Source organism: Spermophilus citellus (genome assembly GCF_964194105.1).
Source record: "Spermophilus citellus genome assembly, chromosome: 5".
Classification (NCBI taxonomy): Eukaryota; Metazoa; Chordata; class Mammalia; order Rodentia; family Sciuridae; genus Spermophilus; species Spermophilus citellus.
The window spans coordinates 42,679,009-42,751,097 of record NC_138186.1 but is presented as its reverse complement, the minus strand read 5'-3'; the positions used below and the strand labels follow the sequence as shown (position 1 = coordinate 42,751,097).

At 36.0% G+C, this 72,089-nt stretch overlaps 2 protein-coding genes and 2 pseudogenes across 4 annotated transcripts; 2 read left to right on the top strand and 2 right to left on the bottom strand.

Moving 5' to 3' along the window:
* Positions 1-7,972: 7,972 nt before the first annotated feature.
* Positions 7,973-8,911, top strand: LOC308649848 (olfactory receptor 2H1-like; annotated as a pseudogene). The gene has a single exon. The product of its transcript is annotated as an olfactory receptor 2H1-like (transcript).
* Positions 8,912-20,624: 11,713 nt separating this feature from the next.
* LOC308649857 (olfactory receptor 2J3-like) lies at positions 20,625-21,551 on the top strand (the record flags this gene model as incomplete). The annotated part of the gene is made up of 1 exon (XM_081295705.1): positions 20,625-21,551. The coding sequence occupies one exon, from the start codon at positions 20,625-20,627 to the stop codon at positions 21,549-21,551; it is 927 nt and encodes a 308-aa protein (XP_081151831.1).
* Positions 21,552-30,874: 9,323 nt separating this feature from the next.
* On the bottom strand, positions 30,875-31,798 carry LOC308649862 (olfactory receptor 2J3; the record flags this gene model as incomplete). Its single annotated transcript, XM_081295707.1, has 1 exon — positions 30,875-31,798. One exon carries the CDS (start codon positions 31,796-31,798, stop codon positions 30,875-30,877), a length of 924 nt encoding a protein of 307 aa, XP_081151833.1.
* Positions 31,799-55,033: 23,235 nt separating this feature from the next.
* Positions 55,034-55,955, bottom strand: LOC308649344 (olfactory receptor 2B6-like; annotated as a pseudogene). The gene has a single exon. The product of its transcript is annotated as an olfactory receptor 2B6-like (transcript).
* Positions 55,956-72,089: the final 16,134 nt, after the last annotated feature.

Genomic DNA, 72,089 nt, shown 5'->3' with positions numbered 1-72,089 from the left:
ACAAGGGAAACTCTGGACTCAAAGGTTAAAACTTAAGAAGTTTCTAAAACTGAGTAGTAACAAAACTTCAAATGATGATAAAACAAGTTTATTAACTTAAACTAACAGATTAAGTTAATAAAAACAATAATTTTTAGGGGGTCAAATAAGAATTGAACACAATCTAAAATAATATGAGACAAGTAAAGAAACAGGAAAGTGTGATACAGTCAAAGAAACAAAAAGTGTGGCTAAAGGAAACTGACTCTAAACAAGGTGAGAGAACCAAAGAGGTGAACAGAAACCTGTTAATTTTAAGCAAGTGTCTTGAAAAAACATTTCACAAAGACAATAAGTATGTCTAATAAAGAGGAATCCTATTATATGCAAAAATAAGCCATGTGAGTTGATATGTGTTTTGAATATAATCATGTGATTACATCTATATGAATATAATCATATATTATAATCATATATATTTGAATGTAATATGCTTATATGACTATAATCATATATGCATATATGTATATATACATATATATATATATATATATATATATATATATATGTATATACATACATATGTATCAGGATATGCAACTTAAATTCAAACAATAAAGTTTTTTACATGAAAAAAAGTTTTAAATAATGAAGCATCACTTTGTTATAGTTAAAGCTTCATTCCAGGGTTTCATAAACTGACTTCCAGACCACTCACGGATAATTGAATCAAGCCTTTATTGAAGCACACTAGTGGCAGCTGACCAGAACATAAAGCTGTTCCCCTGATCATCCCCGAACAATTGCAAGGACACTCCTTATAAGCCTGAAAAATGCAAAAGGGATGTTCGGGGGGTCTAGCCAATGTAATCAAGCCAGGTTACAGAAGCGGGAGAGTGCAGTCAAGTGGGGGAAATCCTAAACAATCACAGTTAGACCAATCACCCCAGTTACAGAAACAGAGCCACATTACCCTAGTCAATGCCCCATTAGGTAGTTCCATGTTCTTAAAGGTTTCTATAGCAAAAGGAAAAGAACATCTTGCCCCAGTCATGACCCTTCTACTTGGCATGGTTGTTTTACAGAATGGAGTCACACAAAAAAATGTAGTCACATTTGCTTTTACTATCACAACTTCACACTCACCAGAATGGCTAACATGTGACCCAGATAGTCTACTTTTACCAAAAGGAAATGAAGATATATATGTTCACAAATTACTTGTACATGAAAATTCATAGCAAATTTATTTATAACAGCATACATTGGAATCCATTCAACCATCTACTGCTACATAACAAATTCCCTCCAAAATTTAGTGGCTTCAAATGATATATATTTGTTTTCTCACAATGTCAGTCAGTGGGTTTCTAGGGAGATGAACTCACAGTTTCTGTGCAAGTCACAATGGTACTTATGACCTTATCTTAGATGTCACGCTCCATCACTTCTGCCACATTCTGTTTGTTACAGTGAGTCACTAGGTACAGCTCACACTCAAAGGGAAGGGAAGGAGAAATACCAGAAAATTGAGGAACATATTAAAACTATAGACTCATATATCCATTAACAAGAGAACAAATGAACAAATTGTGATATGATTATCTACCAGAATACTTCTCAGGAATAAAGAAAAAAGTTGGCTTTTGATTCATGAAGCATCATGGATGAATGTTGACAATGTTGTGCAGAGTGTAAGAAACCAAACACAGATGAGCATGTATGTATTGAATGGAACTGTGAAGTTCGAGAAGGAGAAAAACAGCCTAAAGTGACCAGAAATCAAATCTGTGGTTGCCAAGAGCAACCAGATGGACAGAATTATTGTAAATTGGCATGAAAAATTTTCTGAAGTAATGCAAATGTTCTACATTTTTGCTGGGGTGGTGGTTGCTTGTATATACACATTTGTGAAATCTCAGTAAACTGAACATTAAAATATGCAAATTTTATTATGTAAATTATATCTGTGTAAGATATATGTAAGAAGAGAAAAGAAATAAACCAAGTCAGGAGGTATTGAATGAGTACTTTAGAACCATGAGAGAAAAAACTGGAAACACAGGGGAGACACTCAGAAGGTGGGTAAGGAGACAATGGTGGCCTTGTACTCCCCAATAGCAGAGTAGCAGAGAGTAAGCTTTCAATTAGCACATTTCCTCTAAATCTTCTCCTCCCTTTTTAGTCATCATTAGTAGCAGGTAATTACTGTCTCTAATTGTCTTTGGGATGTGGAGGCCCCCTGTCTTGGCAGAATTGCTGAGCTGTTTATCCCCAGGGCATGGGAGTCCTGAGATGCCTCCCTTCACAAGCTCACCATGCCTCCCTTTCCACCTCCAGTCCCAGTAGAAGAGGATTTAGCTAGTGGATTGAGGGAAAGGGCTTGTCAATAAAAAGCTCCACAGTAAAGAGTTGCCTCTGACTGGCACATGGGCTGAGGGGTGGGGGGCACCTGGTTAGTGCACAGCCTCTTCAGCCACACAGGTTCTCAGCCCAGCTCTGGTGATTCCTAGCTACATTTTCCAGAAAAACTATTTCTCCTCCATGTGCCTTCACTCCTTTATCTGAAATGGAAGATAATAACAGTACCCACCTCTTGAAGTTATTATAAGAAGCAGTAAACAGAAAGTGCCCAAGGAAATAAACACTGGCAATCATCACTCTTCTCCCAAATCTAAGCTCTCATCAATTTCAAGGGTGTGATATTACTGTATAGTTTTATTTCTCATTGTGAGAATCAAGTGGAGGCTCCAACCAGTCTGGAAACTACTTGCTTGTCACCAAGAAGCTCTGGCAGCAAGGCAAAGAAGAGATCCTGTCCTTAATCACAAGTAAGTTATAAGTTTATTCTTCTCTTACAGCTCATCAATTTCCACATGTACTCAACAGTGTTGGATTCCTATCTAATGTTTTATTTTGATGGGAAGTTATTAGGGGTTGAACCCAAACATACTTTAACACTGAGCTACATTTCTAGGTTTTTTTTTTTTTTTGAGACAAGTTCTTACTAAATTGCTGAGGCTGGCATCAAACTGGAAATCCTCCTGCCTCAGTCTCACAAATCACTGGGATATCAGCATGCGTCACCACACCCAGCTCTCTTGACCTTGTGACTTCAGTGCCAGTGACTGGGTAACTTTCAGCAAGTTGCTTAATACTTATGAGACTATCTTCTTTATTAGTTAAATTGCAGATTCCAGAGATGCCAGGAAATCACCCAGTGTCTGGTATATAAGGAAAAACTGCTAAAATAAAGGAGATTCTCATTATTGGATTGTATATCAGAATTTATACCTCATTACCTTGCTGCAGATATTTTACGGCTGGGGTGGTGGTAAAATAAGGGAATAAATGAATGCATGTGTATGTGAAATTAACAGGAAAAGTAGTGTTTGCTTTATATTAGTGCTGTAGGGGAGGATCATATAGAAATAAGAAAGAACAAAGTCAAAGGAAGATACAAGATGAAGAGATTCATAAAATGTATAAAGTGAGACAAGTTGTCAAGAAAGCAAGAATGTGAAAAATGATTAAGTTCAAGGATGTGTGAAATGGGTAGGAAGTTGCTGAGATAGAAAAGGTAAGGCACTGTGAAGTTTAAAAGGAATAACTAAATAAAACTAATGACTTAAAGGCATGAGAGCAGTGTTTCCATCTCCAGAGGGGAAAAAAAAGAGATGTTATCAGGGAGGGGTTCCCAGAAGACAGCTGAGGTCCTGGTAGCATTTTTTGTGTTCTAAAATTGTGTGGGGAGGGGCATTCTGAGACACCATGTGTTTATTTTATTATTCTACATAATTCATAGGTATGTTTTAGGTGCACTTTTGTTTATATAATTACTTTTTTTTCCCCTTGGTACTGAGGATTGAACCTAAGGGGACTTAACCACTGAGCAACATCCCCAACCCTTTTAATATTTTATCTTTAGATGTGCTCTCCCTAGTTCCTTAAGGCCTCTCTATGTTGCTGAGGCTGGCTTTGAACTCATGATCCTCCTGACTAAACCTCCCAAGCTGCTGGGATTACAGGGGTGCACCACCGCACCCACTGGATAATTACTTTTTTAAAAAGGGAACAAAACTTATCTGCAAAGGGAAGAGCAATGAAGGAGGAAGGAAAATAGAAGACTAGAAAGAGGAGATATGCACAAAAAGGGAAATTAAAGGTGTCTTTTAACACAGGATGGATATCCCAGGATGGGGAGGTGAGCATGCCATGCCACAAAATCCCAGGACACTTTCTGCCCACCAGACCACCAACTAGCTTGCCACCTCTCAACTCATTGGTCTTCCTAAGATCGTCGGTGCTCAGAAGACCCTTAGTTCCTGCCTCTTAATTGCAGGGAGGCTGCCATCCCACCCCTGTCTGTGAGCTCGCCATCTGTGTCCCCCACTGTTTGCACAGCAAAAATTTATGTCCCTTCCTCCAAAAAGCTTTCCTTGATGCCTCCTTTACTGTGTAGACTTTTCTTGATCCCCCAGTGTTTATTGAGTGCAAGAGGCCACACCCCTGCAGACCCTCAGCTTCTCCTGGTGAACCTGAACCCATTAGCCTATACTTTAAGGCTCAGTGTCTCTGTGATGAGTAAAAGGCTACTACTGAAGCCAAAGTTAAACATACATGATCTGGACTGGATATTTCTTGAGGAAAATCATTTATAAAGGACACGATTGGCAAAATTTTGGGTATTGTCTACTAAGTATTTTATCAACATCTGTTGTCCTTAAAAAATAACCTTTGTTTTCCTAAGATCATGAGTCAACGAAGAGGCATTATATATGCTATCCACTCTTCAATGACACAGAATAAATATAATTACAAATGCAAAGAGAAAAATGCAATGATAAAAAGTGGCACATTCTAATAACATTGAAACAAAAGATGTGTTGAAGTTCTCCACACTACCCTTAAAATTTTTCTGAAGGTTTGAATTTTTATATAAAGCATGTTTTAGGTCACAAATAGTTAATAGAATGAAGACAGTATAAAATAAATTCAAATTTCTTCTTAAAATGTCCAGTCTCAATGCAGTGTTTTTTCTGTTTGCTTGTTTGTTTTCGTACCTGGGATTGAACCAAAGTGCTTAACCACTGAGCCACAACCCCATATATTTTTTTTGAGACAGTGACTAAGTTTCCTGGGGCCCCACCAAATTGCTGAGGATAGCTAGCTTCAACTTGAGATCCTCCTGCCTCATCCTCTCCAGTTGCTGTGATCACAGGCATGTCCACCATGACCAGCAAATCAATGTATTATTTTTCTAGTGATGTAGTCTTATCTGAAGGGGAAAAGAGGTCTTTTTTTGTTTGTAGTAGTTGTAGTTGGACACAATACCTTTACTTTATTTTTATGTGATGCTGAGGATTGGACTCAGCACCCCGCACGTGCTAGGGGAGCACTCCACCACTGAGCCACAACCCCAAATCCGAAAAGGGATCTTTTCCTCCCACTATGCCCCAGAACAAAATAATTGGCAGCATTTTTTTCTGCTTTATTTTGCCTATATTGCATAGAATGTTGAGGTTAGAGTTGTTCATTTGTAGAGAAAGCTCTTAGGTTAACAAATTTTAATTAACTTTTATTTTTTTAAACAGGGAAGAGAGAAAACTACCTAGCTGATCTGTCTGTGTATGGAGTCCCATTATACAGAGTGTAAAGTCTCTTTCTTAATAAATACATTCTGCCTCTGGTTGGCTCCACTGAAAACAAAAGCAGGTACTAATGTGCATTATGGTGCAAGACAGGGGCATGGGTGATACTGACTTGCAGATTTGTCAGCAACAAGGAAATTCTTGTATAAGAAACATGGTGGTTTTTTTCATGAACCCTCTACATTGAGTCACTGCACAATGAAACCCCCAGCCTTTTCCAGGGTCCTGTTTAATTCTTTCAAGGTAGGTCTCACTGAGTATGAAGCCCCCACAGAGGTACACTCATTTCTTTCATACTGCCTCATACTGGACCCGTAGCCATACTAACTCTTAAAACCAAGAGTTTCATCCTGAAGTATTCAAGGACTGCTACACAGTGGGGGCACTCCATGTTTGTACATGTGTGTAGATGTGAGAGCCCATGTGTGCATGTGCCCAGTGATTGAGCCCGGACATACTTAACCACTGAGCTACATTCCCAGTCCTTTTTATTTTATTTTGAGACAGGGTCTCACTAGGTTGCCTAGACTGGCCTCCAGCTTGTGATCCTCCTCCCTCAGCCTTCCAAAGAGCTGAAATTACATGCCATTTACCACCACAACAGCCACACTTGTTCTTGGATGACCAAGCACAAGCACAGGCAGAGCTGTAGTCCCTTACCTTAAACAATTTGCAAAAATTATCGCTGTATCATTTCCTTGAGGAGATGGTTTTGCCTTAGGGAAAGGAACATAAAACTTAAATATTCTGTAGTCTGGAATTTGTTGACCTTGAAGTTGTGTTGAAAATTGCCAAGCACCGTAGGACAGACCTGTAATTTCAGTTACTTGAGAAGACTGAGAAAGGAAGATTTCAAGTTCAAGGCCATTCTTAGAAATATAGCATTAAAAAGATGAAGGGAAGGGAGTGGGGATTGGAATAGGACACAAGTAGAATAAATAGAACATGCTTTTCCTATGTTCATATATGAACACATGCCCAGTGAAACTCCACAACATATACAACCACAAGAATGGGAAGTTATACTCCATGTATGTAGAATATGTCAAAACACATTAAAACACATTATACTCTTATGTATAATTAAAAATAAAAAAATAAAATTAAAAAAAGAAGAATGGGACCTAAATTAGAATAAGTTATATTCCATGTGTACATGTCAAAAGATACTCGACTGTCTAATAAAATATCTAATAAAAACAAATAAAATTTAAAAATAAAAGAAAAAAAAAATATATATATATATAGTGAGAGCTTCAGAAATGTAGTGAGAGACCCTGTCTCATAATGAAAAATAAAAGGGCTCAGGATTTAGTGCAGTGATGAATTGTCCCTGGGTTAAATCTTCAGTACCAAAAATAAATAAATAAATAAAATTCTGTTTTTAAATCTGTTCCACAAGCATTTCAGTTTACATCAAGCTGGAGTCCTAAATGGGAAAAGAATTGTTTTTATCTCCCATGCAAACTACCTTAAGCTCAGGCTGAGGACAAAAAGGATGATGAAGGGAATATTGATTTCAGAATGAAAATTCTTCAGGAAGAATTGGATTCAGTCTGAAGCAATATCCTGTAGCTCCCAGACTGTGTCTTCATCAGAGCCTCTTAACATGGATTTGAATTTGTCTCAACATTACTCCTTTGAAGAAAAGTATAAAATACATTAATAGCAATCTCCAACTCAAGGGAAATTTGTCTATATATAAATGTATTTTGAATATCAATTAAATGTTTGTCATCCCTGAAAATAAAATGATCCTAGGATACTTATGCCTCAGAGTAGAAAACAACCCTGCATACATACATATAATAGTGAAATTCTAACAAGATTTCTTTGGGGTATGGATGCTCTTCAGTGGTAGAGCATTTAGCCAGCATGCCTGTGGCCCTGAGTTTCACCCCCAGGATCATATACAAACAAACAGACAAATTTTCACTAATTATTTCTGGATGCACAGAATAACCACAGTATTCAGAAGAAAATAGATGCCTAATAAGTTTTTCCAGAATTAATGAAGAGTAATTAATTAGCACATGTTGTATATCAGTTGCCTTTGCATTTAGCCAGGAAGTCAGAGACAACAGGACAGGGTTCCAAGGTTCCAACCATTGCTACCATATTGCTGCTTTCTGTCCTCCAACAAGATAAGGTTTGACCAGGAAGAACAAAGGAACAGAGATGCTGGATGGTGATGTGCCTGGGAATGGAAGCCTGGGAGAGTAGGAGGGGAGAAATGTCCACTTAATATGACATGACAAGTATCTGAGTTGACTTTTTACAAAACAGGTTGGAGCTCATTCATCTGATAATCTTATCCTTCTAATTCTGAATAGGAATAGGCCATGGTCAACGAAAGCTCCCCAGTGGGATTCCTCCTTCTGGGCTTCTCTGAACACCCAGAGCTGGAAAGGATTCTCTTTGTGGTTGTCTTAACTTCCTACCTCCTCACCCTGGTGGGCAACACACTCATCATCCTGCTGTCGGTGCTGGACCCCAGGCTCCACTCTCCAATGTACTTCTTCGTCTCCAACCTCTCCTTCTTGGACCTCTGCTTCACCACAAGTTTTGTCCCCAAGATGCTGGTCAATCTCTGGGGCCCCAAGAAGACCATCAGCTTCCTGGGCTGCTTCATCCAGCTCTTCATCTTTCTGTCCCTGGGAACAACTGAGTGCATCCTCCTGACAGTGATGGCCTTTGACCACTATGTGGCTGTCTGCCAGCCCCTTCACTATGCCACCATCATCCACCCACGACTATGCAGGCAACTGGCAGCTGTGGCCTGGGTTATGGGTATGGACCAATCCATAGTCCAGACACCACCCACTCTCCTCCTGCCCTTCTGTCCCCACCAGCAGATACATGACTTTTTGTGTGAAGTTCCTTCTCTGATTAGACTATCCTGTGGAGACACCACCTACAATTAAATCCAGTTAGCTGTGTCCAGTGTCATCTTTGTGGTGGTTCCTCTCAGCCTCATCCTTGACTCTTACAGTGCCATTGCCCAGGAAGTGCTGAGGATTAACTCTGCCCAAGCATGGAAAAGAGCTTTAGGGACCTGCTCCTCCCATCTTATGGTTGTCACTATCTTCTACAGCTCCGTCATTGCTGTCTACCTCCAGCCCCAAAATCCATATGCCCAAAAGAGGGGAAAGTTCTTTGGCCTCTTCTATGCAGTGGGTACTCCTTCACTTAACCCACTCATATACACCCTGAGGAACAAGGAAGTAAAGAGGGCATTCAGGAGGTTGCTGGGGAAAGAAGGTGATTCCAGGGAGAACTAAGGGTGAGCTGCTTAAAGTACATTTCTAAGTCGAGAGACCTTCTTCATGATTTATAAGAATGTTAAGTTCCCCAAGCCACTTGCCTGAGCCAGTGTAGAGGCTAAGCATGAGCATGTGGTATGTGACAGAGAGACAGATGTCTAATGAAGAGAAGACAAATATCTCCATAAAACATCTTAAATTCAGTGATCTTTACCATCAGTGTTTAATATTTCCTCTCTTATCCGTCCTCTCTCTACTGCCTTCCCTTCTAAAGATTCCCTAAATGTATCATGCCCATTTTTCGCTCTGTCATCTCTCTGCATTTATCACATCACTGTAGGAGAACCAGTTCATCATGGCATTCTAGAACCTTACACATATTTATGTGGGCCATGCAAGCAAATGCTTGAGCCACAGCTAATCTGAGACTTAGAAGGATGCTTTTAATTCCCACAGAATATGAGAAGATGTGCAGATTGCTAGGACTTGCCTCAAGACCATCTCTCACTCTCTTCCTAACTCCCCTGGGAGGCTGTCCTGAGACATTTCCTAGTGCTTTCCAGGTTGTAATGAAGCTTGAGGCATCCTGCCCTGTATATTTGAGATATAGAATTTCATGAGATCTGGCTTCATTCCAGAATTATTTCCTCAGCAATAGGATATCCCACAACACTGCTGCAGTCACCTGGTCCACTTTTGTTCCATTGATATTCTTTTTTAATTTTGATACTGAAGATTGAATCTATGCTGCTCTACCACTGAGCTACATCCCCAGCTCTTTTTCTATTTTGAGACAGGGTCTTACTACGTTGCCTTAGGCCTTGCTAAATTGCTCAGGCCATCTTTGAACTTGCAATTCTCCTGCCTCAGCCTCTCAAATTGCTGGCATTAAAGCATGCACCAGCACACCTAGGTTCAACTTATAAATTTTGAGGGGACATGAGCACTCAATTCATTATATGTCTTCTTTCCTTCCTCTTCAAGATCATTTGTCTCTACTCTCCTTCTTTTGTTGATCCTCTTCTGCCTTAGTTCTCTTCTTTTATCCTTCAAGTAATAGCCACAGGGAAGAGGAACTAAAACTCAACCAAATCCATCACCTCATACAAATGCATGCAATTGTTATTGTTAAAACCAATATAGAAGCTGGGCAAGGTGATGCACACCAGTAATCCCAGGGGCTTAGGAGGCTGAGGGCAGGAAGATTGCTAATTCAAAGCCAGCTTCCGCAACAGAGAGGCTCTAAGCAACTCAGTGACACCCTGTCTTTAAATAAAATACAGAGTTGAGTCCCCTGAGTTCAATCCCCAGTACCAAAAAAAAAAAAAAAATGATAGAATTGGCATCCTGTCAATCTGATGAAAACTGTTACTGTCATACTATAATCACCAATAGAAGTTTTCATTAGATTATAATAAAAGAGGAATATTAGGAGGAAAGCTTGCCACAGTTATATGCTGCATAATGATTTTGGGGTCAACAATGAACCATCTATATAATACTGATCCCACAGATTTTATCTGCTAGATATGTGGTAGTCATCTTACTTTGTATAAATAAACTATATGATGTTTACATAATGATGAAAATATCTAATGATTAATTTTTCCAAACATCTTCCCATGGTTTAACAACATATTACTATATTTTAATTATAATATTTCCTCTCTTCTCTACCAAGAAGCCCAGAATGATAAGGAAATCATCATGTTGGCTATATGATGCTTAACAGGATGCTTCAGTGAAGATGTTGTTCCTATTAGATAAGCAGATATATTGTTTTCCATAGTAATCATATATATATATATATATATATATATATATATATAATCGATTCACAGCTTGTTTATATAATTTTATGTATATTATATATAATAATATTTAGTGATCATATATTATATATTACATACATAATATACCATATGTATATAACTATGTATATCATATATATCATGTTGTATACCTGAGATTTACAAATTTTATTAAAGTAAAATTAAAAATGAGATATCACTTCTCACTCACAAAAATGGCTACCATGTGACACACACAAAGTCTACTCATAGGTACTTACCAAAAGGAAATGAGAATATATTATCACAAAAAACTTATACATGAAAATTCATAGCAGATTTACTTATAACAGTAAAAGCAGGAAATAATCTAACCATCCATCTATTGCTGCATAAAAAATATTCCCCCAAAAACTTAATGGCTATAAACAACACATATTGTTTCCCAATTTCTATGGGTTTCTTGGGAGATGACCTCCCGTTTTCTGTGAGACTCACACTCAGAAGCAGCTGAACAGTTAGTGATTCCAGCTTAGGTTTCTCTGGAGTCTATAGTCAAGATGTCAGCCAATTGCCCTCCACACATGATTTGGATGAGACTAAATGTTCATCTTACATATGTCCCACTCTTGTGTTGCTTATTTCCTTTGGAGAACCTTAGTTTCCACACCCCTCACCCCCACAATGCACCTCTGTAGCCACTGCTTGCATAGATTCCCCTGATTGAAGATCCAAGAGAGAGGACAGGTACAAGTCACAATGGTACTTATGACATAGGCTTAGATGTCACACACCATCATTTCTGCCACATTCTGTTTGTTAAAAGTGAGTCATTAGGTGCAATGCACACTTGAAAGGAAGAGAAGCAGGCTCTATCTTGTCCTTGGAGTAATGCCAGAAAATTGAGGGAGGCATACTTTAAGATCACAGAATCAATTATTCATCAACAGAATACAAACAAACAACAATTTGTGTATACTTAACCAGCATAACAGTTCTCAGGAGTAAGAGAAATGAATGAACGACTGATTCACAAAGCAACATGGATGAATGCAATGTAGTACAGACAGCAAGAAACCAAACACAGAAGCATGTATGTATTTAGTGGATCTTTCTATAAAGTTCTAGAATGAGAGAAACCACTTAAAATAATATAAATAAAATATTTGAGTGACTAGGGCATAGATGGACAGAATTATATTAAATAGTGCAGTAATGAGTGCCTGCAATCCCAGGTACTCAGAAGGCTGAGACTGGAGGATTATGAGTTTGAGCACAGCCTGGGCAACAGAGAAAAACTCTTACATTAAATAAAAAGTCTAAATAGAAAATATCAGCAAAGAGATATAATCTGTAAAAAGAACCAAGTAGAAATGCAAGAGCTGAAAATATTAAAACTGAGTCAAAAGAAAATTAAGTATCTCAAAAACAGAGCTGAGGTGACAAGAAAAAATTCATGAACTTGAAGATTGATAAATACAAATTATACAGTATGAAGAGGGGAAAAAAGGCTGGAGAAACATGAACAGAGGCACAGAGGCATATGGCATAATATCAAATATATGAAGATATGTTGCCGAAAGCTCAATACTTGTTCCTGATGCCAATCCAATAACAAGGACACAGTTTTGAGGAAAAAGGAAAAAGAAAGTTTATTGCTTTTCTAGCAAAGGAGAAACACAGGGGTCTCCTGTCCCAAATGCTGTGATTCTGGCCATCAGAAGGAACAAGGGGCATTTATACAGGCAATTAAAAGGCCACATTCCACGTGTTCTCTGTTGAAGTTATAATTCACTTGACAATTTGGGAGACAGTTATTTCAGTCATTTATTTTTTTCTTTAAATTTTTTTAAAAATTAAAAATCATGCAGACTGCGGTTCCTGCATGATGTCTTGCACTAGAAATCAATCACCTTAAGATATATAAAATGCCACCCCCACATCAACTATTTCAAAACTAAATGGCACACTTATAAATGTCTCTGAAGTCAAGGAAGAAAACACAAAAAGAATAAATAAAAAGTGCTTTCATCTAAATGATAATAAAAGCTTAAAATATCATGATTTCTGAGATGAAATAGTACTCAGATGAATATTTATAACTTAAAGTACTTGTATCAGAAAGAAGCTAGAATAATAATCAACTTATTTTCAAATTAAGTAGTAGGAAGAAAAAAAACATAAATTAATATCAATGGAAAAGGAGCTATCAAATTAACCCTACAGGGGGCTGGGGATGTGGCTCAAGCGGTAGCGCGCTCACCTGGCATGCGTGCGGCCCGGGTTCGATCCTCAGCACCACATACCAACAAAGATGTTGTGTCTGCCGAGAACTAAAAAAATAAATATTAAAAATTCTCTCTCTCTCTCTCTCTCTCCTCTCTCTCTCTCTCTCTCTCTCTCTCTCTCTCTCTCTCCTCTCTCTCTCTCTCTCTCTCAAAAAAATTAACCCTACAGATGTTAAAATAAATTAAGGCAATATTACAATTTTATGCCAACATATGTGATAGCTGACATAGCATGGTACATATTAGAGAAGGATCCATATGCTATTGAGCAAAAAGTGTATTATGTCATTGATGGATAAAATATTCTATATAAATCTATTAAGTCTAAATTATTGATTGTAGTATTTAGTTCTATAGCTTCTATGTTTAGTTTTTGTTCAGAAGATCTATCCAGTAGTGAGAGAGTTGTATTAAAGCCACCCAGTATTATTATGTTGTGGTCTATTTGATTCTTGAAATTGAGAAGGGTTTGTTTCATGTAGTCAGATGCTTCATTGTTTGGGGCATAAATATTTATGATTGTCACGTCTTGCTGGTGTATAATTTCCTTAAGCAATATGAAAGCTTACTTCTTTGTCCCTTCTGATTAACTTTGGCTTGAATATCACTTTATGTGATATGAAGATAGAACAATTCATGTGAGTGATATATTTTTTTCCCATTCTTTCACCTTTAGTCTCTGGACATCTTTGCCTAAAAGGTGAGTCTTTTGGAAACAGCATATTGTTGGGTCTTATTTTTTAATCCATTCTGCTTGTCTATGTCTTTTGATTGATGAGTTTAGGTCATTAATGTTTAAGGTTATTATTGAGATATGATTTGTGTTCCCAGTCATTTGAGTTTATTTCTAGATTATAAATTGGAATTAGTTTCTTCTTTGATTAACAGTTCCTTTAGTGTAATTCCTCCCTTTGTTGATTTTCACTTTTTTTAATTTAATCTTCATGGAATAGTTTGTTGAGAATATTCTGAAGTGCACGCTTTCTAGTTGCAAATCACTTTGAGTTTTGTTTATCATGAAACATTTTTATTTCATCTTCAAAGCTGAAGCTTAATTTTACTGGATATAGTATTATTGGTTGCCATCCATTTTCTTTTAGAGCTTGGTATGTTTTCCAGGGCCACCCAGCTTTCAAAGCTGGATCTGGGTTGAGAAACCACCTGAGATCCAAATTGTTTTCCCCCTATAGGTAATCTGATATTTTCTCTCACAGCTCTTAAATTCTATTCTTATTCTCTATTTTAGGTATTTTCATTATAATGTGTCTTGATGTGTATCTGTTGTAATTTTGCACATTTGTGTCCTATAATTCTCTTTTATTTGAGTTTCCATTTCATTCTTTAGATTTGCAAAATTTTCTGATATTATTTTATTGAAAAGATGGTGCATTCCTTTAGTTTGTATCTCCACACCTTCATCTATCCCTATAAATCTTAAATTTGGTCTTTTCATGTTATCCCATACTTCTTGGAAGTTCTGTTCATGGTTTCTTAACAGCTTTTCCTCATGGTCTACTCTATTTTCAAGACTATATATTTTGTCTTCATTGCCTGAGGTTCTGTCTTCAAAGTGGTCTAGCATATTGGTGATGCTTTCTATTCAATTTTTTATTTGGTTTGTCATTTCCTTCATTTCAAGGATTTCTATTTGTTTGTTTGTTTCAGAATCTCTTTTTATTGAAGTGATGGAGATTTGCTATGTATATTGGCTCTCTTACATTATCCTTTATTTCATAAGTCAGTTTAACCATGTACATTCTAAACTCCTTCTATGACATTTCTTCCATTGTGGTATTAATGGACCCTGTTATTGGAGTATCTTGGTTTGCTTGGTGTGATTTTTTCCTTTTCTTTTTATGTTTTTTTTAATGTCTACTCATCTAAAAGTATGGACCTGAGTCAGTAGAGTTTCTACACTGTGAACTTGAAGTTTCCTTGAAGGTTTCTAGTATCTCACTGTTTAGGGAGAGACAAATAATAACATCAACATTAAATGCACACAATTTATAGCATTAAATCAAATAGTTTCTACCACAATGTCTACAATGTTAATTATCACAATAAACAGAAATGCTATGATAAGTTACTGCCTATAATGAGAACAGCAGATTTGCAAAAGGGTTTGCATTTTCAGATGATGGACAGAGAGAACAGAAATGATATAACCTGTGATGATTATAAGGTAGGAGGAGAGAAGACAGAAAATTAATGGAACAGTAAAAGAGAGAAAAATAGACATTGGCTGTTAGCAGAAGAAAAGTAAATTAAGGGAAACAAGTTGGAGAAAACTATACATATAAAGCAAAATTTAAAAAAATAAAAAAACAAAAGAATACAAAATGGAACTAAAATATACTAATAAAATATCCTAGTTTATAAAATCTAATTTATGTAAAATAACTGGCTTCAATAATGCTAGAGGTGAGAAGAAAAAATAGGAAACTGCATAAATGGTCATGTACAATTAAGGTCCCAATTAAATAATGAAAACAAAATAAACAGAAAAAGAAAAGAAGAAAAATCTTCACAAAAAGTTTAAAAAATTCTTTCCATTGGAGTTCAAAATATTCTCAGCTTCTCTTCTCAGCAGTTTTATGTGGAGTCTTCTGGAGTGATTCTCCACTCTTATCATTGCTGAAGTGAGAGATGTAATCCTGTCGATGGAGTTCCTGGAGGCAGGATTTAGGCTTAGGAAGGTTCTGGACTCTTTGTTGAATGCTAATTGGTCTGGAGATTTTAAATCAGCTCACCTCCAATGCCCAGTAGTTGCTGGTCCATGCTGGAAGTCTTTACCCTAGGGATCCCCCTGGGTTCCATTCATGTATTGGACTAACCAATTCTTAGTTGCTTACATCACCTGCAGACTCCATGTTTCCTGGTCCCAGATTTAGTCTCCAAACAATTTCTTCAGCCCCTGCCCTTCTGAGTTCCCAACCAGATGCATCACTCCCAGCTGTTCCTGCAAATAATCAGATTTGAGAGGGAGGAATAGAGCTAGGTGAGTTTCTGCAACATATTTGAAGATGGAAGAAGGCATGAAATAGTAAAAAAATAAAGAATGAGAAAGAGAGATCCAAGATAGCAGAATAGAGGTCATGTTGTCTCATATGTAAAACTCTCTCCATGTTTGATTTCTTCTGGTCACTTAAGCACACCCTATAATGTGCAGTGTATATTTACTGGGCCTGCATTTCTGGTCAAACTTGGGTTTGCCAAGAATAAGCTTCCTTAGTCACCAACCCCTGCACTGCAGCTGCAAAATGGTTCCTTCCTTTGTCCTCTGCTCCTAGAGAGATGGTGGCTTCTTTCTCCAGGCGTGGATTTTGCACAGTGCATCTTTTGAGTTTGCTTGACAATGTCCTTGGTCTCTAAATGCTCCATACCAGACATACCCTGGGCCTCCCCAAAATGCAGGTTCTTTTAATTCCCTTATCTCTCTACTATGCTTATGGAGGGACAACTCTGGCTGGAGCTTCTGGACTGGCTGTGGCAGCTGTTCCTCTGGGGATTTTTTCTCATTTTATTATGCCCAATGTCCTGTGTCCCTGGTCTGCTTTGGATGTCCAGTAATGTGTTCCTGGATCCATTACATCCAGTAATGGATGTTCCAGGAATGTGTCCCTCCCTGCTTTTATTTGTTCACCCACATTGCAGAGGATCTTCCTATCTGATTTCTTGTTTTCATGCCACAGAGGAGCCAGGGACATGACCTCTATTCTGCTATCTTGGATCTCTCTCTCTCATTCTTTATTTTTTTTTACTATTTCATGCCTTCTTCCATCTTCAAATGTGATAGTTGACAATGTATCCCTCCAATTTTAGCCATTAGCAGGATGAGAATTTGCAGAAGAAATTTAAGGTAACTCTAGAAATCCCCTTTTCTTCTTAGAAGACACTGCTCAGCATTTTTCTCAGTGAAGGTCAGACTATAAATTCATTGTAATTTTCCTACAATGATGTGGTATCATGGTAGTCAAATTCCTGTGAAAGGATGAACCAAGACAAGTCTCAAAAAGCATTAATTGACACTTGGGATTTGCCATCCCTATGGCCCAGTCAAGGAAATTAAGTCACATTCTTCTTCTATTTCCACAAAGGCCCAAAGGTTCTAAGAATCAATCCCCTATACACTGATGGCTCTGAGTTTTTCCTTCTGGCTTCAAATACTTTGAGTAAACATAGGATTTTCTCTTCTGTAGCAATGATAATCACAGTTAGTAAAGCAGAGTAACTTTAAGACTTTGCTTTACTGAGTTGATTTTGTAGATTATAATCTACGGTGTAGGCAGGAATTTATGTTGGGGATTTCAAGAAAATCAACAAAATCAAGTATTCTACACATGAAGTATACATAAGGAAGATGACATACAGGTAACGTGGACAGAAATGGGATGATAGAATTGAAAGAAGTTGTTTCAGTACCATTTGAGTACTAGGTAAGAATATGAAAGAAGTAATATAATCAAGATCAAAAGGTTTTGTCTGGAAAAAAAAAGAGATAGGAAAAGCAACCCTTTTCCCTCCACATTGCTAACTTTTAAACCTATAGTGGAGAAGTCATCCACAGTCAATAAGAACAACATTGGAGCAGATCTTTATTTCTCTCCCTTCTACTAATAAGAAAGTTAAAACATAAGATTTCTACTTTCAAGTTTTTGCATCTGAAAAAATGAAATTTTCCCCATCTCAAGTTCCCCATCTTTATGTTCTTGTGTACAAATAGTCAAGAAAGTTCATGCACTGTATAAAGTTATTTCACAACTGCCACTTTGTTTTAGTTAATGAACTAAGTCATGGAAGCCCTGTAAAAGACAAAGAAAATTACCTCTCTATGAGAAAATAACTACAACATTTAGACCCCAACTTTTTATATGTATTATTTTCCATTCTAAAAAAAATTTAACACTCTTTTAGAAAATTACCATTATCCCTCAAATGGCAGTGGTCTATGGTGAAGAAATACTTGTGATTTACTCTTTGATTATTGTTATTTTTGAATTCAGTTGTAACTTTTAAGAAATTTTTTTAAAGTGTAGTCACTGATTAAACTGGAGAGTTTATGAGTTGAAGCTATTATTCTAGCTTTTATTCTTCAAACGGTGAATTATTCTGTTCATGACCAATATCATTAGGAATTACTAAATCTGAGCAGTCTTAAGGACTGGAGCCAAATTGAATGCTTCAAATTTTCGTGCTGAAACCCACTTATTCAGCTACTCCCAACATTTTCTTTTTAGTATTAGAGGTGCATTTATAGAATGTAAACAACTAAGAAACAACAAAAAGAGGAAACCACCGGTGGCTCTAAGGTAACCTTTTTCTTTTTCTGTCATGGCTTATGAGGAATCATGAAAGAATGCATTGGCCAAGAAAGGAAAGGAGAAAAAGATATGGCAAAGTGGGAGGAGACCATGTATTCAAAGGAAAATAGGAAACTTAAATGGTGGGGTATACATTGCTAAAATAACTATATAACAAAAGGGAATATTAATATTTAAGATGCAGATTGAAAAACTGCAGGAGAAAAGATATTACTTAAGATTCACAAATATATGTGTTATTTTTTAAAACCAAAAGTAAGTTTCATTACCTACAATATATTCAATGACCTAATCTGTTTTATGTTTTCATTAGATATTCACAGTTCTGCTCTAAACTGAAAATTTCTAAATATGTAGTAATTAGAACTTGTGCTTAGAATTTAAATATGATAACATTTATTATCCTAGAGAAAAAGATATCAAGTAATGACCTCAGGACCAGGGGTTTCAGTTTCTCATCGCCATGATGCCCTCTTCCAACTCTAAGTATTATCACCAGGTTGCTCTCCATACCTATTCTTTGTCTGTACTGTCAGTGAATTTTTCTTTCCAAATTTAGACTCATACAATCTTTACAGATCATTTGAATATTCATTTATTAATATTTCTACCTTGTTCATATATTAATACTCTTATTGTAAGATGTGTCTCTTTTTGTTATCTCTATTTGTGTTTTATTTTACAGTTAGAAAGTAGCTTTGAGTCCAAATGCACAAATAAGATGATAAAATTCTTTCTATAAGCACATCTAATTGAATCTAAATACCTTGTATCCTATATAAATAATTTGATATCATTACAAAATTAAGAATTTTTCCTCCTGTATTTTCAGCCATATGTATGATTGACAGGATTGTAATTATGGTTTTTATTGTCACATAAATGATATTAACCTAAAAATGCCAAAAAGAAAACTGAAGTCACTCATTTAGTAACAACAATTCTGTTTGGTAACAAATATTGCTTCATGGAAGTTATCTTTCTCAGCTAAATTAGGTATTTCTTTAATTACTATTTGCATAACAATTAAAATTCACCTGAGAATGAATTTTAACTTAAATTGTTGGTGTTACTTTTTTTCTACAAAAAGACAAATATCTGGATGTGGTAAATGAAATTATGTTGTATGTTCTAGTAGTAAAATTTGAAACTTAAAGAGCAATTAGAAAAAGTGGTACAATATACCACCATGTACCATTTACCTAGATTGTGCCTTAGTAAACTGTTTCCCTGAAAATCTTTGTTTTTTTCATCTAGTTTTCTATCATCTACCTATGTATCTATTGGTCTGTGTCTCCAGCTATCTATCAATCTATCTATCCATCATTTTTATTTCTTGGAGCACTTGAGAATGAATTGGAGAAGCTATGTTCCACCAACATAGTGTCTTGTTGTGTTAATTTTTAAAGAAAAGAACAGCATTTTATGTAAAATATGTACACTTAAAAATCAGCTAATTTAATGGGGAGATAATTTTATCTAATCAATAGTCTATATTTACATTTTTCCAATGGTCTCAATAATTTTTGTAGATCATTTTTGTAGAATCACAAATTAGGCTATTGTGCCCCTTTGGTCTCCTTTATCATAAATCAGTTTCTCAATTGTCACTGATTTTATTGACTTTGACATTTTTGAGGAGTACAGGTAAAGTGTTTTGTTTCTTTTAAGATGGGTCAAGTTTGCTCATTATTAGAATTAGACTTTGCATTCTTTTGAGTTGGGTCAAGTTTGTTCATTATTAGAATTAGTCTTTGCATTCTTGGCAGTAATATGACTGAAGCAGTATTGTGTCCTGTTGAGAGCATCACATCAGTATCCCGATAATGTTGGTTTTTCTCAACATTGTTGATGCTGACACTCATCACCTGGTTATGGGGATGTCCACCAGGTTCTGCAACTAAAAAATATAAAATTACAATATTTCACTTTGTATTACCAAGTAAATGGTGAACAGATATTTTAGACTATGTAAATAACCTGTTCCTTGTCAAATTATCATCTACCAATTTTGTATCCTTTTTTGTCTTCCTAAAGGCATCATTCCTTTTTATATTTATTAAGTAATATACTGGTATAGGCAGTACTTTAGTTTTCACAAATATATTTTGCTATTACATTGATATCAAATATGAACTTGAAGATTCTATTATTGTCAATTACTGAGATAATTTCACTTAATGCCCTACTTATCATAGCATTCAACAGTGGCAGGCTTTTAAAAACTGGGTTTTTTTTTCTTTATTTTTCCATGTCCCTATGATTCTTGGATCATTTTCTTATATTCTTTGAGATAATTTGATTTTATTTCCTCAGGTAATAGAAAACAACAATGGAAAAAATCAATGGAACTTCTGAAGGATACTTCATTCTACTGGGCTTTTCTCATTGGCCTAACCTGGAAACAGCTCTTTTTGTTGTAATCTCTATATTCTACTTTATGACACTGATAGGTAATTTGTTCATCATCATACTGTCATACCTGGATTCCCGTCTCCACACTCCCATGTACTTCTTCCTCTCAAACCTCTCTTTTCTGGATCTCTGCTACACCACCAGCTCCATCCCCCAATTGCTGGTTAACCTCTGGGACCCAGAGAAAACCATTTCATATGCTGCTTGTATGATTCAACTCTACTTTGCTCTTGCTCTGGGAACCACAGAGTGTGTCCTGCTGGTGGTGATGTCCTATGATCGTTACGCAGCTGTGTGTAAACCCCTGCATTATGCTGTCCTCATGCACCCTCGACTCTGCCAATCCTTAGCTGTGGCTTCCTGGGTAAGTGGCTTTATTAACTCAGCACTCCATTCCCTCATTACCTTCTGGGTACCCCTGTGTGGACATCACCAAGTGGATCACTTCTTCTGTGAAGTTCCAGCACTCCTGAAATTGTCATGTGTTGATACTCATGCTAATGAGCTGACTCTCATGGTCACAAGCTCTATTTTTGTTCTCACACCTCTTGTCCTCATTCTAACATCCTATGGTGCCATTGCTCAGGCTGTACTGAGGATGCAGTCAACTACTGGACGTCAGAAAGTCTTTGGGACGTGTGGAGCCCATCTTATGGTTGTTTCCCTCTTTTTCATTCCAGTTCTCTGCATTTATCTTCAACCACCAACAGAAAATTCTCAAGATCAAGGGAAGTTTATTTCCCTGTTTTATACTGTTGTCACACCTAGCCTCAACCCTCTCATCTATACCCTCAGAAACAAAGACATAAGAGAGGCAGTTAGAAGACTAATGGGAAGAGAATGACCTATGTACTTGTGACATTAACAGTGTAATAATACATCAAACTCAGTTTATAACTCCCATCTGAAGATGGTACTATCAATTCTTAAATCTGCAGAATCTGTATTTCTAGGCAGGATAATTTTGTCTCCTATCTTGGTTTATTTAGAGACTAATAGTAAACCTTCGATACTTTTCTCCAACACTGTTGTTCTTTGATTAACAATAAATATTGAGGGGAATTTGGAACATGTACTTTCATACCATTTATGTCTTATAAGTTCACTAATTGTAGCACAACAGGGAGTTATGTACCATAAGTAATTGTCTTATATTTCTTTTCTTTTCCTGGCATCATGGCAGTAAGAAATATATATATATATATATACACACACACACACACACACACACACACACACGCATACATACATACATACATATATATATGTATATATATATATATATAATTACATATATTTTCTATACTATATACTATATAGTATAATTTCTACAATATAAGTATAGAAAATGGGTATAACTTGAAAGTTCTGATAAGTAGTTTGCTGAATATTAGTCATAATAATTTGCATATAATTTGGTGAAGTATATGTTTGAAGCACCTGGGCTACCTAGAAATCCATAAAGAATATTTGTGGTAGTTCAAGACATAGAGTTCAAAACTTACTTGGAAGTAAATGGGATTTTTAAAATAATAACTTGAAAATGTATTGGAAAAAATCGTGATAAATACTGTTGTGTGGAGGTTGTTATCTTCATAACAACCTAATATATTTTTATTAATATATATTGAACATTAATTATATTTTCCAAATTAAGGAATATATTTTTATGAAAAGAATGGTTTATTGTTTACATAATCATTAAAAATTTCTATATGAAATATGAGAACTATATATTCACCCTATTAATTGTCAGTCATATCAATTGTAGTACAAGAAACTACAAGGAAATAAAATAAAGTAACATTTGGCAATATAAGAATTTTATCTATGAGTTAATTGTCACTTATAGTCTTTGAGGGCTTTGTAAAGGCTAATTTAAACAATTTGCTTCATTATAAAATAAAACTACACACTAGACTTCCACTGAATTTCCTGTGTGGCTTGCAACTATACTAATTGTGCTCACTTTGAACTCTTTATGTGTCTTTAAAACTAAGTAAGAATCATGTATATAACAGAACTTTTAGTCTGTATACTGTGAAATAGCACATGAATACAAACTTTTTAAAGCATAAAAATGTACGTTAGTATTTTGGACCATATTTCACTGTGAAAAGCTTATGATTTTGCACAACTTGTGCTACATTTCCATCTTTACCATACTTTTATTTCTTTCAGATTTTTATAAGTATAATTGAGAAAAAATTGTGTGTATTTATGGCTAAAATGTGTTGTTTTATATATGCATATTAGGAAATTATTTTTTCGATTCAATTAACATGTCTATCACCCTACACAATTTCCATCTTTACCACACTTTTTTTTCTTTCAGATTTTTATAAGTATAATTGAGAAAAAATTAACATGTCTATCATCCCACACAATTATAATATTGTTGTGAGGTGAAATCTACACTTTTAAGTATTATCTGGTAAACAATACAGTAGCAATACTTATAGTCACCATGTTTTATAATACAGCTCAATTGTCCTCCTTTCTGAAACTTTGTATATTTTTCCAACCTCTACCTAGTTTTCATTTCCCTCTCAATCTCCAGACCCAGCAGTCTAGTTGTCTGTGCCTTTATGAGTTCAAATTTTTAGATTCACATATAAAAGTGAACATGCAATATTTGTCATTTTCTATATGGCTTATTTCATTCAGTATAATGTCTTAGAGTTTTGCCACGTTATTGCAAGTGTCAGGACATCCCAGCTACATTGCTTTAGGCCTTAATCTCTCTGAATTTCTGTTTCTTCTTATTAAAAAGGGTATAGTAATACAGCTTGCCTCAGAGGGTCATTTTGAGGATGAGTGAATTAGGTAAAGTGTTCTGGATATTTCTTGGGATGTAGTAAATAGTATATACTCTGAGGCAATGTTGGTAATGGTGATTGTCATAATCTATGAAATTTCTCTATAATAAAAATGATAACAGGGGCTGGCATTGTGGCTCTGTAGTAGAGCACTTGCCTAGCATGTGTGAGGCACTGGGTTAGATCCTCAGCACCATATTAAAATAAAAAAATAAAATAAAGGTATTGTGCCCATCTAAAGTTAAAAATAAATAAATAAATAAATAAATAAATAAATAAATAAATAAATAAATAAATAAATAAATATAAATGATAACAGGGTTTTATTGGTTACTTAAAGACCACAGGTCACTTTTTGGCCATGTCTTGGATTTCTTGTACCCAGTTATAGGCAACTGTTATTAAGAGCTTTTTCTGGCTTAGAATTTTATGGTTAGCTCAGACTGTTTCATTTATCAGTCTGTTTAGTCTGATCACATGGCCCAATTCTGTCTAGTCAACTGCTGAAATGGCAAGGGGAATAGAGGAGAAAACATCACTGGGAAGTTGACAGGAGAAACAAGGAGTAAGTTGGAGATAGTGTTACCACAGGGCATGGGTGTCCAGACTTCCAACAACAAACTGTGGGCCATTGAATGGGACAGGGGGCATGCCTGGATGGCAGGGATCACCAAGGTTCTCATCATCTGCCTGAGACCTTGAGAAATCCAATATAGTTCATTGCAAACTTCACTCCAGGTTCTGGTTACCCCCAGAGAACATCAAAAGGACAAATTGTGAGTCATGTACCCACAAATTTGATCACCAGAAACTAGGATGAGATCCCCTTTGTGTGGAGGAACCATTGTCTCTTGGAAGCTTCAAATTCCTGCTTCATAAATTACCATGCTTGTACTATGTATTATATATCTATATCAATATATTATACATGTATAATTTATATGTGATATATATATATATATATATATATATATAATTTCATTGTTTCATTTTCTTCATTCATTCATTTGTATTCCTCTGTCAAGATACTTGGCAAGGGCTGGGGATGTGGCTCAAATGGTAGCGCACTCGCCTCGCATGCATGCGGCCCGGGTTGGATCCTCAGCACCACATACAAAGATGTTGTGTCCGCCGATAACTAAGAAATAAATAAATAAATATTAAAAATTCTCTCTCTCTCTCTCTCTCTCTCTCTCCCTGTCTCACTCTCTTTAAAAAAAAAAAAAGATACTTGGCAAATGCCCTGCAGTCTGCAAAGCCATGACCTAGCTGGCATCCTATAACTACACAATTGCAATGTTTTCACATTGGCATTATAGATACAGATGTTGCCCCCTACTATGTGGATACCAGGACACTGAGGCTTTCATCTTCACGACCATCAATATCCTCATACCACACCTGCTCATGCTCTTACAGGTGGATTGCATGTAGTGATTTGATATTTCATGATATCACATACAGGTACAAAGAAAACGATCATCATTTATATTCTCCTATCATGTGTCTCCCCTATGCAATGAGAGTTGAGCGCTAGATGATATAGATCAATAGATATAAGAATAGATATAGCTATAAATTATAAATACAAATATCTGTCTCCAAAATACTTGCCAATCCCAGGGTAAGTTTCTTAATCTTTTCAATATAATTTTCGCCCTCAGTGTAAATAATCTCAATAAAATATGAGAAAAATTGAAGGCATAAAGTGTTTACTTCCATGCTATGTGTCTATTCTGAGAACTATCCTTTAACCTGTGCACTATATATGTTTTTCAGGCTTAGTGTTATATAGCTAGGTTCTGGAACTGATGATCACATTCAGTATCTTTCTCATTAGGGAATGCTATTTTAACATGAAAATCAATAATTGAAATTCATAGTATTAATAGAGTAAGGAAGAAATTAAAAAAATAGTCTATGCATAAAAAGCTTTGATGTTCATCACATTCCACCATCCTTGCTAATCCCCTGCCCCCTCTCTTTCCCTCCCACCCCTCTAGGGAATTAGCAAGGATGGTGGAATGTGATGGACATCATTATACAAATTAGATGTATGAAGACTTTAATTGGGTGTCAACATATTTTATATACAAACAAAGATACAAAAATTGTGGTATAATCACATCGGTTACGTTTTTACATATCTGTATAACGTTTTTACATATCTGTATTACGTTTTTACATATCTGTATAAGGGGAAAAAATGGGAGTTCATAACCCACTTGAATCAAATGTATGAAATATGATATGTCAAGAGCTATGTAATGTTTTGAACAACTAATAATAAAAAAATGCAAAAAAATTGTGATATATATATATATATATGTGTGTGTGTGTGTGTGTGTGATAAAATTTGTAATGCAGAAAAAAACGATAACAACAACAACAAAGATTTGTAATGCAGAAAAAAACAATAATAACAACAACAACAAAAGAATATCATTCCCTTAGATTAGGTAGAGGGAAGTGAAAGGAGGGGAAGGCAGGGGATGTGGGGATAAGAAGATAGTAGAATGAAAAAGACATTATTACTTTATGTATACATGTGACTGTATGACCAATATGATTCTCCACGATGTATACTCAGAAAAATAAGAAATTTTATCCCATCTATATATGATAGATCAAAGTATATAAGTGCATTCTACTGTCATATATGACTAATTAAAAAAAACACAAATTAATTTAAAAATGAAAATAAAAAGCTTTGAACAAAATATCATAACTTTTCATGATAAACACTCTCAGTAAGCCAAGAATAATTTTTTAAAAAATCGCAAACTTGGAAAATAAAACCTAAAAAAAAAGAAGCCAATATCATACGTACTGGTAAAAGACTGAATACTTTCCCCTTAAGATTGAGGCTAAGGAAAAGATTGTTGCTTCTAGTTCTTCCATTCAAAATTATCCTAGCTATTCTAGCCCGTACAATAACACATAAAATGAAATTGAAGTCATAAAAGCTGCAGGTTTATAAATAAAAGTCTATATTTCTGGATGACATGATCATGTACTTAGAAAACCAAAAGAATTTATAAAAACACTACCAATAGGTGCATTCACAGCATATAGGGTCAATATTTGAAAATCACACTGTATTCCTATAGTGATATTACAAAAATTAAATACTTAGGGATGGATTTGACTAAATGTTTAATATCTATACAGCAAAAACTTGAAATTGCTCCAAGATAAAATAAGATAAATAAATGCACACAAAAGCTATATTGCTGAATCAGAAAAGCCAAAGTCAAGTTGTTAGTTCCTTATAGAGTGATATAATTCAATGCAAATATAACAGAAATTCTAGTAGATATTTTTTTGTGTGTGCATGGAAATAACATATAGTATTTTCAAAAATGTAAAAATATAAAAATCTTTAAAAATATTTTTAAAAAATTTAAAAATATAAAAAAATATAAAAATCTTTCAAAATGAGCAAAACATTAGGTACACAAATGGTTTATGTCTAGAACAAATTACCCTGAAAAATAAATATAAGCAAAAAATGACCCAATAAACTGTAAGCAAAATATTTAAATGTAAGTTACACAAAATAAAATATATGAAGCTCACAAAAAGAAGGTAACACCAGCCTCAATTATAACCACAGTAAAAAATTATAATCATAATAAAAAATAAGTATAAACATGATTGAGAGGCTAAAAGTACAACATGGAAAACATCATGTTTTGGCAGCTTGAACTCTCATATTCTGCTGTTTAAAGTTAAAAAGGAAGACTAGCTTTGTATAACTTTCTGACAGTCACTTATAAAGGCGAATATACACTAAGCATCCATCAGCCCCACACTTATGTATTAACTAAGTTTCTTGAAAATGACCATCAACAAAAATACTTCTATATAAATTTTCATGGCCACCTGATTCATGGAAGCTAGAAATTATAAGATACCTCAAAGTCCATCACAGATAAGTGAATACATTTTTACCTATTCATAATTTGGAAATATAACCAGCAATACAAAGAAGTAACTGATAATTCAATGACATAATAAATTTCAAAAAACATCTAGCTGAATAAAAGAAGCCACATTATGTTCTATATAATTGCATTTATATATTATACCAATGGAAAAACTGGAATGAAAGCAAATCAGAGGCCAACTAATTATGGGTGAAGTTATGGGTGGAAGGAATAAATCAACTACAAAAGGAAACCAAGTTTGAGATTAATGGACATGTTCAGTGTCTTGAATGTGGTGGTGTTTACAGTTTTGCACTCAGTAAAATGCACTGCATTTTATACCTCAAAATGTGTAGATTTTATTATGTTTAAATTTTACTTCAATAAACCTAAAAAAATAGATCCATTTATACAGAAGCTGGAGTGCCACATGAGGTATTCTAAATGTAAGATTAAAGTGGAGGCAAAGGAATCTCTCTTCATTTGTTAAGCTTGTGTGATATGTGAAATGATTTCATTACATGACCTCAGATATTTATAGGAATTATGTTACATATATAAGCCTGGGTTGGGGAATAGGTCCAAGCACATGGAAATTTACCCTATATGACCATTCATGTTGGGTAAAAATTTTAAAAATTATATGTATAAAGAGCAATGAAAACAAATTTTGCAGGCAGAGAATCCAGGTAGAGTTGTTCATGTAATGATGACATATTCAGAAACTGAGAGAATTTCTATAATATTTTTTAATCTTAGTTTTTAAATAATTCACACAGGATTTGAATCACATCTAGATCATAAAAGGAATGTAAAATTACAACGAATGTCTGGCTAATACCTACAAAACTACAATTAATATCTAGATGCAGCTACAAAAGCAAAATAAAAATAGAGCATTCAAATACTCATTCTTTAGACCACTATTTCTATAAATTGACCAACTTCAACTGAATCTATCTGTTTAAAGCAAGATGGTAAAGTAGCACTATTCTAGTTTGTGATGCCAGGAGTGATATGTACAACATATTCAAGAATTACAAAAATGTAATTCGGTAAGTGGACAATACATACATATTTTCTTATTCCCAGTTTATGAAGACGCATTATTTAGAGTATAAATCACAATTTGGAGACTTATTCACACCATCTATGTACTTCTAAATCCCCTGAAAAACTAGAGGGCAGTGAGAAATCTATCTCTGGCTTGAGAGTATCTCTCAGTTATGATCATCAATATAATTAAATATCACTAAGAGTAAAAAATTAAAGCTTATGGGTGATATTACTTCTAACATTAAAAATGAATAATATTTCAAAATGGTTTGTAAGTTTCTCAAAAACTAAAAATATTTGGGCAGAAATTCTAAAGAAATGAAATCAGTACCTCAAAGAGATATCTGCACTCCCATAGTCATTGCAGCACAAGAGCCAAGGTTAGAAAACAACCTAAGTGTTCATAGATGGATAAATAGGTAAAGAAAACATCACAGACACACACACACACACACACACACACACACAGGAATATATAACATATTAAATAATGAGATGTTATTCAGCCATAAAAAGAAAATCCTGCTCTTTATGACAACATGGAAGAAACTAAAGGACATTGTGATAAATGAAGTAAATATACACAGATAAATAAATACGATTCACATAAATGTATAATGTAGGGAGCTTGAACTCATACAAGCATGGTGGTTTCTAGGGATTGGGGAGTGAAAAAAAGAAATTAGTCAAATGGTACAAAAACTGTGTTATTAAATGAATAAGTTCTGATGATGTCATATAGATCATGGGAATATATTTAGTAATATCATACTACATACTTAAAACTTTCTTTAAAATGATTTTACATGCTCACAACTGCACACACATTCATACACATGACATGGTAACCATATGAAATGATGGAAGTGTTACTATGACTGGGCTACTCATTTCAACCCTCATGAATAATAGGCTCATAATTTTGCTTTGTACACTTTGAAAATATACAATTTTATTTGTGAATCATATCTCCATTAATCTGGAAAAATAAAAAGTAAAGACTTATTTAGAGTAATACAATTTAACAAAGAACAGTGATGTTAAGAGATCTTTTAAGTACACAGTAACAATAAGGAGATGGAAACATTAATTTCCTGGATTTGATCAGTTCACACTGTGCACATGCATTGAACAATTACACTGTTCTATATAACTATGTGGATATTCTCTGTTTTAATGTAAAATCTTTAAAAAGAAAAGTTTTAAGGTAGTTTCAATATGTCAATAACTAAACCAACTAAAGCAAACTAAATGTATAATATTTTTTCCTCTTCTTTCATTTAACAGCACCAACTTCTTACCATAATTACTAACTGGTACTTAGGATCAAAATTTATTGCCCCATTACTTGTTGTTTTAAATTCGAAAAGAAAATAACAAATTAAGTCATATATAGATAGATCAACTTTTATCCTATATTTCCATTTTCTCCATAAAAAGTTCTGTTTAGATATAAGGTGTGATATATTGTGTTACCATGAATCCCACAATAAGGAGAGAGAAAATGCTCTAAGAGAAAATGTTAATGAAGTGAATGAAGAATAAATGAAGGCTAGGTGTGGGTGGAAGAACAAATGAATTATTTTGAATAGATGTTTTCCTATACTGTCTCATGTGACAAGTTATAGAGACCCACTAAATAAATTATTCATGTAATTTAGTGTCTTTTTAAAAGTGTACTTCAGCCAGAGTTCATCGTATAATAAACCATGTTATTTGTCATATTTACCATTAACCTTTACCGTGACACATTTTAGCTAATTTTGAAGTCTGTTCCATGACCAAAAACACCATTAATTCTGTTATTCTTCTCTCTCTCTCAGTCTCTGTCTGCCTCTCCTCTCTTGATATATATATATATATATATATATATATATATATATATATATATATATATATACACACATATATATGTATATATAAAATATGTAAATAGAGATACATAATTACATGTAAACAAATTATATACATAAATGGCAAATTTATAATTTAGCATACTAATGTCTGTTAGAAATATGTCAAATATGTTTGCAATAAACTCTTCATAATGGTACAAATGTGTGTGCATACACATATACATAGACATAGACATTTCTATATGTTGATACTCCAGCAAGTGAAATGAAATACAGAATTTTTAAAGCCTAATTTGGTACAAATCAAAAACATTTATTTCTTAATAATATTTCAAAATTAACCACTAAAAATTACAATAAATTTAGAACTGAACAGTCCAATGTATAGTGAATTGTTGACAACTTAAAATAAATCTCAAAGAAGCAAAGAAATCATACTTCAAGATTGGCTAGACACAATAAAGAAAAATTGGAGGACATATGGCTACCTTGTCACATCTCTCACTATCACTCCATCAGTCTTCTAAGTGCCCCTCTTACATCTTTGTTTCTGAGGGTGTAGATAAGAGGGTTGAGGCTAGGGGTGACAACAGTATAAAACAAGGCAATGAACTTTCCTTGGTCTTGAGAAGTTTCTGTTGGTGGCTGGAGATATATGCACATGACTGGAATGAAGAAAAGGAAAACAACCATAAGATGGGCTCCACACGTCCCAAAGACTTTCTGAAGTCCAGTAGTTGTCTGCATCCTCAGTACAGCCTTGGCAATGGCACCATAGGAGCTGAGAATGAGAATAAGTGGTATGACAACAAAAATGGAGCTCATCACCATGAGAGTCAGCTCATTAGCATGGATATCAACGCAGGATAATTGGAGCAATGCTGGAACTTCACAGAAGAAGTGATCCACCTGGTGATGTCCACAAAGGGGTACCCAGAATGTAAAGGAGGAATGAAGTGCTGAGGTAGTAAAGCCACTTACCCAACAAGCCAAAGCCAACATGTGGCAGAATCGAGGGTGCATGATGACAGTGTAATGCAATGGTCTGCATACAGCTACATAACGATCATAGGACATCACCACCAAAAGCACACACTCTGTGGTTCCCAGAGCAAGGACAAAGTAGAGTTGAACCAAGCAACCAGCATAAGAAATGGTCTTCTCTGGGCCCCAGAGATTCACCAACAGCTGGGGGATGGAGCTTGTGGTATAGCAGAGATCCAGAAAGGAGAGGTTTGATAAGAAGTAGTACATGGGAGTGTGGAGATGGGAGTCTATGTGTGACAGGATGATGATGAACAAGTTGCCTATCAATGTTATCAAGTAGAATATCAAGATAAGCACAAAGAGAGTTGCTTCCAGGTGAGGCCACTTAGAAAACCCCAGTAAAATAAAATAGCCTTCAGAACTTGCATTATTTGCCATCATCATTCAATTTTTTTCCCTATTTTTAGGAAAGAATCACTTAAACTTCAAAAGCTATATATACATTGTCAAATATTTGCAAAGAGATTAAAGAAAAAGTGTAACTTCCAATTGTAACACTATGTTCATTAATGGCAGTAATTTTTTTTTTCTCATTTTCACTGTATGTTTCATTCAGACATTTGTGCTGTTGCAGAAATGATAAGTAACTTCTCAAGTGAGTGACTTCATACAATTACTAAATTAGTATTAGTTATAGAAAAAGGAATAACTTCAGTCTTAATGGTTTTCTATATAAATGTTTATCAGGTGAAAAAATACAATTTGGGAATGACATTAGAATATCAATAATATTAGCTTATAATTAACTGAATATGATTATAGAGATAATAAAATATTATTAATAAATTATTTATGCTAGCAGTTTATTTCTAGACTAAAAATAACACAAACACACACATGCATATACACCATTTCACAAGAATTCACAGTCTGAATAAAACTGAGTGGAGAAATCTGTGATGGAATTCTTTCAATTTGCAATGCAAATAAAATTAACAAATATGATCTTTTGAACACAAAAGATAAGTATATTAAAATGTGGGAGCAAGAGAAATGGAGGGTTTGGGGATGCAGGAAAGAGGAGAGGAGCTCTAATTGTAGTACTTGGACTTTAAAGTGTGTATATCACATGGCTGTGAGGCCACTACAACAGGATTTAAAGAGAGTTCCTAAGAAGTTTCATATACTTCAGAACAATAATGAGGTGTTATGTAAGCCTGAGTCAAAATTTAGGTTTTCCCTTATTTGTAACAAGGTTTCTGAATAGACATTAAGTAATAGTAAAATATAATTGAAGATATGTGAACACTGTATAAAAATCCAGTAACAAATTTATTAATATTTATTGCAGTTTTTCCTTTATAAAAAAAATGATGCACTGATACTTCAGTTCTTATTTGCTTATTTTCTCTGTGCACTATCAATCACTCATAGAAAAGATAAACACTATTTTATTATATAGTATTTTCTACACAATACACTAACCCACCACTTAAATATTCCTGAATAGTTTTGTCATGCCACTTCTTCCGTTTCTTCCCATTTCTCAACCAGTTCTCCTTTTCATAATCTTAGAAAATATTACAAAGACAAATTCAGCTAAATGGACTCAGCTTCAGTCTTTGGGAAACTCTTCATGCTTCATATTGTGCAATTTTGTGTCTTAAAAATGATGCAATGGTTCTCTAAGGTACAAGAGGTGGCTGCAAGGTCATTGAACTCAAAAACCATGGAAACTTTTTTGTGATGCAGCATCATTTTCTTCCCTTATGCAGCTGCTTGGATTAATTTTAAAGTATCAAATGTGATATCACTTCATCTGTTGCATAACATATATTCCAGCATTCTTCCAGAAATTAAAAAAAAGGCATACGATATGAAAGACTAAATAGAAAATAGATGATTCATGTAGAGAAAATGTCAGAGCTTTAATTTTCTTCTTGCTGGAAGAAAGAGGAAAACGAAGATCCTATCAAACATAATTTTAATGATCTATGAATTAAGTTATCCTCTTTTCTTTTAAAGCAAATACTATCAGGCAAAAATATGGCTTAGAACTCATTATTATAAACAGACATTTTTCTAATTCTGTCATATTCATTCCTACATGGTTTATTCTTTTAATTTTAATTTATTTAAAATCCTTTTTTTATTAGGCAGCTATTTGTAGCTGTGACCAAAACAACTTAAAGTAGAAAATGTTTATTTTGGGCTCACAGTTTCAGAGTTTCAGTCCATGGTTTGCTGACTCCATTGCTCTGGGCTTGAACTGAAGCAGAACATCGTGGCAGAAGGATGGTAAGGAAAGCTGTCAGCTCATGGCAGCTGGGAAGCAAAGAGAAAGAAAGTGGCCAGGGGTAGATAAACCCTTCCAGGGCATGTCCCTAGTGACCTCCTTTTTCCAACTATGGCCATCTTCCTGTAGTCCATTCAACTACTAATGGATTAATTATCTGATGAAGTCAAAGCACTAGTCATTGCCTAAAAGCTCAATTTCTGAAATTTTTCTTATGCAGGACCATGCTTCTAGGACATACCTTTTGGGGACATTGTAGTTTCAAACCATAGCACTTCTATGCATTTATAGGACACAATGTAGTATCTTGAAATATGTAGACATTGTGAAATGATTATATCAAACTGGTTAACATATATATATCACCTCACATATTTATCACTTTTTGTAGTGAGAGCATTCTAAATCTACTATTTGGCAATGTGAAAATGTAACAGCTACATCAACTTCTGTCAATACTGACCTTACTGTGTTTGTCCACCTTTCCTGCCATTCTCCTCTTGGTCTATAACCTCACCATGTATAAACTGATGGAGGGGTTCTCTGCTTGTCATGCAATTGACAACATGAACCTAATTGTTTTCTTATGCCATTTTTGCTAAGGTGCTTCATTCTCTTCTATAGCAGAGTGTGAAAATGATTGTGATCATCATTGCCACAGAAGATAGAGCTTCAGTTTGTCCAAAAGATTTGCTTTAGAAGAATTTGGAAACACATTAGGGTATTGAAGGTATCAGGGGATATACTCCATATCCCAGACCAAATGGGACCTTTATGGAAATAAGATGAATAATGGGATTTTCTTTCTTTGACTGGGGCCTTTGGGAGGATAAATCCCAAAGTTATAATTAATGCCCTTCAAACAGCTGTCCTGGTTAGAATGGTGTGATGTTTGCAGAATAAAACTCTTCACAGAAATACCTTCATTATATTGTTGTGGTCTTCCTGAGAGGACAGTAAATTTATCACTAAGCAGCATGGAAAAGGATGCTGTGAGTTATATCAACAATAAAGGAAACATGTTGTCCTGAATCATCTGACTTATTCCCTCAGTTGTCCATGAGGCAAATACTCAAGTTGATAAGACAATCTGTTAGAAGTAGTGAAGGATTAGGTGCAATGAAACTGAAAAACTGGAAAATGCAAAGATTAAACTTCATATAGAAGTAGAAGCATGCAGAGCTCTCCTACAATACGTGTACTTTACTGATTTTCTTTTACATTGACTTCCAAACTGGCTTCAAATACAGCTCAGTAATAGAGTGCTTGCCTAGCATTTGCAGGTCCATGCATTCCATTCCCAGAACTGCAAGGAGAAAAATATCAATTCCATGTTTATCTTTTCAGATGTTTAGTAAGAAATCCAAATATAATTTAAACCTTTTATATATTGTATTCTGTTTCAATTGATTAAAAGTGCTGATATATTTATAGGGTCAAATGTGATGCTGTGATGTATTTATTATGGTTTAGACGTGGTGTTCCCCAAAGGCTCATGTGTGAGACAATTATGCAGGTACAGGGCAGAAATGATTGGGCTATAAAAGTCTTAACCCAATCACTGAATTGATCCCATGATAGGAATTAACTGAGTGGTAATTGAAGTGGTAGAGTGTGGCTAGAGGAATTGGGAATTGGGGCATGAATTTGGGGTATATATTTTGTATGTGGAAAGTGGTGACTCTGTCTCTGCTTCCTGATGATGTGAGCTACTTCCCTCTGCCATACTCTTCTGTCCTGATGTTCTGCCCCACCTCGAGCCCCAAGGAATGGAGCCAACCTTCTATGGACTAAGACCTCTGAAAGACTGAGCCCTCAAATAAATTCTTCCTCCTCTACAGTTGTGCTAGTCAGGTCATTTAGTCACAGCAGCAAAATGCTGACTAAAGCACATACACATGATGTGGAATGATTAAACCAAATTAATTAACATATTCATTTCCTCACATAATATTTCTTGTGGTGAAATATTTTTTAAAAAATAACATTAGCAGGCTGGGGCTGTAGCTAAGTGGCATAGAGCTTGCTTAGCAAATGTGAGGCACTGGGTTGGATCCGTAACACCATATACAAATAAAATAAAGGCATTCTGTCCATCTACAACTACAAAAAAAATTTAAAAATAATCTCATAAGCAATTTTGAAATGTAAATATTCTTAAATGTAGTCACCATGCAATGCATTAGATCTCTTGAATTTATTCTCCATAACTTAACTTTGCTTCTTTTGGAAAAACATATTTCTTTTTAATTACGCTTCCTCCAACCCCAGATTGTGTTAATAATCATTTCACTTTCAACTGCTATGAATCTGATTCTTTTAGATTTTACATATCATACAGAGATATCATACAGCATTTGTCTTTCTGTTTCTGGCTAATTTCCTTGAGCATAATGTCCTCCAGGTCCATTAATGTCATCAAAAATATAAGAATTTTCTTCTTTCCTTCAACCTGAATAGTGCTCCATTGTATAAATACACCTTATCTTTTATTCATTCATTTGTTAACAGATATTTGTGTTCCTTCCATACCTCCATTATTCTGAAATGATGTAATGAACATGAGAATACATATATCTGCAGTGAATTCTTATATTTTGGTGTTACCTAGATACTCATTTTCAATATAAATTGGACTTTCTCATATTAGAAGTAGGACTGAGTCACCTTTAACAGTTTTTAGTTTCTGCCTTCTCCATGTTCCCTAAAGTAGTTGATGGAGATACCTGCCTATACAGCTGCCTCCTGAGAACAACTTTTTTTTAATGGGAGAACTAGATACAATCTAGTTGACTTACCCTACTGCTTGGCATGGACAGTATAGATATGTTGCAGAGAGCACCTCAAATACACAGAATGGACCTCCTAGACTCATGCCAGCTTGCCCTAAACCCACCAAGTAAAATTCCCTGAACTCCAATACTCTAAGACTTTAATCCTCAGTTATGTTGCATTCTCTACATTCTCTCTCTCTCTTTCTCTCAACCTTCCTCCTTCTTGTCACCCACCCCCAACCACTGGTTGAACATTCATGTACATGAGGGCTCTTTCACTTTATATTAGATCTGGCTGGGAGGTATGTCAGCCTCCTTTCTGTTGGATCTTTAAAACGTTTGTTAATCATGAGTTTTGTTTTGCTATCCTTGGTGTCTGTCTCACTTGACTAGCACACTGAAACCTAACCTCTTTTTTGGTCAACATTCCACTTAAGTGGCCATGTTGACAGAGACAAACTGGACACAGGTCAGAGAAGAACTACAAGATGTTTGTAAGCATAAAAAGGCTTCTAGTGAGTGGGAACACTTGACCAACCATAAGATAATTAGACATCAGACTGATTCAAGGATAAAGAAATATCTTATGGAAGCCACATTATCAACATTCACAACCACATCAATTGGAGCCCATTAAGGGAGTGCTAGTGTTTATAACCACTGACTAGAGATTCATGAAGACTGGAAGAAAACCTGACAGTATCTTTTTTGACATACTCATTTTCATTTCTTTAGATAGAGAAGAGAAATTTCTGGATCACAACTTAGAGGAGGGAGAGCTCATTTGAGGGTTCACTCTTTCAGAGGTCTCAATCCATAGACAAATGGCTCCATTCCTCAGGACTCCAGGTGAGACAGGAACAACATGGCAGAAGAATGTGGTAAAGGGAAGTGGCTTATGTGGTGATTAGGACACATAGAAAGAGATCTCCACTTTACAGATACAAATATATACCCCAAAGCCATGACCCAATTCCCTCCTCCAGCCACACCCTACCACTTCAGATACCACTCAGTTAATCCCTATCAAGGGATTAATTCACTGATTGAGTTCAGACTCTCAGAACCCAATCATTTCTGCTCTGTACCTTGTATTATCTCACACATGAGTTTTGGGGAACATCTCACATCCAAACCATAGCATATAGCAATTCTATTTTTATCTTGTGAGGAAATGGCATCATATTTTCAATAATACTTATATGTATTACACTCAGAGTAAGTGTATATAGGATTCCTTTCTCCACATTTTTTGTTTGTTTGTTTTGGTACCAGGGATTGAATCCAGGTGTGCTTAATCACTGAACCACATCCCCATATATATATATATATATATATATATATATATATATATATACACACACACACACACACACACACACACACACATACACACACAGAGAGAGAGAGGGTCTAGATTTTATATATATAAAATATATATAAAATCTAGAGACAGGGTCTCACTAAGTGCTGAGGGCACCTCTAAGTAGCAGAGGCTGGCTTTGTACTTGTGATCCTCCTGCCTCAGCCTTCAGAGCGATTAGGATTACAGGCATGTGTCCCCATGACCAGGCTTCCTTCACATTCTTAACAACACTTGTCTATTGTTTTCTTTTTGTGTGTGTGTGTGTGTGTGTGTGTGTGTGTGTGTGAGATAATAGGCATTCTGAGATGTGAGGTGATATCTCCTTGTGTTTTTAATTTATAATTCCTGAAAGATCAATGATGTTGAATATTTTATGATGTCCTCTTTTGAGAAATGTTTTTAAGGAATTTATGTTTATTTAATATTAAATATTAAATGTTTATTTAAATCCTTTGCCTGATTTTAATCAGATTATTTTATTGCTAATTGAATAATTGGTATTCCTCATATGTTTTGAATTAACAGTCTCAGATATTTTCAAATGTTTTCTGCTAATCCACGGGTAGTCTCTTCATTCTGTTGTATCTTTTGTCTCATTGAATCTCTGGAATTCAGTAGTCCTGATAGAAGCCTTAGCATTCCTGACTGGAGTAGGTCTTTGATAAGTCTGCTCTTCAGAAAAAAACTAACCAAGAGTTTTTTTCTCCTTATCTTCCACTTTTGTAGTTAATTTTCTATATTACATGCAATTTTGTTTAAAAGGTCTTTTAATTTATCCACTAAACCCTGACTAAAACTTATATTTTTTATTGGAAAAGATTAAAAGGAATATATTCCCAAGAATAGAAATCCAAGATGATTTATCTGCACCAATTGAGACTTGAGAATTACATTATTGTGCAAATATAGAAAACAAAATAAAAACTCTCATGAACCTCATTTTTCTCCTATTATTTTTGTTCCATTTTATAGCAAAATTATTATTCTCTATGATTAATATATTAGTTATCTCTATTTTTACAGTAATAATTCTCTTTATGAAAGTGTTCTCTATAACTGGTAAACTAATACCATTAATAATTTATCTCCACCATCCATTTAAACAACTCTTATCAAGTTCATTATTAATGTCCATGTTTGTAAATGCAGTGGACAATTTGCAATCCTTTGAATTGCTCCTTTCCCTTCTAACTGAATAGTTCCTCCTTCAGAAATGTCAGAGATTTTGTAACTGGATGTTGTTTTTTTTTCACCTGGAATTGTCTTCCCATAACATTTCCATGATACAAAAATAAGAGAGGGATTATATTTAAGTGTGTCCAATCTCCAACTTGTTAGAAAGTTTTGTGGATTTCTCCATAATGTTTTCAAAAAAGTTCTGGTAGTGTTAGTGGTAACTGTTTTTTATAGAATTTGTAAATGATATTTTAAAAATATTTTATAAGGGCTGGGGATGTGGCTCAAGCGGTAGCGCGCTCGCCTGGCATGCGTGCGGCCCGGGTTCGATCCTCAGCACCACATACCAACAAAGATGTTGTGTCCGCCGAGAACTAAAAAATAAATAAATAAATATTAAAAAAAATATTTTATAAGTGTTTGCTTATAGTGTAAAGAAATAAACTTGATTTTTATGTTATTGTTTTGACATCTAGTAAACTGTCCAAAAATCTCAATTCTATATAGAATGTATATAAAAATCATTTGGAGATTTTTAAACATAGAAAATCATTGTATATGAATAAAGTGTGTTGCGTGTTTTCAATCTTTATAGATTGTTATTCCTTAATGTACTAATTAAGTAGTGAAGATTTTTAAGGTATTATTGAATAGAAGTATTAAAGGCAGGTATATTTGACCATTTTCTGATCTTTTAAATCATTGTTTTAAAGATTTCACTATGGGGCTGGGATTGTGGCTCAGTGGTAGAGTGCTTGCCTAGCATGGGCGGGACCCGGGTTCGATCCTCATCACCACATAAAAATAAAGGCATTGTGTTGTGTCCATCTACACCTAAAAAATATTTTTTTAAAAAAGATTTCACCATTAAATATAATGTTCATCTTCATTCCTTCTACTCAGCATAAGGTCCAAAATGTAGGAAGTAGGATTATAGATATTGGTAGTTTTTTTTTTTTTTTTCTGTGTGTGTGTATGTGTATATAGTGGTGAGGCGTATGGATGCCAAGTGATATTGAAACTGCACTTTTAAGATGAAACTAAATTCCCACAGCTACTGGCAGGAAGCTGTTGACAGGGCAGGCAAGACAGAAGTTTGTCCATTTCTTCTGAATGGTGTAGTCTGCATAAGGTGGTAGGCTTCTGCAGCCAAAAAGTGTTGTAGCTCTTAATGTCAAGCTATGCTCTCCAGGGTTGCAACAAACCCAAGCAACTCACTATCCATTTCTTCTTCTTTTCAGGTTATGGTCTTGTGGACCCAAGGAATGAAATCCACAGACCAAGATATGTAACTATAACAGTAGGATTTTTTTCTAAGAACAGAATCAAAACATTTAGAGTGCAAGAAAGGACCTGATAGCAGGTTTTCACTCTCCAAGTGTGCTAGTCCAGCGGTTTATTTAGCACTTGTGTCACTGCTGTTGGACCAAACTTATATTAATTAGGGGTTGAAAAAGTACCCATGTTATTGGTTCAAACATATGATAAATAGCGTTTTGAAAAGTACTAATGCTATTGGTCAATCTTGAGTCCCAACTTCTTTGGGGACAAGTGCATGAGGTACTGCATACATGGCATACATTAAGGGTGTCTGAGTGGTAAATCACTCCCCTCATGCTGGGTGCATGAGTGGCAAACCACTTACCCCATAGGCACAGCCCTGGGCATGAGGCCATATGTTGCAGTCCCTGTGCTTGTTCCACAGCCTGCTCCTTGATTGGTTGCTGCAAGGAGAGTTAGCAAGAAACTGTATTGGTGGCTGTCTTTAATCTGCTTAGCTACTGCCTGAGTATATATACATGGAAACTGAGCAATAAAATAAGACAAGCTTCCTGCTTGGTCTCAGGAGGTCTTGATTAGCAACTCCACAGCCACACTCTCTTCTACTCTCTTCTGCAGGCCTCCTCGATGAATGAGATAGAGTCCATGCACACTTCCATTTAGGTCTGCTCCATTTCCTTTTTTTCATTCTAGGTCAGGAAGAAGGAAATTGAGTTTCGCTGATGGGGCAACAGTACTGTGTAGAACACAGTACTGTTAAGAAGCAGGAGGCTTCAGAAGCATGCTTCCATATCATGCCCACGTATGGTGGTGGAAGGATGACAAGTCAGTGGCCCTTGGCTTGCCTGTGTGCTGGCTTTCAGAACCCGGGGCCTACCTGCTTGTATGGTGGGCTCCACATGACCAGGCTCATGCTTGCGACCCACATTCCAACCCAGCCAGCTGCTACTCCTACTCTATGGCTCCACTGCTGCTTCTCATCAAGGACCAGTGGGCTCACTGCACAGCCATGTCACTATTCAGATATAATATTAATAATATTAGAGTGTGCATTGTAACAAGATTTTTGACTATCATGAACATTAGAGTTTGAGAAGGAATGCTAAAATGGGTTTTGGAACTATACTTTACCCTGTAATTTATCCTTATGTATACCTTTTGTTAAATTCTTACTTATTCCTTTCATTTATTTTGCCATAAATGCATGTAAAGTGTATTCAACAATTTTTATATCAAATAAAGAGAAGGGTTTTTTGTATGTTTGTTCTACATATATGAATGTGGTGAATATCATTGACTTGTGTTGTTTAACTAATAATGAATTATTGGAATAAACTCAAAATTGTCATAATGTATTATCATTTTGTGTATTTTGCTAATGTTTTAGTTAGCTTTTTCATTGCTATGCCCCAAATGCTTGACAAGAATAAAAGTAAAGAAGGAATAGTTTAGTCTGGCTCATAATTTCAGAGGTTCGGTCTATGGTAGGCCAACTCCAGTTGAAGAGTATGGAGAGGAAGACAGCTCAGAGCATGGCCACCAGGAAGCAGAGAGAGCTCTACTTACCAGGGGCAAAATATAACCCTCAAAGTCTCACTCTCCTTGACCTGCATCCTCCAACCACACCCTACCTGCCTATAGTTAAAACCCAGTTAATCCATCAATAGATTGATTCACTGATTAGGTGAATCAATCTCTTTAATCAGTTTCACTTCTAGAAATTCTTGAATTGTTTCATATATGAGCTTTGAGAGGATACCTCATATCTAAACCATAAAAGCTAGATTCAATAATTACTTCTTAATGATACAGTATTCCTCCTTCTATTATCATTAGATCCACTTTTTATTTCTTATTTCTAACTTCTACATATGTGGGAAAATATTTGACACTTGATTTTCTTCATCATTACAGAAAGAGGATTGAGGGGACAAAATGTAGGGTGGGTAAGGGGAGGAACAGTGAATTGAAATTGACCAAGTTATATGCATTTTTAAATATATTTTTATTAGTTGTGGATGGACCTTTATTTTATTTATTTATATGTGGTGCTAAGAATAGAACTCAGTGCCTCACACATGCTAGGCAAGTGGTCTACCTCTAAGCCACAACCCCAGCCTAGTTATGTGTATAATCCATCAAAATTAATAATCCTCAAAACCCTGGCTTCAATTCCTAGTACCAAAAATAAATAAATAAATAAATAAATAAATAAATAAATAAAATTAATAATCCCACATTTATGTATGATTATAATGCATAAATAAATAAATAAATAAAAGACCAGGAAAATAGAGGAAGAGGATCAAGGAGGAAGAGAAAGAGAGAGAAAAGGAAAATACTGGAGAATAAAATGAAGCAAATTATGTTATATTTACTTCAGTGAATCCCACTGTTATGTATACTTATAATGCACCAATAAAATAATGCTTTAATAAACAATTTTAAACAATTTTAGGGAGTACAAGAGGAAAGGAAAGTGTTAAAATTTTAAAAATTTAAAGGTATAGTTTTATTTCATTGAAACATAGAATATACATATATAGTATAGGATATGCTACTTAAGAATTTGTGTACATTATGGAATGCCTATGTCAAATGAATTAATTTACTCATCATCTTATCATTTTTTGAAAATGTTTTGAGAACACACAATTTTGTCTTTTATATAAGTTCAGGCAATACCTTCCTGAATAGGACTTCTAAAACTCAGTATGTAATACCAAGAATTAATAAGTAAAAATAACACCAAATTCAAAAGTTTCTGCACAGCAAAGGAAGGAATAGCATGAGAAGCAAGCCTATGTAGTGGGAGAAAATCTTTACCAGTTAATTTTCCAGCAGAGGATTAATATCCAGAATTATTAAGAACTCAAAAAAATCTTAGACCAAGCAGGCATGGTGGCACATGCCTGTAACCCAATAGCTCAGGAGACTGAGGCAGGAGGATCACGAGTTCAAAGTCAGCCTCAGCAATGGTAAGGTGCTAAGTAATTAAGTGAGACCCTGTCTCTAAATAAAATACAAAATAGGGTTAGGGACATGGCTCACTGTTTGAGTGACCCTGAGTTCAATCCCCATATCCCCATACTCTGGGAAACAAACAAACAAACAAAAAAAAAAAAAACAACAATTAAAAAAATAAAACACCCCATTCACACCATAAAACAAATGACCAAATCAGTAAATTGGTAAATGAACATTTTAAAAGAAGAAGAAAAAATTGACAATAAATAAATAAATCATTCTCAACATCTTTAGCTATCAGGGAAATACAAATTAAAAATACATTGTGAGGCTCTGGGCCGCTCTCCCTTCCTGAGTGAGCCTTGAGCCCCAGCATGCTGGTTTAATAAACTCCCTCCTGCCAATTGCATGAAGCCAGTCTCTTGTGTGGTCTCTTCCTCGGATGCTTCGCCGGACCCTTACAGTACATGCTACCCACGTGCCCTCCCACCGATCTGTACCTCCAGCTCCTGACCTTTTCATTTTGTTTCAAGGGTCTTCCCAAATGGCTGAAGCTGGCCTCAAGATTGTGATCCTCTAAAAAGATGGCGGTGGGAAGTGAGTAAGCTGCTCCATGCTCCGCGCCGCAGCGTATGTTGCCGTGTCTTAAAAGATTAAGTAAAGATCATTAAAGGAGATCTGTCAACAAAGACTCAGCACCGTGTCAAGAAAGGGGCCTAGGTGGAGTGAATCTGCCACGACTCCAGCCAAGGCGGAGTGAGTCCATCACGACTTCAGCACAAGCAGTAAGGCTGCAGCCCCCGAGCTGCCCGGCTCCCTCGGCCCCTTCTCCTTCTCCTCTCCGCCTTTCCACTTTGCTTCTCCCCCGCTGTCTCTCCTCCCATGCTCAGTCCCTAAATCTAGATCTCAATTTATTTCCCCCACCCCGCCCGCTCTTCCCCCACGTGGGCCCCGAGGCGCTGCCTCCCCTCCCCCAGCCCGCACCCCCTCCCCGGGGGTCCCGAAGGCCACAACTGGGCCACCACTGTGCCACCACCGCCGCCGCCGCTGCTGCCGCCGCCGCTTCCCACAGAGCACCATAGAGCAGACTCTTCACTACGCGAGTGAGCTGCCGAGTTAAATGGAACAGCTGATAAGATGAGTGACAATTTAAAATCTAAGTGATGCAACATGGCAGCGGACTCGGAGAGATCAAGTCTCTAACCCCTTCAGCTGCGCGAGCATAGGGAGAAGTAAACTGTCAAAATACTGTTCGCTCAGGACCACTAGGCACTGTTGAGCTGAAGAGTATCCCAGGCGAACAGTCTGCCTCTCTCAGAACACACCGAGCCCGGATTGGGCTGCATTCTAGTTCTGGTTCGCCTGCTTCAGCACTAATGTTCCCGCTGAAATAACTAGTCGGCCCACCTGAACTCACAGAGGTAAAAGCCAACTGAGCACGATAGTCAGACCCAGGGTATCCCTCTGCTGACAACAGAGGTCCCTTGCACCAGCTACCAGGGGAGTTGCTACCTGAGGGCAAACAAATTCACTGGGGGTCCTCAGCCCCAAGCCCTACAAACTTAGGGTCTCAGGGAGGCAAACAGAAAGGGTGTGCCCAGGCATCCATGGAAACAGGGCTCACAGGAGCAGCAGACCCGGCGTGTAGCCAGTATTGTGGTGAGCGTCACAGGTGAGCAGGGCGTGGCTTGAGGAACCACAAGAGAAGGCCCTAGGCACTCAGGATTGGAGACGCGCACAGTCTGGGAAGAAGAGCTGAGGAACAGTGATTGGTTCCCACCCATCAAGAAGAGAAGCCTGGCCCAGTTCCCACCTACTGGAAGAGAAGTTAATTGAGCTCTATGACTGCATTTATTATTATTTTTTTTAATGATTATTATTGGTATTTTTTTTAAATTTTATTTTCACTTTTTGTTGTTGATGTTGTTGTTGTTCTTCAACTTTCTTATTAATGGTTTCAATTTTTTTTAATTCTTTTTATTCTATTATTATTACTATTATTTTTTAAACTTTAATTTCCATTTGTATATTATCATTATAATTTTTTTTGGTTTTAAATTTTTATTTTTTTCATTTTTTCTTTCTTTCTTTTCAGTTTTTTCTTTTGTCTTTTCATTTCTTTTCAATTTTCTTATTCCCCCTTTCTTGAATTCTACCTGCCTACATTCACTCTCTTTAGTGACTTCTTCCCTTCCGTTCTAATACCTCTCCTCCCAAGCATCAAATAAATTTATAAGAGTAAACAGTAACTCAGCAGTCAAACAGAACAAGAAGTATCATGAGCATAAAAAAGCAAGGAAGAAAAGGAGTACAAACAATGAAGGACAGCCTAAATATTCAGGAGGACCTGGAGTCATCAGAAAAATGGCCATATAAAGAACTCAAGGAACACCTTAGACAGATGGAAAGGAACCTTAAAGATCACATTGAAAATGAATTACATAAACAGATAAAAGAAGAAGTTAAGAATCTTTATTAGGAGATAGAGATTGTAAAAAAAATCAAACAATAATTCTAGAAATGAAGGAAACGATAAACCAAATTAAAAACTCAATCGAGAGTATCACTAACAGAGTGGAGCAAGTAGAAGCCAGAACATCAGATAATGAAGACAAAATATATCATCTTGAAAAGAGTCTAGCCAACTCAGATAGGCTGGTAAAAAATCACGAGAAAAACATCCAAGAGATTTGGTATAACTTAAAAAAAACCAAACTTACGAGTCATTGGGTTAGAAGAAGGCACAGAGATTCATGCCAAGGGAATGAGTAACTTGCTGAAAGAAATAATTACAGAAAACTTTCCAGAAATAAAAAAGGAAACAGATATACAAATTGTAGATGCATACAGGACACCGAGCACACAAAATCACAGTAGACCAATGCCAAGACACATTGTTATGAAGATATCCAATATACAGAACAAAGAAAAAATATTAAAAGCTACAAGAGAAAAGAGGCAGATTACATTTAGGGGTAAACCAATAAGGTTAACAACGGATTTTTCATCACAGATGCTGTAAGCGAGAAGATCCTGGAACAACGTATTTCAAACACTGAAAGACAATGGATGCCAACCAAGAATTCTGTATCCAGCAAAATTAAGCTTCAGATACGACAACGAAATAAAAATCTTTCATGATAAACAAAAGCTAAAAGAATTTGTAGCCAGAAAACCAGCATTGCAAAGCGTCTTGAGCAAAACTCTACACGAGGAAGAAATGAAAAACAATAACCAAAACCATCAGCGGGAAGTGCCTCGGTAAAGACAGAGGACGGGGGGAAAGCTAATCATGGAGAAACAAACTAAATTAGGAAAAAAAAAAGAGATAAATAATCAAACATGGCAGGAAGTACAAACCATATATCAATAGTAACTCTAAATGTTAATGGCTTAAACTCTCCAATAAAGCAACAAATCCAACAAGATGCTGCCTCCAGGAGACACATCTGATTGGAAAAGACATACACAGGCTCAAGGTAAAAGGTTGGGAAAAAATATACCACGCACACGGTCCTCGTAAGCAAGCAGGGGTGGCCATTCTCATATCGAATAAAATCGACTTCAAAACTAAGTTAATCAAAAGGGATAAGGAAGGACATTATATACTGTTAAAAGGAACCATTCACCAACAAGACATAACAATTATCAATATTTTTGCACCAAATAATGGCGCTGTGACGTTCATAAAACAAACTCTCCTCAAGTTCAAGAATCAAATAGACCACAACACAATAATCATGGGTGACTTCAACACACCTCTCTCACCATTGGACAGATCCTCCAAACAAAAGTTGAATAAAGAAACTATTGACCTCAATATCACAATCAATAACCTAGACTTAACTGACATATATAGAATATATCAACCATCATCAAGTGGATATACTTTTTTCTCAGCAGCACATGGATCCTTCTCAAAAATAGACCATATATTATGCCATATGGCAACTCTCAGTAAATATAAAGGGGTGGAGATAATACCATGCACTTTATAAGATCATAATTGAATGAAACTGGAAATCAATGATAAAAGAAGGAAGGAAGAATCCTACATCACATGGACAATGAACAATACATTACTGAATGATCAATGGGTTACAGAAGACATAAAGGAGGAAATCAAAAAATTCTTAGAGATAAATGAAAATACAGACACAACATATCGGAATCTATGGGACACAATGAAAGCAGTTTTAAGAGGGAAATTCATCGCCTGGAGGTCATTCCTCAAAAAAAGGAAAAACCAACAAATAAATGAGCTCACACTTCATCTCAAAGCCCTAGAAAAGGAGGAGCAAAACAACAGCAAATGTAGCAGAAGGCAAGAATTAATTAAAATCAGAGCAGAAATCAATGAAATTGAAACAAAAGAAACTATTGAAAAAATTAACAAAACAAAAAGTTGGTTCTTTGAAAAAATAAATAAGATCGACAGACCTTTAGCCATGCTAACAAAGAGAAGAAGAGAGAGAACTCAAATTACTAACATACGGGATGAAAAAGGCAATATTACAACAGATGCTACAGAAATACAGAAGACAATTAGAAATTATTTTGAAAATCTATATTCCAATAAAATAGAAGATAGTGAAGACATCGATAAATTCCTTAAGTCATATGATTTGCCCAGACTGAGTCAGGAGGATACTCACAACTTAAACAGACCAATATCAATAGATGAAATAGAAGAAGCAATCAAAAGACTTCCAACCAAGAAAAGCCCAGGACCGGATGGGTATACAGCGGAGTTTTACAAAACCTTTAAAGAAGAATTAATACCAATACTTTTCAAGTTATTTCAGGAAATAGAAAAAGAGGGAGCTCTGCCAAATTAATTCTATGAGGCCAAGATCACCCTGATTCCAATAAGGAAGATCACTACAACATTGATTTTTCTCTAGGAAAATAACTGATACAATATTAAATTCTAAGCATAAGTTGTAATCTCTAAATGTTTTTATTTTAATTCTCCAATTTAGATAATAATTATAATTATTTAATAAAAGCTCAGTTGGTAGAGTATAATGGAGGCTTAGTTAGAGTTGAGTTCCAGAAATTGGTATTATTTTGTTGCTTCCTGTGACTTTTTTTCCCATTCCTTTCATTTTCATGAGTTGTCATGAAAACTATGCATTCCAATGGTAAAAACACACATCAATGGTGTGAAATACAATAATCACAGAGAGGTTGTGATATATGTAATAGGGTGTAATTACTAAGATGCTAGAATAACTTGTTCATTCTTATCTTATGAAGATTAGTGGTAGACATAATGCTAAAAAGAATTAAGGAAATTAGATGGACAAATACAAAATAATCACATTTTTTACTTCAGTATTACATGGTCATTTATAAACTTATTGATTAAACATATGAACTAGTTTAAGTAGGTCAATTTTAAGAAATATTTATTTATTATTTACACTGATCATCAAAGTGATCTTGGTTCTGTTTTCTAGATATAAAATGAAGAATGACACTTGCCCATGGAGAGATATGATTGAGGTTATAGGTGAAGAAAAATTAGAAAAGTTTGAATTATTTCCAGTTACAAAAAATAATACAAAATATTAAACTTTATTCCCTTAGTAAATATTAAAACTTTGAAAGCACAGTATTGTCCAATGAAATCAACAAAGGATCATTGGAGAAATTGTTGTTGTGTAAACTAATCAATATAATCAATAAGTCATAGACATAATGTAAGATAACATATATAAGCAACAGTAAGACATAAGTTCATAGATAAGTTCATCAGGAGTAAGCCTAAGTAATAGTAATAAAATAATATAACTTTAAGAGATAGGATTTAAGTCACGGGAAAAATACATGAAACAGTAAAAGTTGATAAGTCAATATGCCAGAATAGTTATAGATAAATATAGGCTGACAGGTTAATAAAGATATAGACAAGATTAAATCAATATAGTTGTGAACAATTGTATTAGCTTGATCATGTAGGTATAAGGCTTAGAGATATCAGTAGTAAAATGATGAGTAAATGAGATAACAGCAAGCATCAAATAAGTTACTAGTCCTGGGATAGCAGGTAACGGAGTCACTGTGGCTATAAAAACAGAAAGTGTGGCCATAGGACACCATCTTAGCTGTTCTAGACTCCATCTTAGTTTTTCTGTTACTGCTCCTGTGAAGAAGGAACTGCATGATTCATTTCTGAGAAACAGAAATGAAAGCTTCCTTTTGTTTTTTTAATGTTTTTCTGTACTTTGTACCCCACAGAATATACCCAATTCAGGATATGGTCGTGGTCATGGTGAGCTACATCCTGGGTTTGAGTACATTTATGGGTCTACATGACTTTCAAATAGATTATCACCCCAGCTCAGCTGAAACTCAGAATATGACACTTGCTCTGACAGAGATGTGGTTAAGCTAACTGCTTTTGTTAGCTTACTTAACTTGCTTGCTTGCTAACTGGAAAATTCCAGTCTTACTTAGATCCCACTAGTTACTGTTTTAACTTCTGTGATTGGCTTGTTTACATGACACTAACCAATCCACTGAGTTTTGGGTTTTGTCCTTATATTCCCAAGACACAGGCCAAGAAGCTGCTGTTCTCCCTCAGAGCATCAGTCTCTATGGATGGGTGACAGTGCCTGGCCAGGTAAATAAAGCTCTCTTTTGTTTGAATTCAGTGTTTTCTAAGGCGGCTCCCCCTGACAAAATACATGCTATGTGTCCTTAGGAGACAAATTTCGATGTATGCAGTTGGGGAGAAATAAGGAATGTCATGCACTTCTGCTCTTTTCAATGCTTTATTCACTTAAAATACTCAATACAATTTTACTCTATAGGTTTTTAATCAAGAAAACAAACATCCTTAATGCTAGGCACTGCAATAGACATAATCAATTCACAGAAAATAATTCTAGATTAATTAATTCACAGCAAACAATTCTAGATTAATCCTAAGCACTAAGAACACACTTAATCATGACAGGATAATGACAGACATTCCCTCTGCATGCTGAATTCAAAAGTCTTAAGCCTTAGACTTTAGGTCCAGAAGACACACACTCACTCACACCATGGTGATCAGTTCTGGAACCAAGACAGGCTTCTACTGGTGTGGAGTGGATGATCAGTTGAGGAACGGGTCATAGGGAGAAGTTGCAACTCTCACCAAGGTCCAGATGAAGCAGTAGAGTTTGAGAGCAGTGAGGATCATGCAAAGGATCAGGAAAATGATGATAATTGATGGGATGTCAGCCCAGGTCCTCACCAGGCCCTCCAACTCAAGTCCATCCTTGTTTTGGCTGGCTAAATCCCTGTTCATTAGCTCTATTATTTATACTAAATTTGAGGTCTTTTGACCCCCCTTTCAATCCTTATCAGCTACCAGGACTTCTCCATGACATCATTTACCCTGGGGTCAGAAACATCTGGTCTGGTGGTCTCTACCCTGAACTTCTGGCCTTCCCTCTTATCAGGCCAGGACAGCTTGCCAGAGGCTTCACTCAGTTTATGAGGATGAGGGGAAGTGACTTGTCTGAGGCCATACTGGAGGGCTCTGTGGGTGTGCCTACTGAAACTGCAGGTTTCAAACTGGAGTTTTTAAAATAGAGTTGCTTAAGTTCAGGCCTAAGGCCATCCTCATACTATGTCTGGGGTAAACAATATACAAAAGAAGACTATTTTAGTTGTTAGGACAAAGGACGATCACATGATGAAGACAGGAGATGGGGAAGCAAAGCTCTGATCAGTAAGCTTTTCTTTATTCAGTATTTAGTGGTGGAGTCAAATGATGGAACCTGGTGGGGCTCATTTTACAGGCAGAATTGGCGGCAGGCTGAAACCAGTGTCTGGGTTATGTAGGCTTCCTTTATGGTGGGACAAGAATGTGAATAGGGAATTCACTGGGGCTTATTTTATTGGGGTGAGGTGATCCATTAGGGCAGGCCAGTTAGATAGAGTTACTTTTGTGTTTCTTAGGTCTGGCTGAGGCCTGAGATTTTAAATGTCAAAAGCTTAGGGGAAATGTCCTTGAACTTAACTTCCATATCCTTCAGTAGTTGTACCAGATATGCCAGAAAAACAAATGGATGAGGGCATGTCCAAGGGACAAAGCAGCTGGAACAATTTGGGCTTCAAATCAAATGGCATGCATTGAATTATAATGCAAATTATAAAACAAATATTCCTGAATCTATATTCATATGAATAAATAATCAAATCAATAAGCAAATTAAGGGAAAGAGAAATTTTCCTTGTAGATAAATAAATACTCCCCTTCTGAGAGGCAAAACTTAATCTCTCTTCTTCTACAGTGTCTTTGAAGGAATACAGTACTGAGACATAAAAATTGTAAATGTAAGTATATACTGAGAACAGTACCTTCATCAAGTAATTAATTTTTGCACAACTATCAATGAAGCCATCTAGGTACTGTGCACCCACTACAGTGAAGGGATGAGAAGGGCACTTACCCTCTGCTTTCTTCTCCTCCACATCCTTATTCCCTACTCTCATCATTAGGAAGGACACTCAAATAACAACTAAGAACCATTCTACAAAATACCTGGCCAGTATTCTTCAAATACTCAGGGTGAAACTGATGAAAAATGGAAAATTAGAGGAAGGGGATGTTAGGTCAGCAGGCTTCCCTTCCCCGTCTTCTCTCATGGGGGCTGGCTGTGGACAAGGACTTTCTAAGTGGCCGAGGATACCCAAAATGGCCCATCAGAAGCTGATATGGCAACTGGACCCCAACCACCATGACTGCCATGGTTCCTGCTGGGGGAAGCAATTGCCCTGTCAGTTCAATCAGCCTTGACCAACCCATGGTAGACATGATATGCCTAAACTCAGCTGGGCCAACTTACCATTAGTAGCTGCAACTTAAATGGCCTTGGCCCTCCTACCTCCAGTTTCCCTTATTAGCATTATTCTTGCCTCCCTCACCCTTTCATGGAGGACTGGTGAACCTCAACTGAGAGCACCCCCCCCAATAAACCTTTTGATGCCTCATTCTAGTTCTATGGCTCCTGATCTCATGTGCCCCTTTCTGCTTTACAGGGTGCACTCTCTAATTGCTGCTCAGCTCAAGATTCAGCAGGAGTATTGCTTCTCAGCAAGGTGGGTACCTAGGGATTTCACTAAAATGCAATATTAGTAAAATAATCACAGAGATACAGAACTTCAAAATTTTAATCATAAGAAATAATACATTAGAGACACATCAGCTTGATTGGTGTTATCACCCGCAGAATCATCAGCCCACAACAGAGGTTAGGGGTAGATAGAAAGAGATGAGTGAATAAAATGGCTTGGAATACGATGAGGAATAGAGTGGGAGGTTGATCATAACTGACACAGAGAAGGTGGGACAAGTTGATCATTAAAAATTCATTAGGCCTGGCACGGGGGGTGGGAGGGCATGCCTGTAATCCCAGTGGTGTGAGGGGCTGAGGCAGGAGGATCATGAGTTCAAAGCAAGCCTCAGCAATGGTGAGGCACTAAGCAACTCAGTGAGATCCTGTCTCTAAATAAAATACAAAATAGGGCTGTGAATGTGCCTCATAAGTTGAATGTCCCTCAGATCAATCCCAAGAACCAATAATAATAACAGCAATAATAATAATAATAATAATAATAATAATAACAACAACAACAACAATAATGTGGTCAGGTTGGTGGCAGTGACTTAGGAACAAAGCACCAAGCAGCCTGAATGCAGGAAAGAAACATCAATCAGGCACCCATGGAAATTTCTGTAAATCAGCGGGATCTCCTGGCTACTGCCTGTCAATCAACAGGGTCTCCTGGCCAATCCTGGAGTTCAGCCAGCTCCCCTGACCAACTCCAGCAGGACAAAGGACTCTAAAAACACCTTTTCCTGTCCCAAGCCTTTGCTTTCCTGCAGTGAGCCCCATAAAATTCCAGTAAGGTCAAGCCCTTCCCCCCCAACCCCCCCACCTTTTCTCCTCAGACCCTCTTCCTGTCCACTCTGTCAGTCTGATAGAGTTCCACCCAGGAGTAAGTCTCTTGTTCCAAGGTCCTTTTTAAATCTGCTTTTGGTGGCCACCCACTGCCTGATCTCACAAATAATTGATCAGAATCTCTGGCTGATGAGTGGAGAGTTGCTGTGGCTATCATCTGCAAGTGGCCCCATAGCGGTTTGCAGAGGCAAGAGTTTGGGAGATCATAAAGGCATTGCCAGCCTAACCCAGCACTTCTCTTATTTGGGGCCCAATGTATGCTTGGACTAGTACAACTAAAACAGGTGCAGAGGATTGTGCCCAGGTGTAAGGATGGCCTTAGCCTAAGCAAGTCCATTTTAAAATAAAACTGTGGTCCCCACCAGGCAAGCCTACAGAGAGCCCTTCAATATTGTTATCAGGCATAGCCTGATAAATTAAGTCACCTTCCACAACCCTTATAAAACTCAGAGTGAAGTCACTGTCATTTGCCTTTACTCTGATAGGAGTCAAAGATGAGAGATCAGGCTGGAAACCACCAAACCATATGTCTTTGTTGGGAGCTGCTGCATAGAAGCTGAGTACACTTAGCCTTGAGCAATGGAATTGTGGATACTGGCTTCTACTGCACCTGTAAGCAGGTGGATCCCATCTCTGCTGAGCATAGGAAGGAAGCTTTGGAAGTGGGTGTCACCCAATGAGACTGGGCTACACCCCCATAAAACCCAATCCCTTGGCTCTTTGGGGTTGAACTTTCTTGAATGTCTTTCTCCCCAATAAATAAAGAATTTTCAACTGTCTCACTCTTTCTCCAATGGACCCTTAAGGTCAAGAGCCTTCCCTGATTTCTATAAGCAAAAGGTATTTCTGTGTGTTATATGCTTCTTTTGCCGTTTTCTTAAGTTATTGGTGCAGCCAGCTCTTGTAAACCCAGCTCAGGTTGCCAGCCTGGCTAGACCATCTTTTTACTCTAAAGGTATTTTTGTGACAAACTTGTCCATTGTGTTGTGTTACCCTGATTTCTGCAATGTGGCTGATCAACCTTTTCTTATCTTTTATTTGAAACATCAAAATCTCTGAGTCTTTCAATGTCACTGACTGTCCAGTATTAAATTACAATGAATTCCCTCAGTCATCCAATTTTTTGAGAAGGAGAATTTCCTCCCATTCAATTCAGATACATGGAGCACCTGGAAAGTACTCTCTTCTGTGTTTCACCATCTTATCCCTTCTAGCAGTTATAAATTATTTAATTAATAATACAAAATCACTGAGTACATATTTGCTAAACAAATATAGCAAAGCTTTTTTCAAGAAGCAAAATCATTCACATAATTTAAGTTGATGAAATTTTAAGATTCAACCATCTCTGACAGCATAGAGTTGATTATGTAAAATACATAGTTTAGCTGGGTTGTCCACATAGGGTTGGGACAACTCACAGAGTGATGAAATGTTTATCAAGTGACATTTCTGGATTGTGACAACTCACAGAGTGATGAAATGTTTATCAAGTGACATTTCTGGAAAGTCTATCAATGAATTATCATCATTCCATTTTTATAATGTCTAAATAGAGCTAATACAATTATATTGAAATTTATAGTTTAGCCTCTTTTTTTGCTACTTTACAAAGTCACTATTTCAGTATGAACCAGCCAAATGGAATTATTTTAATGTATTTTCAAGAACAGTGTGACCATAGTGGTGCATATTAGCCAAGTATTATTCTTGCCTAATGTGATAATAAATAACATAATGAATATGATAGATTTTGCAAAAGGAACCTATAACCTGAAATTTAGGATATGAATGAGATATAAGAGAAACCTTTATAATCCTCCCATTATTATAACTTCATTTTATATCTAAATTTGTTTATTTTGAGTTGAAAATGCCCTTCACCAGGTCGTTTAATATCCGCTTTACTTCCTTATTCCTCAGGGTGTAGATGAACGGTTTGGCTGTAGGAGTCATCACTCCATAGAAGAGGGCCATGAACTTGGGCTGGTCTTTGTAATGGATGAGGGGGGCTGAAGGTACATGCTGATGGATGGACAATAAAATAAGAGAATCACAACGAGATGAGAGGAACATGTCCTGATGGCCTTTTTCTTTCCTTCAGAAGATTTAATGTTAAGTACAGCATGTGCAATACTAGCATCGGAGGCAAGAACTAAGGAGGAACAGCTAACATAAAAATACACACCATGAATTCATTAACTTCTTTTTCACCACAGGCAGTCTTTAACAGAACTGGGATCTCACACACAAAGTGATCCAGTTTATTCATGCCGCACAGTGGCAACTGCAGTGTAGTTGTGACCTCTGAGATAGCATAGGTGATACCACCCAACCACACAATGGATGCTAATAGAAGGCAAACACGTTGGTTCATGATGAGAGTGTAGTGCAGAGGTCTGCAGATGGCCACATAGCGATCAAAAGACATGAGAGCCAAGAGAAGACATTCTGTACTCCACATTATACTGAAGAAATAGAGCTGAACTACACACCCAATATAGCTAATGGTCTTAGAGCTTCTCAGGTTTAACAGCATCTGAGGCACAATGCTTGTGGTTAAACATATGTCCAAAAAGGAGGCATTGGTGAGGAAGAAATACATGGGACTGTTGAGACTGGAATCTAACTTGGACACCAGAATGATGGACATGTTTCCCATCAGGGCCGTGGGATATGTTATCAGAAGGATAACAAATAGAGGAAGCTCTGTCCAAGGACGGTCAGCTAAGCCTAGTAGAATGAACTTGTCAGGGTGGCTTTCATTAATTAGCCCCATACTCTTCAACTTATTTCACATATGGTAGAGATGTACCAAACAATTTAGAATTATGGGAAGAGAAAAACCACAACAATCCATTTGTTTGTACTCATAGATTATAGTACACATTAATTTAGTTTTGAAATAACACAAAGAATTCAGACCAGGTCATCTAATTTTCCTTCATTAATACAAAATATTAAAAGTATTTGTCAACAAGTAACCCAAGCATTCTGAAGCTGAATTTCTTCTCCTGTGTTACAAGTTTGGTAATAGCTATCTTGTTTTTCTCTGGTGAGGCCTGAATGATAAATAGAAGTGACTGTATTTTAGAAACTTCAAAGTAATGATTTCAAATTTTACAGAATAAAAATCAATTGAGTAGTTTAATATAAAATTTGTTGTTTCCTATCTTCAGGTGTCTGACAAAAGTAGATAAATTCAAGTAATTCTATGATTTCATGTTAAGGATCATTGTTGCAGAGCATTAGAAAATGACAAGAATCACAAAAATATTTAGGTAGCCTGAGTAGAAGACTAAGGAAGAAGAAACCTGGAGATATGTGTACCATCAAGATAGATTAGTCCAGGGTTAGGAACATAGGTCTATATTTAGGACTTACCTACCTCATGCTAGACCCTGGAATAAACCCCTGTCTCCCCTAAATAAATCAATAGGGAGGGAGGGAGGGAGGGAAAGAGAGAGAGAGAGAGAGAGAGAGAGAGAGAGAGAGAGAGAGAGAGAGAGAGAGAGAAAGGGAGGGAGGGAAAAAAGAATGAAAAAAAAGAAGAAAGGAAGAAAAAAGAAAGACAAAGAGAAAAGATGGAAGGAGGAAGAAAAGGGAAAGGAGTTTTTCTAATTAGTTTAATAATTATGTATTCTCTATTGGGATTGAGAAAAGATTAGATTTAAACAAATAATTCTTAGGTATTTGAAATTGAGCAGGAAATTTAAAAACATTCAACATCAATTTTCTCATATTGAAAAGCTATCAATGACTGCTTTTATAAATCCAACAAGTTAAGCTAAAAAGACAGGTTTCTTCATACTTTTGGATTTGTTTTTGCACTTACATGTTTCTTTGCAAAACTCATCCAAGTTCTGGGCATTTCATATATCATGTTAAATTTTAGTTAATTTATCCATTTTAGTGGGGTTTCTTTATGAATTGAAATTATTATCCTCTTTTAGGAAAAAGAATTTTGATAGTTATCAGTCACCCTTTTACTATATATAAATATAGGTACATTTTTTAAGACCAGGTAACTTCTGTAGGAGATATGCCAACTCAGACCCAGAGACATTCAAATCCTGGAATCATTTTTTTTTTCACTTTTAGGACATATTTCTTTGGTTTCCAGCTAAAAGGATCATAGAAACAAAATTAATGCCCTAAGGAAAACATTATTTTGAGATATAAAAATTATTTTTTATATATTTGTTCTTTGTGAAGTATGTTTCATAGAAACCACATCTCATGTAACTTGAGGAACATTCAGATGTCAGCAACTTCACTAGATTTGTGTGATTGGGGACTTTTTTCATATTAAGTGTATTTTTTTTGATGACCCCAAAGCTCTGAGTTTCGCATTTCCCTGGAGATCACTATGACTTAATCTTGCATTGTATATAAACTTTATAATCCTATTCTGCTGAGAGCCATAGCTCAGTAAGAATGACACATGGCAATTTCCTTGTCAGCCTACCCCCATGTTGCTTAGAGGAAGGACTCTCCATTGTGGAAATGGGCTTGTCTTGGACCCAGGTCATTTGCAGTGACATTGCGTGAGAAAGGTGACCCTGCTCAAGGACCAGGGTGGATCCGGGCTTAGGGAGGATCCTGCTGGATTAGGGTGGGTCCAGGTTTAGGGTGTATCCTGCTGGGAATAGGGAGCATCCCGCTCCTTGGGTTTAGGGAGGTTCCAGGTTTAAGGTGTACCCTGCTGGGAATAGGGAGTATCCTGCTGCCTCAGGCGCTTGCTCCTCGAGTTCCCATTCTCGCGGGATTCAGAGAGTATTTTGGGATGCAGAGCCCAGTGGAGGGGTGGATTTCCCCAGGACGTGCGTGTAGATTTCCAGTGGATTTTTCCCCAGAACGTGCCTGTAGAGTGCCAGTGTGAGTTCGGGAATAAAGAATTGCTGTTTAAATCTACAAGGCTATGAGGGGCTCGTGATTTTGTGCCCAGCCAGACTTCGGCAGTATTCTTATATTTATCATGCTCACCATATTATTCTCATTACATTTTATTACTTTAAACTCTTAGTTTCCATGATATATACATAATGGAGTATTACTCAGCACTAAAAAATGACAAAATCATGGCATTTGCAGGGAAATGGATGGCATTAGAGCAGATTATGCTAAGTGAAGCTAGCCAATCCCTAAAAAACAAATGGCAAATGTCTTCTTTGCTATAAGGAGAGCAACTAAGAACAGAGAAGGGAGGAAGAGCATGAGAAAATGATTAACATTAAACAGGGATGAGAGGTGTGAGGGAAAGGGAGAGAGAAGGGAAATTGCATGGAAATGGAAGGAGACGCTCATTGTTATACAAAATGACATATAAGAGGATGTGAGGGGAAAGGGGAAAAAACAAGGGAGAGAAAGGAATTACATTAGATGGGGTAGAGAGAGAAGATGGTAAGGGAGGGGAGGGGGGATAGTAGAAGATAGGAAAGGTAGCAGAATACAACAGTCACTAGTATGGCAATATGCAAAAATGTGGATGTGTAACCAATGTGATTCTGCAATCTTTATACAGGATATAAATGGGAGTTCATAACCCACTTGAATCAAATGTATGAAATATGATATGTCAAGCGCTTAGTAATGTTTTGAACAACCAATAAAAAAAAGATTTTTCAAATTCCAAACCTTAACCTAAACTACTTTGTTCTAAAAACAACATCGAATAAGTTGAATAGCAGGGACAAATGTAGAGTTTTCCTTTGACCTTCTGTTCTTTCCCTATATATCACCACTAGTTTTGATGCCTGTTTGGAGATCAGGAACAGATCCTCCTTCACCTGGTGTTGAATATTAACACCTGAAAACAACAAAGCTAGTGTAGAAAGCAAATTTTATTTAAGAGGGACAGAAGTGCAGACTTCTCTGGAGAGAAGAGTGGTCCAGAGCTAGGTGCCCATGGGAGTGGGTGTGTCTTGTTCTTTTCTAGACCACCCAAATTTCCCCACATTCTGTTTCTTCTCCATGTACATGCCTAAAGGCAACAAGGAGCAACACAGGTGATAATAGATTGGGTTGGAAAGTGAGATCACCAGAAATGTTAACAACCCATGGAGTGAGAAAGTATGATTTCAGAAGTTAGTTGATAGTAATCCAGCAATAACCAGCCATCCTCCTCTCTTGACCCCTGTCATTCATTATCTATACTCATTGTCAGGTCTTCTACTCCTTGCCTTCTTTTGTTGAGGAATGTGACATTTTCTGTCCCCTCAGGCCAGGCAGGGCTACAGATAGACTGTTTTTTTTTCCAAAGATAGCAATGGGGGATTCAGTATGGGATGGTGGTCATTTTATAGAAATTATTCTCTTATCTTTGTGTTTCTACTGTCTTCATTTGTCCCATTAGAGTATCAAATGACTATGTGTTTTTACATATTTTGAATGTGATGGACAATTTCTACTCCTTTTCACTTACCCAAATCTACTCTCTATCCCAATATATGTCTTTTTAGGACACAAAATTAGAACAAAGTTAGTATCATATCAATTTTACTTTTATTCATGATTCATGATTCTAGTAGATTCTGTTCCAAAATAGAAGAGAGCTCCCACTAGACAATGACAAAACAGAGATCTTCATAAAACAGGGAAGATGAAATAACACTAGAAAATATGATTAAGTTTTCACTTGAAATTTTTTTTGTTTTTTGTTTTTTTTTGGTGATCTTTCTGCTTCCTTTAAGTTTCCATTGGACTTCATAGCAACTGACATGAGTGAATTTATTTTGACTTGGTCTGCTCTTTTGGGATCAAGTGCAGGCCCTCAGCCCTAACAATAGAATCTCATACTTCTTGTTTAATATTTTTACTGTGATGTTCCCTTAGAGGCCAGATAAAAGCTTCTAGTTGGATTTAGCTAATGGGAGTCTTTATGTGATGAATAAAGTGTAAAAAAAAAAAAATAGCTACTTTGAGATACGTCCCCGACCTCTAACTCAGCTAGAACACATGAAATTGACTTTGTTGTTCAATCAAAGGCCTTAGCCCTTGGAAGTAGACATGTGTCTTCAGATACTGTCTTTCTGATTTCCAATACAATGTCTTGCCTTTGTTAGTTTAGGCTTTTTGTTGGAACCAAGCTTCCCACACTTGCAAGCTGCAAGGTAATTCATATAGAATACCCTTGTTGGTGTTTCACAATCCTTCCCACACTTTGTGTTTCCCTTGGGAACTACCCTTGATGTACCAGTTGAAGTGTACCTTGTGTTACGTTTGGAACACCAGTGACATTAACTCTCCATTACAAAGAGGCTAAGATAATTTTATCTCTCAACTTTTGTTTATTTTTTGTGTGGGGGTTTCTTCTCATACTTTCTTTAGATTTTGTCAATTCTCATAGTAAACTTTGTGTAATTATGATATACAACATGATGGTTTGAAATATATTTACAGTGCACCATGACTAAGTATAACAAATCAATGTATGGTTACCCAACGTAATTATGTTGGTAAGAAGAAATGCTTTTGTAACATTTTTTTCAGGGCTCCTGTATTTTTTTAAAGATACACCAAGTTGTAATATATATATATATATATCTTGATTTACCTTTCAATAACTTAATATATTGAATCTTTCACCAACATTTTCCTAACCCATGCTTCCCAACACCCCAGCCCCTTGTAACTACCATTTCATTTTCTTCTTTTGTAAAACTAAAATATTTGGCTCCATATATGACTGTTATCCTATAGTATTTCTCTCTTTTGTGCCAAGTCTGTTGCACTGACATAATTACATCCTCTTCCATTCATGCCATTCATGTTGTCATAAATGACAGGATTTCTTTCTTTTTTGATAGCTGAGTAGTATTCCATTTCCATTCATGTATAGATGGACAGAACTTAATTTAATATTTTGACCTGGTGAATAATGCTGAAATTAATGTGGTATTTAAATATATGTTCATTGTGTTGATTTAATTTTTATATATATACTCAGTGTTTTGATTGCTGAGTCTTAGGATAGTTCTACTGTTTTTGATGAAAAACATTTACTATTCCCTACATGAGATTTAATTCCTTATATATTACAAGGTTTATCAATGAAAATGTAGATTGGACTGAACAAAAAAAAATACAGTAAGGTTACAATACTGGTTTACAGTATGTGTTATTTTTTAAGTTTCATGTGTATGGCCAGAATTTGTCAGGTAAGAAATGTTGAGAAATGCTGCCATTGGCTTTGCGTTTTATATTTCATATCACTTTAAAATTAATACATAAAATTATACATATTTATGTGACATTGTGTGATATTTTGATACATGTATATATTATATATGCAAATAAGAATAAATATGTCTATCTCTTTAAATATTTATCATTTCTTTATAATAAAAATATTTAAACTAATTTCTACTTGTATTTTTTGAAGTACACATAACATAAATACATATAGTCAGTCTGCTATGCAGTCAAACACCGGACCTTATTAATGTTGTCTAAATGCAACTCAATACTTGTTGAGCTCCAGTTCTCTTAATGCTGTTTCAAATGACAAGATTTCATCTATTTCTTGTGCCTCAATAATATTCTATTTTGTGTATGTATGACAATTCTTAATTGACTTATCAGTTGATGAATACCTTGACTATTGCTACTTCTAGGCTTTTATGAATGGAACTACATAAAATGTAAGAGTGCAGATATCTTTTACTCATATTGAATTAATTTCTTTAGGATATATATCTATGTCTATTACATTTTTTAAACTGCTATTCTCATTGGATGAACACAGATGGATTCAATACCTGTTTATTATAAACAATGCTGTAATAAACAAAATTTTAGGCATTTATACCATATATTGTCCTAATTCCTATTGATACCAACCTGGAAATAGGGTTGCTAGATCATGTGGTATTTCTTATTATTTAATTTTTGAGGAACCTCCATAATGTTTTACATAATCACCATACTAAGTTACATAGCCAACAGTAGTGCTAGAGATGTATTAGCAAGTTTTGCATTACTATGACCAAAATATTTCACAAGAACAATTTAGAAATGCACAAATTTATTTTGGGCTCACTGTTTCAGATGTTCTGTCCACACACTGTTTTCATTGCCCTAGGCCCTAGGTGAAGCAAAACATCAGGGCTAAAGGGCAGAGCAAAAAAAAATAAATAAATAAATAAAAAGAAAAATAAAGAAAGGCTATTCAGCTCTTGGAAGTCAGAAGTCAGGAAAAAATGAGAGTGTGTGGGGAAAGAAAAAAAATTATTAGCCCTCAGGCACACCCTCAGTAACAAATTTCCTCCACTTAATCCTGACCTGCCTAAAAATACCACTCAGTTATCCTTTTGAATTATTAATCCATCAAATGGATTACTTAACAGCTCAAGCTATGGCTTTAATAATCTAATCATTTCACTTCCTGCATTAACCCATTAACTGGGAGGTTTTAGAGAACCCCTTATATCTAAAACATAACACCTTTTATTCATGTCCTTACAGACATTTGTCTTTTGTCTTATTCATTATGGAGATTCTAATGAGGTAAAGAGTGAGGAGTGAGATGACATCTACCATGCTGGGTCCAGTACCTGGTACACAGGAAACAGGGACCATGGGCACAAGCCTGGACACTGGACCTGCTTGTGCTGGTCTGTAGACTAGGTCTTTATCAAGAAGCCTGACTATGGGGCTACAGAGGCTACCTGGTGCTAGGTTTCACTGGAGAGGGCCAGGCTTAGCAAGTCAGGTGCTGACTTTACTCCCCATGCCCTGTGTCAGGGTATCTCTGTGATATGAGGCAGAGGTGTGGAGGGAAGGTGATGCAGATGCTGGCTGGGAAACTGTCTTCTTACTCTCTTCTAGTGTGCCTTTCTCCTTTATGTGCTCCTCCAGCTACTGTAATCTTTCACACTGAATTTTTTAGCTCTTGTTAAAATTGGTTCATATCCCACCATCACCTTGGAACTTGCCTGCTTCTCTGGAAAGTCTTTTCTGTCAAGTTGGTCACATCACTCTTCAGTATCTTTTTTTTTTTTCAACTTTTTAATACCCTCTCCTCTTATTTCCCATTTGTTTGCTTGCAAAGTATATAAATGTTATTTTGCATGTTTACACATGTATCTTCCTTTGGGATCTTTAATCATAGCACATGTGATATTCAATCTTAGCCATATTTGCATAAGCTTTTTAATATGTAAACTAAAATGAAGAACACCTTCCAAAACTATTTTTTTTAATTTTTTTTTTGCTTTCTCCCAATACTTTATTTTTATTTATTTATTTATTTTTCTCTTTTTTTATTGGATGTTCAAAACATTACAAAGCTCTTGACATATCATATTTCATACATTACACTCAAGTGGGTTATGAACTCCCATTTTCACCCCAAATACTGATTGCAAAATCACATCGGTTACACATCCACATTTTTACATAATGCCATATTATTAACTGTTGTATTCTGATACCTTTCCTATCCTCTACTATCCCTCCCTCCCCTCCCCTCCCCTCCCATCTTCTCTCTCTACCCCATCTACTGTAATTCATTTCCCTCCTTGTTTTTTTCCCATTACCCTCACAACCTCTTATATGTAATTTTGTATAACAATGAGGGTCTCCCTCCATTTCCATTCAATTTCCCTTTTCTGTCCCTTTCCCTCCCACCTCATGTCTCTGTTTAATGTTAAACTTTTCTTCCTGCTCTTCCTCCCTGCTCTGTTCTTAGTTCCTCTCATTATATTAAAGAAGACATTTGGTATTTGTTTTTTAGGGATTGGCTTGCTTCACTAAGCATAATCTGCTCTAGTGTCATCCATTTCCCTGCAAATTCCATGATTTCGTCATTTTTTATTGCTGCATAGTACTCCATTGTGTATAGATGCCACATTTTTTAAAACCATTCATCTATTGAAGGGCATCTGGGTTGGTTCCACAGTCTAGCAATTGTGAATTGTGCTGCTATGAACATCAATGTGGCAGAATCCCTGTAGTACGCTCTTTTAAGGTCTTCAGGGAATAGTCTGAGAAGGGCAATAGCTGGGTCAAATGGTGGTTCCATTCCCATCTTTCCCAGGAACCTCCATACTGCTTTCCAAATTGGCCGCACCAATTTGCAGTCCCGCCAACAATGTACAAGTGTACCCTTTTCCCCACATCCTCGCCAGCACTTGTTGTTGTTTGACTTCATAATGGCTGCCAATCTTATTGGAGTGAGATGGTATCTTAGGGTGATTTTGATTTGCATTTTTCTGACTGCTAGAGATGGTGAGCATTTTTTCATGTACTTGTTGATTGATTGTATGTCCTCCTCTGTGAAGTGTCTGTTCAGGTCCTTGGCCCATTTGTTGATTGGGTTATTTGTTATCTTATTGTCTAATTTTTTGAGTTCTTTGTATATTCTGGATATTAGGGCTCTATCTGAAGTGTGAGGGGTAAAAATTTGTTCCCATAATGTAGGCTCCCTATTTACCTCTCTTATTGTTTCTCTTGCTGAGAAAAAACTTTTCAGTTTAAAAAAAGTCCCATTTGTTGATTCTTGTTATTAACTCTTGTGCTATGGGTGTCCTATTAAGGAATTTGGAGCCCAACCCCACAATATGTAGATCGGAGCCAACTTTTTCTTCTATCAGACGCAGAGTCTCTGATTTGATATCTAAGTCCTTGATCCACTTTGAGTTAACTTTTGTGCATGGTGAGAGGAGGGGATTCAGTTTCATTTTGTTGCATATGTATTTCCAGTTTTCCCAACACCATTTGTTGAAGATGCTATCCTTCCTCCATTGCATGCTTTTAGCTCCCTTATCAAATATAAGATAGTTGTAGCTTTGTGGATTAGTCTCTGTGTCCTCTATTCTGTACCATTGCACACAATTTAAACAGACCAATATCAATGGATGAAATAGAAGAAGCAATCAAAAGACTACCAAACAAGAAAAGCCCAGAACTGGATGGGTATACAGCAGAGTTTTACAAAACCTTTAAAGAAGAATTAATACCAATACTTTTCAAGTTATTTCAGGAAATAGAAAAAGAGGGAGCTCTGCCAAATTCATTCTATGAGGCCAACATTACCCTGATTCTGAAACCAGAAAAAGACACCTCAAAGAAAGAAAACTACAGACCAATATCTCTGATGAACCTAGATGCAAAAATCCTCAATAAAATTCTGGCGAATTGGATACAAAGGCACATCAAAAAAATTGTGCACCATGATCAAGTAGGATTCATCTCTGGGATGCAAGGATGGTTCAATATATGGAAATAAATAAATGTCATTCACCACATCAATAGACTTAAAGATAAGAATCATATGATCATCTCAATAGACGCAGAAAAAGCATTCGACAAAGTACAGCATCCCTTTATGTTCGAAAAACTAGGGATAACAGGAACTTACCTCAACATTGTAAAAGCTATCTATGCTAAGCCTCAGGCTAGCATCATTCTGAATGGAGAAAAATTGAAGGCATTCCCTCTAAAATCTGGAACAAGACAGGATGCCCTCTATCACCACTTCTATTCAATATAGTTCTTGAAACACTGGCCAGAGCAATTAGACAGATGAAAAAAATTAAAAGCATAAAAATAGGAAAAGAAGAACTTATATTATCACTATTTGCGGATGACATGATTCTATACCTAGAAGACCCAACAGGGTCTACAAAGAAACTACTAGAACTAATAAATGAATTCAGCAAAGTGGCAGGATATAAAATCAACACGCATAAATGAAAGGCATTTCTGTATATCAGCAACAAAACTTCTGAAACAGAAATGAGGAAAAACACTCCATTTGCAATATCCTCAAAAAAAAATACTTGGGAATCAACCTAACAAAAGAGGTGAAAGACTTATACAATAAAAATTACAGAACCCCAAAGAGAGAAATAGAAGAAGATCTTAGAAGATGGAAAAATATACCCTGTTCATGGATAGGCAGAACTAATATCATCAAAATGGTGATATTACCAAAAGTTCTCTATAGCTTTAATGCAATGCCAATCAAAATCCCAATGCCATTTATTGTAGAAATAGATAAAGCAATCATGAAATTCATATGGAAAAGTAAAAGACCCAGAATAGCAAAAGCAATTCTAAGCAGGAAGTGTGAATCAGGAGGTATAGCGATACCAGATTTCAAACTATATTACAGAGCAATAGTATTTTCGTATTTTTTAAATTTCTTCTAATTAGTTATATATGACATGAGAATGCATTTCAATTCATTTGAGACAGTGGAGCACAACTTTCATTTCTCTGGTTGTATACAATGTAGAGTCCCACCATTTGTGCAGTCATACATGTATCTAGGGTAGTAATGTTTATTTATCTCATTCCACCAACTTTCCTGCCTCCATACCTCATCCTCTTCCCTCCCTCCCCTTTGCCCAATCAAAGTTTCTCCAGTCTTCCCATGCCCCCTCCCCCAAATATGCATCAACATCCAATTATCAGAGAGAACATTCGGCCTTTGGGTTTTTGGAGTTGGTTTACTTTTCTTAGCATGATATTCTCCAGTTCCGTCTATTTACCTGCAAATGCCACCCATTTATTAAATATTAGCCTCAATATTATTTTTTCTACTGTTTTATACATTTTATACTGGTTACATGAAACTTCTGCAAATTTTATTACAGCTTAGATGTAAGTTTTCTCACATTCTAAATGAGAAAGTTGCAAGTAATAGTATGTGGCTTTACAAAATTTCAACAACTTGTCAAGGACAAAATCAGGGTTTGATTATGGAATTTTTGTTCTGGTGACCCATTTTTATAAACAACACCCAAAGCAAAACAAATGCTCTGAAATCCTACCAATGTCTACCCTAACCGTAAAGATAGATTTCCATTTCACACATGAATTTGTGTCACCAGCAACTTTAATAAAGAACCAATAATAAAATCAACATTTTCCAAGATATGAAGGTTGCCATACTTTGTGGAAATACAAGCTTCTCCAGCCTGTAAATTTCTCCTTTCATCCGGACAGATGATTCCCAATTTTTGTCTGCTTTTTATACTTAGAGCTGTGCAGTACATTTCTTATGTGAATGCTCAAATATCTTTACCTTTCATAACTCGGCAGGGCAGTAATATTGGCACAAATGTGCCATCCAGGAATCACAGAAGACAGCTCTGGCTTCCAGCTCAGGTACACTCAATTCCATTCCTCTGTACATGTTTTCTAACTCTCTTTTACAAATGTGAATTTGGAAAGGAAACTGGACATTATGTATTACAATATCAAGTGATTGCAAGAGTAATAAACTTTCACATACAAATCATCATGTACCAATTATAATTCAGTAATCACTAACACCTTACAGAAGAGTAGTAAAAATTGTATGGTTTTTCCAAACACGTCACCAGGTTGAGCAAATTAACATTTTAACTTGAGTGCTTTACCATTCCCTTTCTACAGTTATACAATATTAAATTTCCTTTTTATAATTATACAATATTAAAGTGCATGTTAATTTTTCTAAAATGTATAATGCTCATCTACTCCTAAAAAATTCCAGGACTTCTTGTAATTTGTAACCTTCCTCAGTATGGCTATGCTTTTAATAAGCTTAATAATATGGACAATTACAAGCCACTTATTTTATATAATATTCTTTTCTTTAGATTTCTTTGGTCTTCATGTATGATAAGGTTGAAGTTACTAATTTTTGGTGGGAATACCACAGAAGTGCTATTGTGTCTTCCTCTGCATTCCATTATAGGTATATGGTATTCATTTATTCCACTGGTGACACTAACTCCAATTCTTTCATTAACATGATGTTTGCTAGGTTTCTGTGCTATAAAGTTATCTAGTCTGCCTTCGTATTTCATGAGTATCATGAGGCAAAATACATTGAGATAAGATGGAATTCTGTTTTGGATTAATTTCCAGTCACTAGTCTATTTTTATAAATCCCCTATAATGCTTCTCAGTGTAATCACAATTATTACTGTGTTGGTTGCCAAATGGTAATGTATATAATTTTATTATTTCTTCTACATTTATTGTTTATTGTGGTAAGATGAAAAAATGCTTCATGATCTCTAGAACATTGGATTACATGGTCAAAGGGTTGCAGAAATGTGATTAAATTGAGGTTCTTGGGATAAGAATATTACCATAAATTTTCAGATTGAGGTATTATAGTCAGTGGGATCATTATGAGAGGAAGCTGGAGTATATAAAATACAAGGGATACTGTGCTGATGACTTTAAAAATAGAGGGAGAGGCTATAAGACAGGAGTGAGATATCTTCTGGAAACAGATAAAGATATTTTTTTTCTCCAGAAAGTGGAAGAAGAAACGTAGTATTGTAACATAATTTATACTTATGATCTCTATAAATATAAGACAATTATGTTTTTGTTGGGCACAGTCGCACTTGCCTGTAATCCTAGCAAATTGGGAGCCTGATGCAGAAGGATTGCAAGTTCAATGCAAGCCTCAGCAACTTAGCAAGACCTGTCTCAAAATAAAAAGCGATGGGGACATAGCTACAATCCCTGTTCAAAAACAAAACAAACAAAACACACACACACAACATAATATTTACGTTTTAAGATTAAATTTTAGATAATTTGGTATAGAAAACATGGAAAGCTTGTATCATTGGCATTTTATTCAAAGAAATTGTTTTTCTTCTGTATGTCATTATTTGTAAGTTTGCATGTATGTGTAAGGGGAGTACATATGTATTTGTCTTTCTATACCTAATTTTGCACTTAACATCATGACCTTCACTCCCATTTATGTTATCATAAATGATGCAATTTCTTTTTCTCTTTTATGGCTGAATAGCATTACATTTTGTGTATATGTAGCCTTTTCTCTATCCAATCATCCATAGATGGACATTTAGGTTTATTCCATATTTTAACTATGGTGAATAACGCTATTGTGAATGTGGGAATGCATACAGAGATTCATTATGCTAATTTAATTTGCTCTGCATATATTTTTTGTGATTGTTGAATCTTATAGTAGTTTTTTTTTTTTTTTTTTTTTTGCAGTGCTGGGGATTGAACCCAATGCCTTATGCACATGGGGAAAGCACTCTACTAATTGAGCTATATCCCCAGCGCCTAATTGCATCATTTTTGATAAGCAATTTATGTATTTATTTTTCCTTGCATTAAATTTCATTCCTTTTGTTATAAGGGCTTATCAATGAAAGCATTCATTGAATTGGACAAAAAATGTTTGTGATACTGGTTTTTAGTATGCATTATTTTAAGCCTTGATTCAGTAAACTGTAAAAGGATTTGTTGGGTAACAAGTCTTGGGAAATGTTCCTGTCCAGCCTTGGGAAGAGTATACTGTTTTCCCATTGCAAAGAAAGAATTTAGAATTCAATGGAGGAGGTTGGACATTTTATTATTCAAGCACATCTTAGAGGTAGAGTTTGGGATACAATGGAGGATATAATGTATTTTAGTCCAGTTCTATTTTATTCAAGGCCATTCTATCTCATTAGTAGGTCAGACTACCCAAAGAGTTCCCTTTGTTGCATTCAAAGGGAGTTCTGAGCAGATACAACAGTCAGTCTGGTTGGCATAATATGAAAAATCCATTTCCCACTCCAGAGTTAGGTTACTTATTGAAAACCTATGGAGAGTATGACAAATGTTTAGTCGACACTAATGATGCCAAATCAACTCCATTAAACATAGTCTACTGAACAATCTTGTTTTAATAAAGCAGCCCAAACAGTAAACTGCATGGGCAAGTGTACCATACCAATGTATCTCTTTGTATTTCAGGGAATAGAAAGAATATAAGACACTTGTGGAGTATGTAAGTGCAACAAACTGATAAAATCTGTCTGTCTGATGGTAATCTGCCTCATTGTTGAAGAGGGACCTCAACTCATTTGATAGACCTTCAGGTTGCATCTGTTATTGATGATAGCAACATGGCTCCCAGCCACCAAGCTGTGCAGCCAGCCCACTGGTCCCTATTAGAAGCAGCAGAGGAGCATTAAAGCCCCAGAGTGGTGGCCTGGGTAGGTTAAAGTGCAGGAAACAGGCATAGGCTGCTATGCAGAGCTTACCATGGTGGCACAGGCTGAGGTATGGTGGGGCCAGCATAAAGCCAGGCTAAGCCTGCTGCATTCATACCATGCGGTCTTCAGGTCCAGATGCCCCACTGAGCATTCATAATTCAATTACTTCAATCTTTAGCTTCCTGATCTGCCATAAGTAAATGGAAGTAAGTCACTATACAAGACCTTAAACTATATTACAAAGCAATAGTAACAAGAAAAGCATGATATTAGCACCAAAACAGACTGGTAGACCAACGGTGTAGAACAGAGGACACAGAAACTAACCCACAAAATTACAATTATCTTATATCAGACAAAGGTGTCAAAAACATGTACTAGAGAAAAGATAGCCACTTCAACAAATGGTGCTGGGAAAACTGGAAATCCATATGTAATAATGTGAAATTAAACCCCTATTTCTCATTACACACAAAACTTAACTCAAACTGAATCAAGGACCTACAACTTAAACCAGAGACTCTGTATCTAATAGAAGAAAAAGTAGGCACTGATCGTCATCATGTGGGATTAGGCCCCAATTTCCTTCATAAGACTCCTATAGCACAAGACTTAAAACCAAGAATCAATAAATGGGATGGACTCAAAGTAAAAAGTTTCTTCTCAGCAAAAGAAATAATCTGTGAGGTGAATGGAGAGCTTACATCCTGGGAGCACCTTTTTACCCCTCATACATCAGATAGAGTGTGCATCTCTAGGGTATATAAAGAACTCAAAAAGCTAAACACCAAGAAAACAAATAACCCAATCAATAAATGGGCCAAGGACCTGAATACACACTTCTCAGAAGAGGATATTCAATCAATCAACATATATGAAAAAATGTTCATCATTGCTAGCAATTAGAGAAATGCAATCAAAACTACTCGAAGATACCATCTCCCTCCATTCAGAATGGTAGCTATTATGAAGAAAAGCAATAATAAGTGTTAGCGAGGATGTGGGGGGAAAGGCACACTCATCCTTTGCTGGTGAGACTGCAAATTGGTGCAGCCAATATGGAAAGCAGTATGAAGATTCTTTGGAAGTGTGAAGACCTGGGTATCCCTCTGCTCGGTCTATACCCAAAGAACTTAAAAGCAGTATAGTACAGGGACACAGCCACATCAATGTTTATAGCAGAACAATTCACAATAGCTAAACTGTGGAGCCAACCTAGATGCCCTTCAGTAAATGAATGAATTAAAAATTGTGGCATATATACACAATGGAATATTACTCATCAATAAAAGAGAATAAAATTATAGCATTTGCAAGTAAATGGATGCAATTGGAGAAGATAATGCTAAGTAAAGTTAGTCAACTCCCCCAAAACAAATGGTGATTGTTTTCTCTGATATAAGGTAACTGACTCATAGTGGGGTAGGGAGAGGGGGCATGGGAGGAAGAGAAAAACTCTAGATAGGGCAGAGGGGTGGGAGGGAAAGGGAGAGGGCAGGGGGATAGCAATGATGATGGAATGTGATGGATATGATTATCCAAAATACATGTATGAAGACATGAATTGGTGTGAAAATACTTTATATACAAATAGAGATATGAAAAATTGTGTTCTATATGTGTAATAAGAATTGTGATGCATTCTGCTGTCATGTATTTAAAAAATAAAAGCAATTTAAAAAAAAGAGAAAATGGAAGTAAGGCAGACCTGAATGAGATTGGGGCTAACTAATAGCTTTCCAAACCCTAATTAGCATAAATTTGAAAGAATAGCAGTGGCCTAAGTTCTAAATAAACTTCTAGATTAGCAGACTCTGCAGAAGAAGATCTGAGGTACCCTCTTGCACTTCAGGAGTGCAGTTTCTATTTCTACTCTTCAATATATCTCACTCTTACACTCATTCATTCTGGTTTATGGATTTCATTATTCAAATTTATGA